Source organism: Centroberyx affinis, unplaced genomic scaffold (assembly GCF_046629955.1).
Source record: "Centroberyx affinis isolate AG114_WGS23_722 - 3 ecotype Tasmania unplaced genomic scaffold, CSIRO-AGI_Caff_v1 ptg002643l_1, whole genome shotgun sequence".
Classification (NCBI taxonomy): Eukaryota; Metazoa; Chordata; class Actinopteri; order Beryciformes; family Berycidae; genus Centroberyx; species Centroberyx affinis.
The window spans coordinates 210,681-282,210 of record NW_027280835.1 but is presented as its reverse complement, the minus strand read 5'-3'; the positions used below and the strand labels follow the sequence as shown (position 1 = coordinate 282,210).

Sequence of the window (71,530 nt, the reverse complement as noted above, 5' to 3'; positions counted from 1 at the left end):
GGGACAATACCTGGACTTTCCTCCAATATCCCTCCATAATACACTTACTTATTACTGAAAATCACTACCTGTGGAGAGAGGGAGGATATTATCACTGAGATACATTTCCTCATGCAGCATCTCCCACAGAGTGCAAAGATGCAGTGTAACATACAACACCCATTTATTGTTCAGAGGGAAATTCAGTTCGCAAGTTTGCCAGTACAGAAAACGTTGGCTCCATACAGAACAACGGAGGATATACTCAAAAATGCAAAACACAAATAAGACCTTGTGATCTGACTGGCCCTCCTGAGTCATGCAGTTTGTGAAAAATCGGCCTCTCTTTACATTCAGGTCAGAGATGCAAGAACTTACACAAACATGGAGTCCAGTAGAAATCAGCTAATATCAACCCAAAGTAGTTTAGATTATGTTTGTTTGTTTATTTGATAATCAAAAATAATGCACATGCCATCAGTCATCCTTTAATTAAAAATCATAGAGGATAACACATAAAGTTTCCAGAACCTATTTCCAATGTGGTCCTTTTTTAAAAGACAAGAAGGCTAAGAAAATGTGTCATTTCATTGGCTGAGAGTCACAGTCCATACAAGAAGAAAACACATGAAATAAATAATTATGGAGGTTCATGAAGTGGGACTGGGAAAGTCACTGGTTTGAATCTTCAGTCCGGCTGGGAAAAATCAGGGAGGGGATGAGTGACTCTCTCTCTCTCTCTCTCTCTCTCTCTCTCTCTCTCCCCGTTTCTTTTTCTCACACCAGGCTATCTCTCTCTCTTTCTTTTTTTTGTGAATACCTGTAAATAACATCTTTGGTACCATCTTTCTTATGTTGACCACGTCCTTTTGTGTGTGTATTTTATATCTGTTGTATTCTATATCTGTTATAACAATATGTTTTTAACAAAAGCCCATAGGGACAAACATTGTAAATTAGCAATTAGACTGTGTAGATTGTTTTTAAATGTTCTATGTATCTGTCTCTATTCAAGTAAACATTGAAATTAAATTAAATTAAATGAAAAGCGAAGGAGTAAAGCTCTCTCCTCCCTCAACAACTGCTGCCGTGGAGCCCTTGAGCAAGGCACTAAACCCTCAGTATATAATCAGTATAAAATTAATTGAACTGTCTCAAGTGTGAATGTGTGTGACTGTATGAATGTGAATCAGGGAGGTGCTTGAACAGCATGCATGCTTAGCAAAACCCATTCCCTGGATAGATAAAGGTAAAAAAAAAAAATTAAAAAAAAATCCCAAAGTTTCTCTGTCTGCATTCAGTTCAGCTCCGCAATAAATTTATAGGAATTGATAATGGATTGCCGGTTTGAATGGGAGGGTCATGCAATTAGCTGCCGAGCTCGTTTCCTGCTCAGAATGCTTGTTGACATGGTTAAATATGCCTCCCTGACATTTCGGCCGTCCAAAATGGTTTGACTTGAAAATAAAATCTTGATGCGCTGGATGCGGTCCAAGATGTGCTTCAACAACATTAATTGGGTAGGCTGCTGCAATTTTCTGGTAAGCCATCATTTTATCCACTTAAAAGTTACAACTAAAACGTTCTTAATCTTCCAGACTTGTTTTCCCAGGACTGCAGGCACTAATAAGTGAAATATTGGGGTGTAAATATCATTAGCATATGAAGTGTCCATGCGAAATTGCACTAATGGAGTAAAAATGGGAATGATGATGGATTACAAAAACCCTGTGAGGCCTCCACTCTGTTCCATTTGTGGATTACCAACCGGACCCCAACAAACCGGTGGTGGTGCCATGTTTGCATGCTGATAAATTGGCAATATCTCATTAATTTCAGTTGGACTATGTGGCGATGACAATGTTTATGATGCTATGAACTGTGAAAACCGTACACTCCGGTCTCTGCTCTATCATTTTGCAGTGATTCCATATTCTTTAGATTTTGACGCTCTGTTTGTGCAAAATAGTAGATACTATTTTGACTATCTTTAATATTTAGCGGGTGAAACTTGAGGGGGCTGATGCATAATGCACAGAGTTGAATGGTAATGGGGGCAGGAGTTTTTTTTTTACATTAAGCTAAAAGGTAAATGATTACACCATTTACAAATTTAGATGCTGGTTACACTCTGTCCTTTTTCAAACTTGTTTTGATGCCTGCACCCACTCAAGGTGAACGATGTCTTCTTCTGCTGAGATAAACAGCCTAAGATGATAAAAACCCATCACATTTGCTGGTGTTTCAATCAGCAGATGTGAATATTTTATAAAAACCTCTGTTGGGACATGGGAGCAATCTCAATACTCATCATGTTCTCCAGTGGGCTAAAATACATGAAGACATTCTTTTTACTGCTAATAATATACCTTCTTGCATCACATAAGTCACATAAGTGAAAAAACTCTAACATGAACAATAATATTCAGAATATGAGCTTTATCCTGGCTAAGGTTTTAGATATGGCATTAACATGGAACGATCAGCAACCAGTTTTTTCACATACATGAATACATGCAGATGGTCTAGCGTTCTATACAGTTTTCCCGCTGTGTTCATTAGTGGCGTGTTATTTTGAAGCTTGTGACTCCATGGAAACAGCACTTGTGCTGTTCGCCAAACCCAACATAAACGGAATATTTGAATATCCTGAATATAAACAGAATTTGAATGTGCATGTAAACGCACTTGATGGCATGCATATGGTATGAAAAACAGATTTGGCAAAAAAACTAAAAAAAACTGTCTTTCCTTGTAAGAGACTTTGTGATGTCTTTAATTAGCTATTGTGGTGTTGTGCTTTCAACTTGTTCTCCTTCTGTTCTTGTTACACAAAAAACCTACATGAATATGAGTAAAATACACATAACACCCTGGGCCACAGAGTATTTGCAAATGTTTTAGTAATCAAGAAAAGGAAGCCAAGGCACTCTTCTAGCCACAGAAAAATAAAGGCTTTTTTAACTTTTGCACACAAAAAAAAAAGTGCCTTGGCTTCCTTTTTCAACTATTCTTTTACCATTGACTCCAAAAAGCAAATTTCTTTTGCAAACAAACTTTAAACAGACTGAGAAGCATAAGCAAGCAAGGATGCACTCTGATATTCCCTCACAACCTGCAACTGTACACATTTGGCGTAATTTGTCATTTCAGAATTCTGACTTTAATCTCAGAACTCTGACTTTAATCTCAGAAGTCAAATATTTTTTGCACATATGCCCTAATCCTCTTCCATAGTCAGCTACAGAGGATTATGCTAAATTGACACTGAAATATTGGCACTCATTGATTTGTCCTGTGTCAAACTCCACATTATCTGGTTACATGTGGAATAAAACACAAAGAATTATTTGACCCATATCTGTTGCTCATACAGAGTGTGGAGACGTGCCACATAAGTAAACACAAAACATGGTTATAGACTATTCAGTTGGACAAAATGCACATCATGCCTACACCATTCAGCCAGAATGATATCAGATGGCACTGGGAGCGAGTGCACTGCCTCCGCCCGACACACACACACAATCATACAGAGCACGGGAAGTACTAATATATCTCATCAATCTGGAAAATCTGAAGCTATCACGCCGCACAGTCCCTGACTGAGACTGAGCCGGCTCCCTGAATGTCTCTGTCACCCTGACCCCGGATTCCCTTTCATCTTCTCACAGCCAATTTGACCATCTGTCTGCATCCATGGTGGCACAATCAATAGAGAAACAGTATTATTATAGAGGGCCACTTGTTTTCAGACTGTTTGTCATTATTGAGAAGCTCCCTGCCTCCCCTCACAGATTCTTCACACAGGGTTTTGTGAGGAGAACATAAATTGCTTCACACTGACTTCAATTTCTACGTCTCACTTCCCCCCATGCTGCACATAGTTATTGGTTATTGATTTTATAGGCATGTAGGGTGTCTATCATGTCTTCCACTGTCCCCTCATACTATTTACTATGTATGCGAGGTCCTGTTTTCTTTCCATGTTGTTTTAGCATGTACTGTGAAACCCTGTTAGATATCAATAGGTGCTTCGTGTACATTTATTGTACTCAGCCTGTATGGTCTCATGACATTTTGTGAAATGACGACAGTGTCTTGAAATGGAAATATCATGCTCCGTGCACGAGAAGTGAGAGAAATATATTCCTCACCAGGAAAGGATTACATGGAGGAGAAACAACTAGAAACAGACAGGGGTTTGACATTTAAATAGCACAGGGGGGTGGAAACATTTGAAAACGAGAAAAAGTGTGTCGCACACTCTAGCTCCGTAGAAAATATTCTTTATTTGATGATGTTTCGGTCTCTTGGTGCAGGGCTGCAGGGTCAAAACGTCATCAAATAAAGAATATTTTCTTTCTTGTTTTCTCTTCTCTACTTCCAGTGATCAGCACCTCTAAACAATTTTTGGTGTGCATTACATCTCTATTGTAAGAGGTGGAAACATTTACCTTCATGTTTGGCGACATGGGTTCAATTCCTGACTCACACTCACGTTTCATGACGTGAGTGAAGTTTTCATCTTTTAGCAAAACTTTTCCTTATTGAATCATGACCAAAATCTTAACCTTAACCTCAACCAAAGTTGTTTTAGTTGCCTAAACTCAGCCGTTAGCCAACCTTTGAACACGTGAAAATGCCTTGTCCTATTCATGGTATTATCACATAATACATTCGTGGTGGAGGAGCATAATCTGCATAGTATTTGTGTCCACAACAGGTAATCTGCGTTTCAGAGCTCATGCCCATTTTACATATTTTTCCCACGGCGCAGCCGAGGGCATCACACAGCGAATTCAGTTCATGCATTCAGGCAGTCAGTCAGTCAGTCAATCAGTCAGGCAGTCAGTCAGTCAATCAGTCAGGCAGTCAGTCAGTCACATAACGCTTATTGAGATGTTGCTCCGTGAGCGTACTGTGCAGTCGATGTCATCAGCGTGGTAGCATGAGCTGTAGCTCCCAGCTCCAAAAAGCTGCATTTTGTGAAAACGGAGGACTTTATTGAAACTTTTATGGTGGCGTGTACATGATACTAAGCTCAAGGACACTCAATGTATGTTTGAGTCACCAAGGAGCAGGCATTTGGAAGGCTTTGCTAATTGAAGTTCTCGTTAACTGAGAGTTGGATAAAGATCTTTGGCAGAGAGTGGGGCTCGCGGTTAGCCCCAACGGGACGCTAGTAACGGCATAGCCAGGTTAGCCAAAGGTCCAGAGGCTAACCAAATGGCAATGCCATTACTAGTGTCTAGTGTCTTTGGGGCTAACCGCGAGCCCCATTCTGCCGTTAATTTACATAATCCACGTTTTTCGTTGCTCTATAAACTTTAACATTACGTAACGTTATTACCTGTGGTGGCTAAGTGACGTTAGTGGAATTATTTAACGGTGTCATAGTGCTTCAGTGCATTGAATTTAATTGAACACATGCGCTGTGGGTCTGTACAGGATCTGTGCTTGTTTCAGACTGTGTTGCAGCGCAGCACTAGATGATTAAAGTGATTCTGGTATGTTGAGAAAACTTCAGTATCTGCCTGTAGGGGCTTATTGGGGTGCTGTGCATTAGTGCAGGTGAGACATGTTAGGTATATCTATCCCATATACTGAAAATTCGAAACCAGTTCATCTTGCAAATGGCAGAGCTTGTGCCGTGTGATTCCGTTATGCACAGAGCAGGTATGTGCACAGAGGCCCAAAAGCGAGATTTAGCCCTTGCCCTTTTGCCAGATTGCTTTTTTCCGCGGCCATTTCCAGTACATAACCCCAGGCTGCGTTTCCACCATTAACATTCATGATTACACACCAAAATATCTCATAATCGCTTCCTTTTTCCTGTAAGTTCCCTCTCAATGTCTTTTTTTAGGGGTTTTTGGTATTAAAAAGTCCCTCCATAGTGTCTGTGCGTGGTCCTGCAGGAGAAAAGGCTAAATATCGCTTCTGTCGGGTCAAAACCTTGAAAATTGAATGATGTTGTTGCAGTTTTTCGAATTAAAAATGTGCATCATTTTTCCGGGTTCAGTGAGTTTCCATAACCCTTAGGCCAATGAAACCTGCTGTAAACACAGTGTATGGTTTCAAAAAATCCTGGGCATCAATTAAAAAAAAAAAAGAAAATCCTGTTCGCTTGATCCCTTGGAAACAGACCTTTTGGAGATACATGGTTCTCGACCGACAGTAGCGATACTGTTCATGGGAATAGTATCGGATGGGAAGACGGCAGGCAGCTGACAGATCTTTATGTCTCCAATTATCTTGCTACTCCACTCTCCATGTGGTAAACAGGTTTCACACTCCAGCAACATTCCAGATGGCTTCATTAACTTGGACGCAAGCTCGTTTGGGCCTCTGCCAGACACCCGAGAATGACAACAAACAAAGCAGAGGTTCTGCTGAATGAAACCCAGTGCTGTCAGGGGTCGGTGCCACACGGCCGTATATCTGGACGCCCCGCGTGACATTAGTAGTGTTAGCGACTCCCCCATATAATCCTCATGTAAGTAGTTTCATGTCACAACACCACACATCCATCTTGTCTATAGTCAGAATCAGTTTTATTGGCCAAGTGACTTTGCACATACAAGGAATTTGACTTGGTTGGTTGCTCACGCAGGTCACATTATAACACAACATAAAAATGATTAAAAAAACAAAAAAAAACAGCATGTAAACAATTCAAAAGTAGCAATTTAGGGAATAGGTCTCTTTTAGAAGTGGTATATAAAAAAGTATAGTAGTATACAAGTATAACTGCAAAAAATCTTCATCTTAACAAGTCATTTAGTCTATTATTGAGTCCTAAAATCTTACTTTTCTTACAATAATTGAAAAAAAATCTGCCAGTGGAGTCAGATAATTCCACTTGTTTCCAATGCAAATCAACTTGTTTCAAAAATTTTGTAGAATCGAGTGTCATTTTCTTTAATTCATTTTCATTTTTCATTCAATTTCTTGAAAATTCCTGAAAGAAGTGGAACTGCATTGGAAGCAAGTGGAGTTATCTCACCTCACTGGAAGGATTTTACTCTTGGTTTAAGAAAATAAGATCTGAACACTGAATATGAGACTAAATGTCTTGTTAAGATGGTGTTGTCAAAACTAAACATGGAGAAGCAGCGTTCAGTTTTTATGCTCCACATATCTGGAACAAACTCCCAGAAAACTGCAGGTCTCCTGCAACTCTCAGTTCTTTTAAATCAAGGCTGAAGACTTTTCTGTTTGCCGCTGCCTTTTATTAAATCAAATAATTATTCATTTCTTACACTGCACTGTAACTTTTATTCTTGTATTTTATACCTGTCTTATTCTCATTTTAACTGTTTCTGTTCAGGATCCCAACAGAGCTGGGTCTGTCTGGGTAATGCTTACTTGCACGAGTGAACACTATATGTGGGGGGGACAGAGCTTTACCCTGTATGATTCTCATCCATCTGTGGATGGTGAGGTTTTCAGAGAATCTATGATTCTCGTCTGCCTTGGGCAGTGAGATCTGTAAATTAAAGAAAACATATGGGTTCACTCACAATGTGGGAGCATTTGTTGTGTTTGTTGTGTTCTTTTATCTTTCTATTTTACTTGATTTGATTCTTTTAATGCAATATATGAATTTTATCTTTTTCATTTTGTCTCGATGCTTTTAATGTTTTATGTAAAGCACTATGAATTGCCTCGTTGCTGAAATGAGCTATATAAATAAACTTGCCTTGCCTTGCCTAGTGTACAGATCTAGAGAATATTGCACAGGGTTCTGAGTGTTGTGACCACTGCATGGAAAAAAAAACACTGTACACATGAGTTGGAACAGTATAAAAAGCGTATAAATAGGCATAAATGTATAACTATGCAGCCAGAACAGTGTTGTTATCTGATGCTCGCTGCGCAGTTTAAGAAAGAGTCAAATCCCCCATAAACTCCAGCAGCAGTAATCCCTCAGTATCACCCAGCTCAATCTATGCACCTGCTACCAATTAATGGACTCACTCACTGCCATTACCCAGCAAACACTGCGTTCCCACAGTGCCAAAGGACGTTGTGTGTTGCTCACTGTGTACGTTTGTTGAATTTAATTTGTTGATGTTTATGAAATATTAAGTTAATCTTACTGGTAACGTGTTAGAGGCAAAAAGTATGATTTTTTTCTGCCGTAGCACAACATGCTCATAATCTATCTGCTGGGTGATGGATAGGGTTGTTGATCAATACCTCAGTGATTACTTCGCTAACTTTGGGCTTGACCCTGGCTTTTCGGTCTCATGGCAACTGGTGACTCACTTTATAGCAGGGTTGGTCGCCATGGTACCATACATGAGGAACGCCTGCTTCCTCACTAATCAACTCCCTGGAAAAATGGCATCACTATTCCTAGAGGATCCCATGGCCTTGGGTGCACAGATAGTAAGTAGGAGGGAAGCGTTTTCTTTCCCTGATGATTTATTAGATCAGAGATATAATAAAGCATAAAGCATTTCCAGGCCATTTGCTGTAAATGATGGCTTCTGGTACCTTACATTTTTTGACTGTGGTTATCCATAATGAATGAAATTTACTGTTGCATATTAAGTGCACTGAAATTCTTTAATAGGATAGTGATTTGTCCAATAGGTTGCACTCAAATTCCTTCACTGCACCCCTGGGGGACATGAGGCAGACTTTGTGAATAGAAGATCTTTGAACAGACTCAGTGTGATGACACAATACTGTATCCATCAAAAGTAAGCCCACTGTGCCTTAATGACAGGCAGTGATAAGCCCATGGCATGTGCACTACCTGCAGGTTTCCTCCAGCAATTCTCTCTAGCCTTGACTATGCTGAACTTAAGACCGTACCCAGCTGGTGAGATTTCTGGCTTTCAAAACTCACTTTCGGGCCTGTACTCTGCTTTAGAACAAAAACTAAATGCAAAAAAATGAAATTTAGAACAAAAACTAACGAATGAACTTGCATGTTTAGAGCGTACTTCTCAGATACGGGGAAGTAGATAGTAGTCATGATGAAGTATCAAATTCCCATTGGGGCAGCAACACGATGATATTCCTCTTTGAGCTGAAGCTGATACTCAAACAGAGTATTTCCAAGTAAGTCCAGAACAAAGACCTGGAAATTAAAAAAGGTCTACATTTCATGTGTGGCGGTTGCACAATAAGTTCCTGGTGTTGACCTCGGTGTAAATTAATAATGTTGTCCAGACAGTTGTAAAATTTGCTGCTTCATTCATTGTGTGAATTGTAAAATATTTAATTTGGTATCCTAATCGGTAGCCTAATTGTGTGAAACACCAGATGTCAATCCAGAGGGGATTAAAATTACCCCAGGATGTCAGAGTTTACTCATACAACACAGTAGGTTGGTAATTTCAGCCAGAATTTCACAAAAACTCACTGACAATTAATATTACCAGAGCAGATGTGGGAACATAGTCAGAGTGAATCAGTGATTTAAATTCTGTGAAGATCAATGTTAATAACCTGTTTTTCAGCTAAATCCTCTGTCAATTCTAGTACTGTCCAGATCGATGCAATGTGGTTCAGAAATTACAGATGCTTTGCACAGTATGCATATCCTGGAATCTGACTTAATGGGCTAATTTATAGGAGAAAAAAGTAATACATATATGCCCAGATTGCATTAAAATCATAATGTACTAGACTCCATTACCAACGTTGTCCTACAATACTAATCCCCTCCAGACAGCCAAACAGGATAAAATTCCTGTGGTCTTAAGATAAAAATGACAGTCACCAGACCCCCCCTGGTAATAACAACGCCATCCAGAGAGCGGGAAATCTGGGGACATTTCCGGGGACAGTGCCAAACGGGGACAAAGCACCAAAATCCAGGGACTGTCGCTGAAAAACCGGGAACGTCTGGTCACCCTTTGCCTTAAAAAACACATGAATTGTACTGCTTTGTAAGAGAATGGCTCAATGTAGCTAAAACATTTAATAATAGTGAGTTTTACTTTGATGCCAATGTTCATTTATCAGTATTTTATTAATGCATAAATGGTATGTCACATTTGTTAAATGTTGGCTATCATTTTGAAAAGGGATAAACTCATCTCTGTACTGTAGGTTCTGCTGGGTTCATACACCAAGGGTGTTGATGAGTTTCTTTAGCCTCCTACTGTATATTAAGAGCCCATTAAAGCTCATCAAGCTCATTAAAATTACCACTGGACTCAGACCCTGAGAGCATGTATGCTTTTTAAACCACAGAGCTCATGTCTCTGGAAATAATTGGTTGTCAATACGAGACACGGGAGCACTAATTGGCCTAATGCTAAACCAGATGGTACAAACCATTCATACACAAAACCAGGCCCTGGTTTCAATGCGGAGCAACACATGAAACTTCAGTGTGTAGCATGTTCGTGAAGCTAAATGGTCTGAAACAATGGAAAATGTATATGATTTGAGGGAGGCATTGGATTAGCAGATAGTCTAGTGGTAATTGCTGAACTTGTATACAAGGAACAGCTGATCCTGGTGTGAGAATTATACAGCCTGACAATAGCATTCATATATTACGGTGTTTTGCATAGAGAGATGTATTTCTCTTCCACATATGTATTTTCCACATATTTCTCTTCCACATACTTCCACATATGTATTTCTCTTCCACATATATTCCACACATGTACTTTGAGTAGGATTTGTAATTATGTTGAAAGATATTGAATTATTTTGCTTGTGACATCCTGCACACCCATAGGAATCAAACCACTTGCCTGCTGGGAGAGATGAAAAATGGCCACCATAAAATAGGAGTGGAGGGGAACTGCAACATCAAGTGAGATTACAAATATACTCATTTACTAATACTAATACCAATATCAAGACAGAGGGAATTGGGGGAAAACCAACAATTTAACCAGGGAGTTGAGCAAGCGTACATTAATTTATCAGCCAGCTTGGGGATTCAAACCACTGACTCTCAAGTCATAAGTCTGCTTCTGTAATTGGTGGGCTACAACCACCCCAAAATACCCTCAAATTAAAGCTGATAGCACTTAAACCTCATAGTCACTGAGTCACTGAACATCCAAAGTAATGAGACTACTGATCCAAAACATCAAAATGTGTTGTTGTGCTAATGCTGCTGAGACTCAGTGTGATGTGGCACGTTTGAAAGGTTTTTTTTTGTTTTTTTTTCCATTAGTAAACCTTACACACTGAAGCAATCATACATTTTCTTTTATTCTGTACTCTCTTTGTGAACAATGCCATTCAAAACCTGCATTTGCTGAGCTGGGTAATCATTGGTATTTGGCTGTAACAAATCAACACCCTGTTAGTAAAATTCACCAATGCACCTGTTTTGGTTTTTTTTTATCTGAAAGTCTGAAAAATGGCTATTTGAACACATTCACACCTTACACCAAGTGACAGACACTGGTAGGAAAGTGTAGCTGTGTGCTTGCTTGCTCTGAGATATTCCAGCTCCCATGTGTGGTGCAGCAGTGTGAGATATGCCCTGTTAAAAGCACAAGCTGCTCCCAGCGATGGCTGTCGCTTTCAGACAGTTGTTGTCCTTTTTCTAAAAGATGAGGACCAGAAGAAAGACGGTAAAAAGGAGACACGAACAGTATCTCTCCTGATCCTCCTAGAATTACAGATCCAGACAGACAAAATACCACATAGTACTAGAGTGGAGATGCACAGAATTATTCATGAATGTTGAATGATTATCATAGCATGATAGTGGATATAGCTCCTAGTGATAGTGAACTGATGTTTGTGTTGTGTCCATAGAGTTTACCCAAAACCCTTCAGATATCAGCAGTGAGAGGTATCAGCTCCAAGGGGGAGAAGGGGAACAGTAATATTTGGTATTCAGGGACTCTCAGCAGTAGCTGTGCCAATGCCCATATCTCTGAATTTTTCAGAAATATTTTAAATTCATACTGGGCTGGTAAAGGTAAAGCCATCCTGTCATTTCCAGATTCTTTTGGGCGAACTGTACCTTCCCTTAATACAGACCTGCACACTGCTGTTGCATACCGATATGACATACGTACATGACTGACTGCAGAATAATTTGGGCACTGGTTGAAGGAGTCTGAAGGATGGAGAAGGTTGCAGGTTTAAATCCCTGCAGGAAAACCTTAGCCTGATATTCAGATTGAATGGCCATTTCATTCCCACTCCATTATTCAGCCTGCAATTGCCTCCAAGTTAGCTCTTTTCTATGTGGGTGGGATTGATTTTCCCCTAACCAATCACTAGTGACTGACGTATCCGGCCGCTCTAACATTATTTTCAGTCACACTGATGCTGGACGTATTTGTTAACTTCACCAAGAGAGTCGTTTTTGACAAAAAATATCGTCTTTGCAAAGAATATTGACTTTAAGAAAAAACATAATGACTTTAGTCCCACCCGCAAAGGCACTGATTGGCTTGATTATTTCTCAGAGTGAGAACAACCCGTTGAATAAGGCAACACCAGACTCTTTGAATCACTCGACAAAATCCGAAGAGTGGGCGGGACGAGATTCAGGATTCAGGAGTCTGGAACCAAGCTAGGAAAACCTAGGTGGAGAAGTGAATTAGAGGTGCTCTTCCTTCCCTTAGTGACTACAGTTGAAGTGCCTTTGAGCAAGACAATCAACCTTTAACTGCTCCCCTCCAGTGGTGTTGCTTAGTGGACAAAAGATTGGATATACTGGACAGCCTGTGTGTATAACTGTGTGATTGTGAAGCAGGGTATTGCTCAACAAACATTCCCTGCCTAAACAAAGTGTTACTCAATTGCTCTATAGTGCGAGAAAATGAGTCAATTTTAGTCGCAGCAATATCAGATTTGCTCTGCAGCAGAATAACTTATGGTTTCCTCAGAATCATCAATCTGTCATCGATTCCTATGGCACATTGAGTGCATCATCATTATTGCCCGTGTCAGCCGTTATACATTATGCAATTAGCAGAGATTAATGTCATCATTATAGGGAAATAGGGGAGCGTCATTCGGTATTCATTTATTAATTTTCAGCCTAATCTTGTTTCATTAATCAAATCATTCTCAACACACTTGAGTTCAGGTTTGATATCGAGTTTCAGGCAAGTAGATCTGCAAACGGATCTGCAGCCCTGTGGCAGTGACGGTGCTGTCTTCAGTCACTGGGACATGATTTCCACTGCGGCTGGCAGTGTGATATGCACAGGCAAGACAGCTAATGGAGAATAAGGACAGTCTGAAACCAAATGTGAAGCATAGGTTTAAGCATAGGTTGCTTAAACCTATGCTGGGGAAGGAGCAAACAGTCTTTGACACTATTTATAAAACAAGTAGTTCTGCTTCTCAATTTTGATTGGCTGAATCTGGTTTGAAGTTGTTGTAAAATACCCCATAAACGCACAACTGTGATCGCATAACAGTTAATTTACATTTTAATGCACCAACCGAAAATCACTGCATACTGCCACTTATGTGTTGCTAAGCAACCACGTTGTTTAGCTGCTTTTCAAGAGCTATATTGCTTGATGAAAGAGTAACAATTATTTAATTATTAGTGAGTCAATATCAAAGAATTATTGAAAAAAAACATTTTTTATTACAATGATGTATTACGATGCTGTTTTATAAAAGCAGTAAATCACTCATGCCACTTAGGTCAGTTTCTGCCTAGTACACAGGGGTTTTTTTGTTTTGTTTTTTTAAGATTTCTTTTTTTGGGCATTTTTGCCTTTATTAGACAGATTAAAGTAGAGAGAGACAGGAAAGACTGGGAGAGACAGGGGGATGACACGACAGAGAGAGCGAATAGGGGTGTGTGATACTGGACCACCCATCTATACAATTTTCTGATCGCAAAGCATTTGATGCTGCCAAAGGTGAAATACCTGCCTTGACATCACTGATTGAGGTTTGGCCAGAATTTCAACTTAATGATTTTCTGCCCCTAGAAGCGGATGCAGGACTCACCTCTGAAAACATGATTTAGTGCTGATTCACTCTTTCACAATGCCTTGCTAACAATTACTTGCCCTGTTTTTTTGGTCAGACTACTATTTTTTTTCCTATTTTTAATTCATTGTTGGGGCAATATCCACACAATCAACAATTTTACAGGATCTCTAGACTTTCTAGCTAGTAGAAGATTAATTTCAAGTGTTCTGGTTTCGAGTCATTTTGCAACATTAGATTGTTTGATCTAGATTTTGCATATCATTTGTCGGACTTGTTCGTTTTATGCTTGCTTAATCCTTAGTTGAGGATGCAATATTACCATAGTAGGTCTTAAGTGTATGTTAACAGTAATGTTAGCTGTAGTATGAGTTATTACTGGTGATTTGATTAGATTTTTCATTTTTATATTTTCAGGTTGCGTTTCAAAAATCTGAAAATGTGGAGTTTGTTGTTTTGTGTGCTTTGTTTTCTAAATGTTCAGCTATGGTCTGTCAGCTGTAGCCGGTCACATTTGTTGCCTGTCTTGGCTTCGTGGAAATATGGAAATTGTTTGCCAAGATGCTCACAGATGGCAAAAGTGTTGCCAACTCTCTTGCAAGGAAAGTAGATACTGGCTGCTCAAAAAGTTTCTACAAGTCACCAGATGACGCCACACACTAATCTAATACAATTGCTACAGCCCTGCGCTCTTGGCGAAGGGAGGGAGCTACGCTGTGCATGGGAAGTGCTGCGGTCATCAGATCTCTTTGGATTAGACAAGCACAACGGCATCAGCTGTGCAAATGTGTCACCAAGTGTTTTGGGAGTAAAACACGTTAACATTGTTCCCATAGTCTGAAAAATTCACTAGATTTGTCGCTATTCGCTTTTGAGAAATCGAGTCGCCAGGGGGTCTGAAAAGTCACGTAAGTATTGTTTTACATTTTAGCTCAAGGAAGATTTTGCGACATCTCCGCCTTTGAGATCTGTGGAGACAGTTTTTTTTGCGAGCCAGAGCTGTGCGCGGTCCAGTGCAGTGAGCAGCGCAAAGTTAAAATAAACTGAACTTTGACCCCCCAGCTGCTGACCTCACAATGTTCAGCTAATGGCCTTACGGTAAGTGGCTGCAGTACACCCACCATCTTTGCAGTCTTGTCATGATTTCCAAAATGGAGGAAAAAGTCATATCGTGTGTTCCAGAATTTCCCAAGTTGTACAGCAACTCTATCAGAGAATACCGAGAACACACAAAGACTTATGCATGGTGAAATGTTACGTGTCACTCGTGTTATTCACTCCAAGTCTTCAGATGTAGGCTACTGCGCGGTTAGCTGCACGGAAACCGTAGGCAAAGGCAGATTCTTCATTGGTTTTCAATTGGCAGCCAACCCAGTGTGCTACAACCCAGAGGCTACAGCGTTACTTTTCAACAGAGAGAGAGCGCAGTGCAGGAGCCTTGTTCTTTCGCTGAAATGTGGATAGACAAGTCGGCAAAAGTAGCTGGCAAGAATGTAACTAGAACTAAGCTAGTTTTCACTTCACTTCAGTCTCCCCCTGGTGCTCAGCAAGACACGTTGCCTTCAGAAGTTACTTTTAAGCTCCTATTTCCGTACGATACGTCATGACTTTCAAATGCTTTTGGTGGGAAACATTAATGAAATGGATCCTGGAAATGGAACAGAAGTATTCTTTGGTGGCTGATGTTTTATTTAGAAGTCAAGCAGCACAGAGCTACTTTGTGCTGCAGCGGTATAATGAAGAGGAACATCATCAGGCATGATGCACATTCATTTTTTAATACAAAATGCATGCCAACTCATTCACCACCCCATAAACATCACATCTCAGCAGCTCGGCGGTGCGTTTCATTAGTCGTTTTAATCCGCCCTCGTTGACTTCCCCTCGGGGGGAAAACCCTCTGCCGTCTCAAGTACCGTTCCATTGCTCTGATAACTCAAATGAACTTTCTGAGATCGACCCTTCGAGGGCCGAGGGAGTCAACAACGATGTACTTCAGGAGCGCATCTTACCCAGAATTCATTGTGATCATTCGTCATTTCCTGTGCATGACCACCATGGTGGAGCAAGTGATGTATAAGTGTAAGTAAACAAACAATATTTAGAGGAGTTAAACTTATTTATGAAACGAACACATCTGCAATATTGTATTAGCTACTCATTGTTCTATTTTTTCAATTATTTATTATTATTAATATTAATTATTAAGCCTGCTTAAGGGCAAGTGTGTTCTGTTTCAAATATTCTGCCCCCACCTATCAGAACCCCCCACCCCCCTTACCCCGCGTGACGTATGGTACTACGTATTATCAAAATTTACCAAGCGCCGAGGGGAAGTTAAGGTTGGGGGTGGGGGGGGGGGGCTGTTTAATGACTAATGAAACGGGGCTCGGGTGTCAGAAAATCCCACTTGGACCACTTTGCCGTTCATGTGCGCATAATTATGATATTTCCGACAGGACGTGAAGGCAGCAGCAGAGTCTGACGACAACCTCAGCAGGCAAAGAGACGAAAGCACCGGCTGTGCGATGTTATAAAACTGGCTCATGAAGTTATCCTGCTTTATTCTCACTGGTAGAGTAATAGCAGTGGGCTCATTATGTGGATTAATGCGAACCAGGCTTCATGAGTTTATTTTTCTTCTTTGCATAATGTGAGGACACCTGATGAAACGTCGGGAGCTTTGAGCAACAGAGAGCGCAAGAGAGACATCCCATCTATTTTGGTTTCAGACTAAAAACACGCTTGATTGGAGAAGAATGTGACAGAAAGAGGGTTGGGGAGAAATAAATGGTAAGTGACGTGCAGTGCTGCAAAACTCAGTAGATTGGTCTTTAGGTGAGTGGGTAAAGATATGATCTGGCTTTCCACAGGTTGTCTCATCTTTTCAATTAGCTTCCCTGTCGGTCTTTGAGCATAAATGTTGGCTGCAGTTACACTGTAATTCATAAAAAGCCTGTTGGAGCGCCAGGGCAGCTGTCCTTCAGGATGACTTAACCTGACATCTGGTCGTTTTGTTCAATGGATGCAACGTTAACACAACAGACACAGTCACTGCAGTACCAGTCAGGATGAAAATGAACTATAGAAATCTTATAATATATTTTAGGATACTTGCCAAAATAGCATGCATCTACTATTGGTCAAAAAATACCACCTAAAAACCTATAAAATACCATAAAGTACCATCAGATCATATTCACTATGGCATAACCTACTATAGTATTATAGGAATATTAGTGTTTTTTGTTTAAGAACCAACTCAGGTGCAATATGTTAATGATTTTCTTTTACTGAGACACATGAAGCAAAATGTCAATTTAATGTTTAATAATTTTACAGTTTACAGTTCATTTCTGCTGTGAGATCTCCATCAATTGAATATTTGTTGGTTTGAATATAGGGCTAACTCCCAACTTAGTGACTGTGATAATTAAATTGGGTTAAAAAGAAAAGATACCAATTGTACCACTGACTTGTCTGTTGTTTTTACTGTCAACTATAACTGTAATATATGCTTTTTTGAAGTAACTGGAAGTGTTTCAAGATGTTTCAAGTCGTTCTCTTAGTCGATCCAATACCTATTCCCATGTGAAGTGGATCATATTACACTGTGGTCAGTGAGACAAGAAGTAAAGCAGTATATTGTCATAGACACTAGTGCTGCTCCAATAGGTTGAAGTGGCAAGTGGGTGGACTGAGTGACTTGAATAGCTCATGACTTGAATGTGTGTGTGTGTGCGTGTGTGTGTGTGATTGTGAGTGTATGTGTGTGTGTGTGTGCGTGAGAGAGAGAGCAAGAGAGTGAGAGAATGGGTAAGTAGGGTACGTAGGTTACCTGGTGTGATTTTTTTAACTTTATTTACTTTATTTAACCTCTATTTAACCAGGCAAGCCAATTAAAAACAAATTCATATTTACAATGACGACTTGGCAGGAGGTAAAATACCTCTTGGGGTGTGTGTGCATGTGTGTGTCCATATATCCATTTGTTTGTAGCTTCTGTTTGTCTGGCAGATTGAAGTTATAGTTATTCATAGTATCCTGTTACATCACCACACAGCCATCTTGGTAGGAGAATAACAGGTGATTGTAATAAATTAAGAGGTGATTACAATCAAGTGACAAACGCAGCCAATGAGCTCTGTGTATTGTAAAGCGCCATATTGGTAGCAAATACATGCAACATCATGGGAATACTATGAATACAAAGATTTTGCGGAGGCAGAGCTACTCTGGAGACAGAAATAATCTGCTGTAGGCTAGTATAGCTAGTTTGAACTTGGAATGTCAGCTAGGCTAACTAGCTAACCTAGAGAACTTAGTATCACTAAATTTGATTTTTTTTCCCATGGCGCAGCCGAGGGCATCACAAGGCATTCAGGTCAGTCAGTCAGTCAGTCGTCAGCGCTTCGTCAGATGGCCTCTAGAGGGCGTCTTTGGCTGCAAGAGTTTCCCATACAGGCTCATCTGTAGCGTCTCCTGTTGTGAAAACAAAAGTGAACATTCCACAATTTGCTCCAAACTCGCCTGTGTTAATAACAGGATTTGTAAACATTATCTTGATAACACGTTTTACACACTTTAACAGTAGGTAAAGTTATTACTTTGTGGTATTTAAGTAATGTTAGTGGAATGAGGTAATTTTACCGCTAACCGTGTCGCAATGCTGCGTGGGCCTGTAGGATCTGTGCTTGTTTCAGTTAGTAGCGCTATAGGAGTAGAGCGCTAGGCTTCATAACATTAGCTTCCTCCTCTCTTAACTTTTTCGCTGGGCTTCAGTCTAACTTACTTAACCAGAAAAAACTGTTGTTCTTTGGCTCCACCCACTGACTTTTAACTCAACCAATGGGATTATTTCTTCCTTCAGAGCACCTCTGCCTCTGAGAAATGTTTGTAGATCTAGAACTCTAATCCGTGTCTATCTTAGCGCTCTTCTTTATTCATTTTACTAATTCCACCATATCCATGCAGGTATGCACCTCCTCAATGGGCTGTGTCTTTAGGATTAGTCCACATCTCTCCAGCTGAGTATTTCCCTTACTGGTGTGTTTAATGGCCCTGGCAGTGTAATTACAGATAAGGCTCTGGATTGTTATGGAGCTCTGGAGACAAAGGCAGTATCGCTCTCTCCAATCGCAGCAGGAGACAATTAAACTCTTTGCCCTGCTCACCAGGCGTTAAAACACCACTCGCATCTGTTTACTTTAAATAATATAACAAGAAATTTAAGGTCTTCTCAAAAACAAGGTTGCAAAGCACACTTAATGTGTAAAATGACAGCTGAAGACATAAAAAAAGGAAAACTGTTTAAGAAAAAAGTATTAAAAGAGAAGAAAGAGAGAGAGAGACAAAAAATAATCTAAAAATACAAATTACAAGCAACACTATGACAACATTAGTAAAAGCAAGTCTTCAGAAGTGTGTTTCTAAACTGGATCTAAAAGAAGATACTGACTTGGCTGGTCGTCATTTCTTCATCACTTTCTCTGCACCACAGGTCATTTCTAATTATTACACCTTTCTACAGAGATACAGTAGAGTAGTTAAACTCACAGTGAAACCGCATTTTGAGAGCATCTTGCTTCCTTAATGTGATGTATTTCATTTATGTTGGGGCAGGACATAACGCGAGGAGGGGTCATTCAAAAGTGTAAACCAATGGGAGATCAGTTAGGGAGAGAAAAGAAATTTGATTTAATGGGAGGGGCAGAGGGGCGGGATGGTTTGTTTTATTGGTTGGAATTTTTATGTGGCCTCCTGGTACAAGATGAAGTCATTGCTAAAGACTTTACGTTTTCCAGGATGTAAAAGTAATTAAATTTTCATATAAAAATACAAGAAAACATTATGTTTTTGCCATTTTTGTGGCATAAATTGTCAAATAAGTGTATGGTATATAGTTAGATAGTTAGAATGAGCTTATTTCAGTATAGTTGTACACCCAGGTATACACACTTCATTTAGGCTCCAGTTTTTGCTGTGCATTCAGATTAATGACCGTTATCAGTCTAGTTATGGTCACAGTATAGCAGTATGTCCACCTCCTCTACTATCATTACACCACTGCATTCAACCTCCTCTTATTAAAGTATGGTGTGTTGATGAAAACCCTGTCATTGATCCGTTCTATTTATATGTTCTTCTTTAATATAATCTACTGAGATGATTGACAGCTTTAGCCGTTCAAGCAGTTTCTTCTAGCTGGAGGCATGCGACAGTGATCAGTGATAATCAATCATATACAAGCTCCAGTTCTATAAATGCATCATTCCAATGGGACACTTATTTATAGATTTAAATATGATAGACATACAGCACATATAGCATCTGTCACAATGAGTGGCAGGTTCACAGGTTGGTCAGGTTGCATGGTAGTTGAGGATTGCTGGTTCAACCCAAAAAGTGCCAAAAGCCTAGTCCAAAGACAGGTGTTGAAAACATTAAAGTTGCATTAGGCAAGAAGTTCATGTAAAATCACACCTGTCTTGTCAGTCTGAATCACAAATTGGGGCTGCAACAGAGAAGAGCGTCCCATCCACTCTCCATGCTGCAGATTCCCCCTATTTGCCGGTGTCGGGTATATATGGTCACTGGGAGGAAATATTCTCTGCACATAGGAAGTGACGAATCGAAACTCAAGGGCAAAATACAAAACTTTTTCCTAAACAGCAGCAATGTGCTCCGTCCAGCCACGAAGAAGAAATTTAGCTCTGAGGAGTGTGCAGTTTACTGATGTCGTGTTACATGATTTCTGGGTAATGAAGTCCTTCAAACTCTCAAAAATGCAAACAGTTATCTCCTGCTGCCTCTTGGGGCCGCCAAAGTGCAAAGTTGCCAAGTGCGGCTTTAATATCAGCTAAATACTATAACACAGTGCAGCAGGCAGTTGCTTTTAATATGGCATTGTGTTTGAATCTGTCCTAAACAAAAAACAAAAGCATACATAAGCTGTACATTGTAAAAACTTGGAACTTCATATTAATTTTAGTTGTTAAGTATGTGAGTTTTTCCAAACTTTCTCTCAAAAAGCAAAAGCACAGTGTCCCTACACGGTTGTTAACAGTGAGTGATGTTATGTAGTGCCGCAGGCAGGACTTGGCTACTGAACCAAGACTACCTGGCCAGCCTGCCTTTGCAATTAAAGACAAAAAATCAATAGTTTCCTTTTCTTTCCAAGGCGCCACTGAGCGCAACATTGTAGACAGACAAGCAATGGCCTTGCATTCTGCCTGCCACCCTCTCCAAGCCCACTGCAAACTTTGACTCCAGGTATACAAACCCTGCTAATCCCCTGCACCGAACACAATGAACATAGTGAATCATCGACCTGCCTGTTTTCTCTGCTGCTTCAATACTGTAGAAGGTTATTGTGCTTCTGTATGAACGCTCATCTTGGATTATGGCACTAAGGTCTGCAAAATCAAATCCTGTGTATTGGTAAATGTCATCAGAAAAAGCTATTATTGAACCGTCTGACAAAGTGGCTCACTAGTTAAATCAACAATCTAAGAGAAACAGCAGGGACACTGTCTTGTTTCAAGGTTCCTGCGCTACAATAAATCTTATTACAATATCGACAAGCAGCAAAATAAGAGAGGCTGATTACCTGCCTGTAATTCTGTCACACCAGGGGTTAAAGGCCCAGTTCGCAACTGAAATACTATCACCCCATTGTTGGCTTTAGCTTAGACTTGAGGTTGGAAAAGGTTTGTTTAAGAAGTAAAACAGAGTTATGATGAGTTAAGAAACTTCCAAAAAGCTTATTTTCTATGTATAAGTTGAACTTTTTAAGAAGATGTGTGAATATACCCAGAATTTAGATGTGTGAATCAATGCCAGATTGTATCTTTAAATTCAGCTATCTGGCTGAATTGCTTTACTCTGTCTGACACTATGGAGATTTCTGGCATAACTAAATACAAAACCAAGGACAGACAGGCCGGGGCGCTGTGAACGCTGGAAAAAGGGGTGATGATTCTGGCTCCCCAATTGTGGGCTGACCTTCCCTCTCCAATCAGCAATGCAGAGTCATGCCCTGTCCTCTGTTGTGAACTGGAAACTCATGCCTTCAGGAACAATTCACATCCCAATCTCCTTTGTCTTACTCTTCTTTTTGGACCTTGCTCTTGTCTTGTAAAACTGACTTTTCTCTGCTTGGCTCTTTATGCAGCACTTCCCTTTTATGCATAAATATTTCAGGGAATCTTTGTTGCATCTGCTGCCTGAGCAATGTGGCCCTGACCCTTGCTTCTTATCACTGGTTGTGTTTAATGTTGATGATCCAGGGGTTTCAAGCATAACTCTGGACATTTTCTATCTGAACCTTATTTCCCCATCATTTTCCATGATACCAATCAATTCTGACCAAAATCTCATCAATTGCTTCACGATAGATCTACTGCTGTGGATGCCTGCTGTGGCTGGCTGCAGGTCTCCTATACAGTCCCATTAGGCCAATGGACTCTCCAAACATCAACCCCAAAAGCACCCAAAGCATTGTTTCCTCGCTCTGTAGTGAGGTGCAAAGATGTAAATGAAAATGATCCAAAGTTAGGCCTTTCTCCTATAGTTTTGATGCTACCTTGGCCATTGCCTTAGCACTTCCTTGTTTACTCTTTGCAGCTGCAGTTGCCTGATTTGTTTTAGGATAAGTAGCTCTATAGTGAAGCAGATTTTGGTCAGAATCAATCTGTATGAGGGAAAATAACGTAAAACTAGGGTCCAGGTCGAAAATGAGTTAGTATGCTTAAGTATTCTGCTGTGGCGTTCACTGTAAGCCATTCTGTAAAAGGGCACAAAATAAATGCCTGCAGTGTAAATGTAAAATCTCCAGTGAGCTGGATGAATATGACTTTCACATTATGTGACCAATGTTTGGGGGCCCAGAGTTCCTTGCTGTGACCCAGAGGAGAGGCAATGCAGTTTTTCCTCTGTATTCATTGACAGCGTTACGCCATCGCAGCAAGACCACTACCACTACTTCCAGGGAACTCAAACTTCAAATTAAACCCAGTTCCCCCTAAAACAAGTAATCTAGTCTTTGTGTTTAGAATTCATGCATTTATTATGATCCAAAAGTATCCAAATAACAACATTTATTATTGCAAACTCATAGCCTGGACCAAAACAGGGAAGGATGCAGAACAGAAACTAAAATTAGACCGAAGCATCGCTGTTACATAAAACAACAAAGGAAACTCTGCAATTTCAAATCAGCCATCCAGCGCTGCTGTCTGCTGTTGATTCCCATCATGATAAATGTTGCATTCATCGTGCGGCTTGTCCTAATGCCAGCTAATTTTGTAGAGCGACAGCTAAAGACAGCAGGAAAGAGAGATTTATGTTTCAGAGTAGTAAAACCTTTCACTGCTATGCCTCTCTCTCTCTCTCTCTCTCTCTGTCTCTCTCTCATACACTGGTTATTCTTGGGAGAAGTGTTTTGTGTTTTCATGTGGCAAATCATGACATTATTGACAATCTGTTGTGATCTAGATGTTAAATAGCAATGGTGCTGGAAGGTGCTGGATATGCTTCAAAAGCAGCATTCGCTTTACAGTATTAATACTGGGTCAAAAAACAAACAAAAGAAACAAAAAAAAACAATTTGGCAACATCTGCTCTTTCCAAGAAATAGACTGAGCAGGTGGAAGCTATAAACCACTCTTATTGATTTCACCTTGTAAATCCACAACAGTCATGAAGAGAAGTAGATAAAGGGAAAGAGACTGGTTAAAGAAGGATTTTTAAGTCTTGAGACAACAGAGATGTGGATTGTGTATTATCATATAAATAAGTGTCCTTTTTGCTACTCGCTATCAGATTTGTCCCAGAAAAAAATCCTCTGGCACAGAGGAAATGATGTGTTTTACATTTGCAGCAGCAGTTTCTTTGGAATGAACAGAAGAACAACTAGGTTTGCATGAGCAGTGATAGCCGCCATGGCTGAACAGACAAAGAAAAGAGCGCCACCTACAGAAACTCAAACTACAGAAAATCCAAGGAGAAAGATGTCACAGTCCCGCCTACACTGTCTGATTGACAGGTGATCTCTGGGAAGTGCAGTGCAGAAACACCACAGCTGTGAGCGCTTATAGCGTTAAACATGTTGCCAAGATAAAAACGAGGACCTCGCGGATCACCACTTTAATCAGAAACAAGATGTATATTTATTGCAGCCGTGACAGCTGCCTGTATGGAGCCATGTGTCGCCGTGTCGACCGCTCCATCACCATGAGAATTACATCCTGAAAGCGACTGTCAGTCAATGTCTAAGTGAGAAATTGAATGAGTGTGTGACATTGCCCTCTGCCTCGAGTGTTCCTCTCCCATCTTCTTCTCTAGACGACAATATGAAGAGTCAGGCAGGAAGAGACATCCACCATTTGAAAAAGTGACGCTTTTAGAAAACGTTTTATAGCATTAAAACAAATTATGGTACTTTTAAAGTATAGTAGGTAACTTAACAGTAGATGATCAAGTGTTTGCAGGCTGGATTTTAGTGATATTGAATGATTAAGTTCAGGCTATTTCAGGTATTATGGCTTCATTTTTGAGTGTCAGGGCTGTTTATTAAAATAAAGACAATGCTGCTATAGATTTTACCCTCCAAAGTGAGTCAGTGCTGAAAAACTTCATTACAAAATGCTATGAAAAAGACCTTTAAAAATGTGACTTGAAATCAATCATGTCATTGTTCAAAAATGTAAATGATTCTATTCTCAAAATATGTTTTTGTTAGGGAGAGGTACACTACCAGTCAAAAGTTTGGACACACCACATTTTTCTTTATTTTTACTATTTTCCACATTTTAGAATAATGGTGAAGACATCAAAACTATGAAATAACACAAATGGAATTATGCAGTGATCGAAAAACGTGTTAAACAAATCTTATATTTTAGATTATTTAAAGTAGCCACCCTTTGCCTTGATGGAAAGGCAAAGGCTTTGGAAAGAAATTCATACATAGGATCAACTTCACTATTTCTATTTGTCTAAGAAACAATTTTCAAGCATTTAAGCATAAGCCTTTAGATCAAAATGGCCTTAAGAGAATGAAAAACATAGAACATTCAGTCAGGTGGGTCCAAACCTTTGACTGGTAGTATATAAAACTAAAACGGCTAATAATGTAGGCAACATGTTCTCCCCGAAAGTGAGTTTTACGTCAATGTGTGAAGTCATTTTGTATCACAATGTGGAATAAACCTCTTCAGTGTTTCCTCTGCCAAAGCCCAGATCAGACAGCTCTGTTTGCTCTGTGATTTCTCGCCTGTCCATTTGTATCAAGCAGGGTTGTTGCCTCCCATGATCCATTGCCCTCGGAGCCTGCTCTTTATACGTGAGTGCAGCGCCCAGCAAAGGAAGACGGACTGACAGTAATACCTGGCTGCCAGAACATCTAATTGAATCTGAAATGGAAATGGAGATACACTTGACCTGTCCTTTCGTCTATCTCTATCTGTCAATTCGGCTCGTCTTGGACCGTCACCTCCCCTCTCCCGTCGGCTCCTTGTTCCGTACTCGGTGATATCGGCTGACAGCGCCTTGTCCGTCTTCATCTTCTCATTTTCCACTTTTTGTTCGGCAGTCATTTCTCCCTTTCCACAGTAATGCGCTAAGCAGAGTCATTTCATCACAGGAGCAGCGTGAAACCAAGCAGTCATTACTGCGTTTAAGAGATCGAGTCTGACGAGTCTTCGCGGCGCTCATGATAGACTGTCTGCATGCGGGCCGAGCCGTGCCTCGCCGCTTAAATTGCGGAAGTGCCAGAACCTCGGCGGTTTTACGATGACGCAAAAATCACCTCTGCAATCTCCACTCGGGGGAAAGGTCATCCATTTTGCACAGGTGAGATGACAGCTGAGTAATGGCATTGCTGGCCGGCTCCCCGGGTGTGACTGGGCTTCTCTGTGTTGTCACCGAATGATTTAGGGGTGAAGTCCTTCAGGCATCGCTCTGAATTTACCATTGTTGCAAAAGCCAGTGTCTTATCAGAGGCTGAATTACATGGCATCTGCTGCTTCGGCCCCCGCAGAGATTATTACATTGTACTCAAGCAGCAGCTCTTTGTTTGCAGAACAGTATTTGAGGATGTACTGTAAGAGTGGAGGAGAGTAGAGATATTTGAGGTTATCGAGACACATGGCATTTGAAAGGGGCTCTATCCTCCTCCTTGTAGACATAAAGCAGATATAACACAATGTAAGATGGAAAACTGAAGAACTCTGTCTTCATTGATATCAATAGGACCTCAAGATGCCCTATGAACAATGTTGGCATTCAGTGATTTGTCAGACAAGCTGCTAAAACCCTCTTATATAACTAACTGGCAGGACTGGCACTCAAAAGTGAGAGAAACCCACACACTGCTCTTGCAATACAACACCATCTATTCAAATGTCAAAGGTCAAACTGGACTGAAATGAATGAAGTTGAAAGTTGAATGAAGGAATGGAGTTGTATTGCAAGAGCGGTGTGTGGGATTTCATTAGTATTTCATCTGATTTCTGCAGCGTGTCATGATGATAAAAGAAGGTGAATGTTTGTAGAATGCCTACAGTAAATGAAGCTGTGCAGTACTTACATGAAGATACAGATAGAACAGATCTGAGGGGGGGAATAGGGGTACTGACTACCCAGGGGCCCCAAGCTGAGGGAGGACCCCTAAAGTTTATAATCATTTTATAATTGTATTTCACACTGCTCTGGTTTTGAAAAAAGGTTTCAAAAATACAATACCGCAACTGTTGTGTTGTATTATCTGAGACAAACTGGAACAAGCAGGAATAAAATTTGGCAGAGTTTTTTGTGCAGACTAAAATAAAATTGTCCTTAATTGTCCATAATGGGGAAAAAACTCCATTAAAAGTAAAAGTCCTGCATTCAATTCAATTATTAGTATTAGAAGTAAAATGTCTTAAGTAGCAAAAGTAAAAGTACTCATTCTGAGAGTGTTAAATTATTGCTGATTTAACCTTTAAGAAGTATTTTAATGTTGTAGGTCTAACTGCTCCATATACTGTTGGGGAGTTTATGCGCTTATTGGATGTTTTGCGTGTAAAACCTTATTCTGCAAAGTAACTAGTGACTACAGGTGTAAATATAGTGCAGTAAAAAGTACAATATGTCGTGGAGTAAAAGTATGAAGTCTCACAAAATGGAAATACTGTAATAATAATAATGTACTTAAGCACAGTACTTGAGTAAATGTACTTAGTTACTTTCCACCTCTGCTCCCTAGATTTTGAAGAGAAGTAGGAGGACACTACTGGGGAAAGAACGGTTATGACAGCCGATTAGCGCTATTAGGGTAGCACCCAAAACCCAGAATTTCAATTAGTGATTTGTCCGATAATTGATCAGTAAATGAATGTGTGGAGGTGATTTTGAGTTGTGGATAGGTAGAGATAGATGTTTGTCATAGACCCCAGAGTCCCAGAGTCAAACATCAGAAACTTTGACCATATATGACCCATAATTCCTAGCTACGCCCCTGCGACAGACACTTGCCTCTTAGCCCTCTCAGTCAAACTTCTAATCTGGCAGTCATTTGTGTACATTCCTTGTCACCCCAAACACGGCCTTCGGATACGAGACGCTGACCTTCAAAGTGTTTTTTTGTCCCCGACTGTTGTGCCCAAAAGGCAGTTTATGAACATCGATCAAGGCAGATCAAGTGATGAATATTAATGCCATTCAAACACTTTGCCTTCCGGCTGGAACCACAGTAGCGGGGGCATGTCAGCCGAGTTATTTTATTCTGCAGAACAGAGTTGGAGCATCACATCGCATCTGTACGGGCCTGTGTTCTCGTTAACAGGCAGGACCGAGGGCTTCTTTAATCACAATCCCACGCTTAATGAGAGCCTCGCGGCACTTTTGCTCGAATCAAAAAAAAAAAGGGAATATTTTCTACACTGGGGGAAGATAAGACAATGATACATTCTGGCATAGAATACTCTTTTGATGTTTGCCAGTCTTAAAGTCTCCAGTTCTATTTAGATCCAGGGGGAAGTGAGTGTTACAGACATAGGCCCCTCTACTGTATATGTCTTCCCCAGGGCGTGTGTGTGTGTGTGTTTCTGAAGCACAGGGTGTCACATGGAATTAGTTCCGTCCGTGACAGAACAGAGGGCCCGGCCTCGCCCAGAGGAGGGCTACTCCACCCATGTTATTAATACCAAGCTGCATTTGTTTTCAGGGAAATAGAATAATTTAGCCGGCACAAATTGAATGTCAATTTCTAATTATTATAGATGAGAAATAGTATGCTTTGCTCTAATCTCACAGAGAACACTTTCTTCTGCCTACCATAAGAGAGAGAGAGAGAGAGAGAGAGAGAGAGAGAGAGAGAGAGAGAGAGAGAGAGAGAGAGACGGGGGGGGGATAACATAAGACTACACTGCTTTGATCCTTCCTATTATGTTCTGCAGAACGGACATTAATGGAACCAGCAGTGCAAATCCTTCCCTTTCATTATAGCTGATGGCTTGCTGAGATGTTTGTTTTGGTCTTTATTTCATAGCACTTTGTAACAGGGCTGAACCATATTGACAAAAAATCTAATTGAGGTTATTTGACAGAATATTGCAATTGCGATTTAAACGGCGACTCATAGTGACACGTTTTTTTCTTGTCATACATTTTTTAGAACCTCCGATTTTGATTGTTTTTCGATTAATTGTTCAGCTCTACTTATCACTCCTCTCCTTCACTACCTCCTTCTTTCCTCCACTGCCTCCTCCTTTATTCCACTACCTCCTCTTTTCCTCCACTACCTCCTTTTTCCTCCACTACCTCCTTCTTTCCTCCACTGCCTCCTCCTCTCCTCCACTACCTCTTCCTCTCCTCCTCTCCTCCACTACCTCCTCCTTTCCTCCACTACATTGTCCTTTCCTCCACTACCTCCTTCTTTCCTCCACTACCTCCTTCTTTCCTCCACTACCTCCTCCTTTCCTCCACTACGTTGTCCTTTCCTCCACTACCTCCTTCTTTCCTCCACTACCTCCTTCTTTCCTCCACGACCTCCTCCTCTCCTCCATTACCTCTTCCTCTCCTCTTTTCCTCCACTACCTAGTAGTGGAGTGTTCTCTACCTCCTCCTTATCTCCACTACCTCCTCTTTTCCTCCACTACCTCCTCCTTTCCTCCACTACCAACTCTTTTCCTCCACTACCTCCTCCTTTCCTCCACTACCTCCTCCTCTCCTCCACTGCCTCCTCCTTTCCTCCTTAACCCGGAAATTGATGTTGGTGGAGGAGATGAGAGAAGCCACTCCTGAAGTCTCCTTCGGCGGAGGATAGAGGTGGGATCACAAAGCTTTTTCACTCCTCCTGTCCTCCCCTCCCTCACTACCACTCCTCTCCTACCAGGAAGCAACTTGGAGGAGACGAGGAGGGGAGTGGAGAGGAGGGAGGGAGCACAGTTTATTTGCTACTCCATCATCAAAAATAGACGTCTGCTATTGATGAAGTGGCCCCAACTGACACAGCCTGAATCCATAATACACCTCATGGCCCATCAAAGTTTTTACGCACACCCATCAGGATGGCAGCACAGGCGAAATATGACATTCATATTTCATTTAAGTAACATAGGCTATAGAGTTGGTCTGTGTAGTCTTATTGTGCATTCATGCGCTATTGGATAAATCGTAAAAATGAATTTCCTACTCGGAAATTTCACATGAAAGTCGGATAATTAAGTTGGAAAGTGTAAGAAAATGTTGCTAACTGAGCTTCAGAAATAAGACGCAATGGTGACCTTTAATCTTCTCAACAAGGTGAAAAAATAAATAAGGAAGAAGAAAAGAAAACACATATCCATGCGCCTCTATTGCAAGTTTGAGTCAGCCAGACTAACCTAACATTTGTTTGAATGAAGTTTGTCAAATTAACTTGTTACACTGCAAGTTTCTTCTTCAAGTTTTGTCAATGTTATTTTCTCGGTATGATCATAGTGCGCTCACCCAAAAAATTTAAAAGACTTCCTTATCAATTTTAGGATTTTAGGTGGAGGAAACACCTGTGCATCTTCCACCGACGGAGACTTAAGGAGCGGTGTCTCTCGTCTCCTCCAGAAAAAGCATCGTGGTGGCACAGACATCAATTTCCGGGTCATGGAGGAAAGGAGGACGTAGTGGAGGAAAGGAGGAGGTAGTGGAGGAAAGAAGGAGTGATTTTTTTTTTCTTTGGAGCTTTGGGACGCACCCAGGGCCATTTCATCAATAGCAGACGTCTGTTTTGATGATGGAGTAGCATTTAAACTGTCCCAAATGGCCTCCACTTTCCCTCCTCTCCTCCTCTCCATTCCTCCCCTCGTCTCATCCTAGTTAGTTAAGAGGAGTGTTAGTGAGGGAGAGGAGGAGGAGGAGGAGGAGGAGGAGTGAAAAAGCTTTGGGACGCAGCCCATGTCTCAAACAAGAACAATGAGAGTCCTCAAGAGGTGAGACAGCAGGGGGCACACACCTCCACACGGCTCTCCGGCTGTATTATACTTTGAGAGATAAGTAAATGATGACTCATCTTGGACTGAGATGTGACGGTTCTTTGCCAAAGCCTCTAAACGCTGCCAAGGAGCGAAACCCTACTGTGAGACAGAAAACGGGAACCTTTGATGCAGGTATTTTCAATGAAGTTCTTTGAGAATATTCTTATGCTGTTTGAACATGACTGGAATGCAATGGAAGGTAGGAGTTATTATTCATTCATGAAAGGTATTATCTCAGCTGAGAGCTATATTGTAAATCTAAATAATAAATGTTATCTACCACTTGAAGGTCCCATATTGTTCAGTTTTCATTATTTTGTTTACAAGTATACTTTGGCTCAGGATAAGAATACTGTCCATGATGTTTTGCGAATAAAAGTGGTTTCGTTGAAGGAGTATTTATTATATTTATTGAACTTGAAGACTAAATCCTCACAGGCAGAACAGTGCCAATACTGGATCCTGATTGACTGACAACAGCAGCTCCTCTCATTCAAATGAGGTAAACCTGCTGAGTGGAGACATTCCAGTTCAGATGCTGCAAACTGGCCTGATGAAGTAATTCAGTAATTGTTTAGTGAGGTCTGGCCAATTAGGACCAAGTCCAATTATGATGTGTTTACTAGAGTTAGTCTGAAACTGCTTGTAAAAGTGGGTGTGTTTTTGAAAATGCACTGAAAACTTTAAAATTAACCACTCAAACAAAATATAATTTTAACAATGTCTGCATTAAACAAATTAGATCATACATGTATATAAAAGGAGGAAAATTTGAATTCCTACAATAGTGCCCCTTTAATGTTAGATACCTGCGAAGTAATACTTTCACAATTGAATTTGTTACACAGTGAATGTGGTGTAAGCTCAAATCAAACAGGAAAATACTCTAAGGGCCAATAGAGGACAATGATATACAGTAGCTTGCCATTGAATTTTGTTTTATAGTTGAAGATGCCAAAGCCTCCGATTCTGTTAACATGCTGAGTGACTAACGTCAAGCAATTTAATTCCTGAACTTGCTTTGTATTCCTCTGCCTCCACCAAGTGGCTGAGTCATTTCAGCAGATTTTCCTTGCTTAGCAATTCAGATTCAAAATCAAGACTTTGTCACTGTTGCACCGGTGCAGAGACGTAATTGGCCACTGCCGGGTTTTCACAGCACATACTGACACACATGGTGCAAGGACAGGATGTAAGATTAAGTGTAAAGGGACAGGAAGGTCATTGTTTCAATTCCCTAGAGCAGCTGGGAAATCTGGGTGGGGAAAGTGAAAGAGCAACACTTCTTACTCAACAGCTATTGTGAAGCTACCCTACAAACCCTACAACGCAATTAACTCCAGTTAGTGGAGCTTGTCCATAGTAAACAACAGAATGTGAAGCAAGGTGTTACTTAAAAAGAGAGAGCATGCTTAACCCTCCCTGGATACATAAAGCTTAAAAAATATCTAGCTGTTGGGTATATTTATCATATCTAGGATGGTTGAACCAACACTGGTTAATTTAGTGCAAGATTTGTGATGTTCAGAGTTTAGTAAAACTGGGTTTAAAATAAGTAAACCTAGATTTAATCCAGTTTAAAAGTTAAACAGGATTAATTTGTGGTGTTTGCACCTAAACTGGTCTCTTATCACGTGTGTTTTTCCCCTCGCAGCCTAGTTGTATTCATACCATGCCGCTGGTCTGGCCCACCTGTCTGTGATTATTGGTTCAGCTGAAGTCTGCTGAGAGGTGGTGTGGGTGCGGCAGTCAACCGTGTCCGTGACGACAGCTGCCATTGAGATGTTGTGTCAGTGACAGTCACCACTTAGCTGTTCTGCCCGACCCACTCCGGTTTAATAAGCCCTTCCTCTCAGTGTCTGTCAGCAGCCGCTCGTGACTCCTCGAACCGCACAACATTAGCATGCAGGGTACGGTTTTTGGAAAGGGGAGACGAGCTTGGCATACAGTAACCACACAATAAAACCAATTTTCAGCTGGAAATCAATTTATTTGGTTGTGTTATATTATAGAGAATGACATGAATTTCAAAATCCTGATAGTACTGTTCATATATCAGCATTTTTTCCCTTGCGTTTCCAATCTCCCCCTGGGAAATTTGATGGAATTGTGTATTATTATTTTTTTTTGTAAAGGTGGGATCTCATAGATCTCACAGTTTACACTCCTGCTTTAGCTGCTAACAGCCTCTACATCCTTTGTGCTTAGGTCTGAGTTTTACCGTTGTACCTTTAAATCAGTGAACAGCCAAAACTGGAGTCATCATCTCTATCTATTATCTCTCTATCTATTTATTAGGATTGTTGCCCTCTTTTACACATGCCAAATGTTACACATATTGATATGTTTTATGTCCTTATCTTTTGGGGTGAGATTATATTTGTTTTGAGTCTTTTAGGTTTCTCATCTGCACATGCTGCTTCTTTTCTATCTGTTTTCAGTGTTTTTATAATTTGGATAAATAAACTGCACTAAACTACAGCAGATCATGAGGGCACTACTCTTGGATTTGAAAATTTAACATCCCCATGTCTGTGTTGGGGCCTCTGGCCTTAATAGCTCCTTGAATTGATAAAATAAAAAGTAAAAAAGTGGCAGTTATCATTATGCTTTCTGTTTAATATTTTTTGTTTTGTTCTATAATGACTCTGTTTGAATGACATCTCTATGCAAATAACACCTAAATGGCTCTACTCAACTCAAGGATCAAATCTTTGAATTACTCAGATAAGAACTAGCATGTCTTTACCTAGAACACCTATGGGATGATCATGGCAAAGATTATCTCCTTTTCTTTACACACAGTCAAATGGCCAATGAAAACACAATGTAGTGATGGTATTGATTGTGAGGCCTGCCTCATGATGTCTAATCAATGTATTCATGAGACATAAGAATATTTAGGTAAAAAACTGAGAGCCATATATTTTCATTCATTCATTGTCTGTACCTGCATATTCCTATTCAGGGTCACAGGGGGCTGGAGCCTATCCCAGCATGCACTGAGCAGAAGGCAAGGAAACATCCTGGACAGGTCGCCAGTCCATCACAGGGCGCTACACAGTATATTTTGACCGTCACTGTAATATTTTTTTTATTTTTTTTATTTAACATTTATTTAACCAGGAAGTCCCTTGAGATTGAAATCTCTTTTCCGAGAGAGACCTGGCCAAGACAGCACACCAGTTACAGTTTAAAACACAACAGACATGGAATACAAACATCAGTTACAGTTATAGTTTAAATAGAAATAAAATATAACAGACAGGGAATACAACCATCAAGCACACAAGGACGAGACTATATCCACCTCAATTAAGGCAGGTGCATTTCTCAGTTACATGGACTTTTAACATGGCTTTAAATTTTTCCAACGGGGACTAGTTTATTAAGATGTAGTATGCTCTGGAGATTATTCCAAGTCCAGGGAGCAAAGTAGAAGGCTTTTTTCCCCAGCTCAGTGCAAACCCTTTGAACCTGGTAAGGAAGCCACCTGGTAGAATGAAGCTGAATACTGCTGGAGGTCTGCATCAGGAGATTACATAAATATGAGGGGAGTTTACCCAGCATGGCCTTGTACACAAAAATATACAAATGAAGTTGTCTGCGTAGATTTAGTGACAGCCAGTCAACCAAATCATAAAGCGTACAATAATGAGTACGAGAACCAGAATTGGTTATAAATCGTAGAGCACTGTGGTACACAGAATCTAAAAGGTGGAGGCAGCATGCATGTAGACAACATCACCATAGTCCAAAACACTTAAAAAGGTTGCCTGCACAAGTTTTTTCCTAGCTAACATGTCAAAACAAGCCTTATTTCGAAAATAAAAACCTATCCTTAGTTTCAGCTTCTTCACAAGATTTTCAATGTGTACTTTGCAAGAAAGCTTGTCATCCAACCAAAATACCTAAATACTTATATGATGACACTTTTTCAGTTGAGTCCCCATTTAGAGTGTAAAGATTTGTGTTACCTGGGGATTGGGAACGAGTCCTAGAAAAAGTCATGAATTTGGTTTTCTTAGTATTGAGCCCATGTAGTGACACTTGAAGCTGCTGAAATGCTATCTGAAGCTCATTAATGGCTTGGCTCAGAGAAGGGAGGGGCAACTGAGTATGCCACTGTATCATCCACATAAAGGTGCAATTTAGCAGTTTGCAAGTCCTTCCCAATGTTATTTATAAATATAGAAAATAAAATAGGAGCTAAAATCGAACCTTGGGGGACACCCTTGGAAATCTCTAAAAAGTCTGATTTAAGACCATCTATAAAAACACATTGTGTGTGTGTGCTGTCAGATAATTCCTAAATCATTTTATAGCTGAGTCCCCTATTCCAATATGACTTAGTCTATTTAGCAATATGCTTCCTAATGTACCATCTGTCTGTTTTGTCTGCCACAGAATGACCTCTGACCCTTGAGAAAGCGCTGTCTCCCTGGGAGTGGTTCCAGGGAGGGTTAGGCCCCGCCCCGCCCAGGGATGGAGATGGAGAGGCACCTAGGGGACACAACCACAGGACCCAACATCTCAAACTGCACAGGCCCGCCAGCCAGCAGCCTCCAGGTGGTCAGGTTCACAGACAAGATGGCGGTGGTGGTGGTCGTGCTCGGGATTCTGACCCTCCTCACAGCTCTAGTCAATGGCGGCGTCATCGCCGCCATCTGCACCACCAAGAAGCTCCACCTGCCCGCCAACTACCTCATCTGCTCTCTGGCCGTCACCGACTTCCTGGTCGCGATCCTGGTGATGCCGATCAGCATCCTCTACATCACCATGGAGACGTGGTCCCTGGGTCAGGTGGTGTGTGAGGCGTGGCTGAGCGTCGACATGACCTGCTGCACCTGCTCCATCCTGCACCTGTGCGTCATCGCCCTGGACCGCTACTGGGCTATCACCAAAGCTATCGAGTACGCCCGCAAGAGGTCGGCCCGCCGCGCCGCCGCCATGGTTGGGATCGTCTGGGTCATCTCAATTTTCATATCCATACCCCCCTTGTTCTGGAGGCAGAGGCCCAGCAGCAGCGGCGGCTTCACACAGTGCATCATAGAGCACGACCACCTGGGTTACACCATATATTCTACTTTTGGGGCCTTTTACATCCCTATGATCATCATCCTCATCTTATACTACAGGATTTACACCGCTGCCAAGACGCTATACCAGAAACGCGGCTCCTCTCGCCACCTCAGTAGCCGCAGTATGGGTAGCCAGAACTCTGTAGACCATTGCCGTGTGTCGCACACGTTTTGTGTGTCAGACTTGTCCAACTCAGATCCCACCCTGGCTATTGACAAGCTCAACGCCACCATCCGCATCCCGTCCTTTGAAACAGACATGGATGGGGCCGATGAGAAAAACCAGATATGTACCTCGCGTGAGAGGAAGGCGGCGCGAATCCTTGGCCTCATCCTCGGGGCTTTTATTATTTGCTGGCTGCCTTTCTTTCTAAAGGAGCTCTTAGTGGGTCTAAGGGTTTTACAGCCTTCCCCACTTATCTCCGATTTCCTGACTTGGCTGGGTTATATCAATTCTCTCATCAACCCCCTGCTGTACACCAGCTTTAATGAAGATTTCAAGCTGGCTTTTAAGAAACTACTCAAACGAAAAGAGCATGCGTAAGTTTGAGGTTAAACCTAAACATTATACACCAAAGGGAATGTATACAAGACCATTAATTCACATGCAGTCTGTCTATTGGCAATATGGAGTGTGATGTTGTGCTTTTTCAAATAAAAAAGGTTACACATTAATGTGTTGCTTGTTTTACTCAGTTTAGGCCTTTTGAATAAAGTGTATTAGTGGCAAAAAAACCCCATTGCTGTCACACTATATTCCTGTTATTCTATATCTACTCCATATTATGATGAACTACCAGTAGGCCTTTCTGTGATGTGCATAATGTTTGCCTGTATAATATGTGTGCATGAAACCAAATCCAACTGACCAAAACGTCTGAAAACTTAAAGGTCAAAAGCACAAAGAAAAACAATGGGGCACATGCTGCATAGTGCTGTATCCACATCTTTCAGCAGCCTCTATATTTTCTGCACTGAACTATGCAGTAATGCCAGCAGGGGACCTTGTTTGCATCAGTGCGTAAACATTGTGTCGTGCTGAATACGTACGCGGCAGTGGTACGCGCTGGAGTTGGGTGTGAAGATGGCGGACGAAGAGGCCGAACAGGACCGTAGTTCTGAGAGCGGTATCAGTGCAACGATTGGGGCACTTAGACAACGTTTGCAAGATCTGCAAGAAGTCGTCGTTAACGAAAGCACAGACTCTCCGGTCCAGTCCTCTTCTCAATATTGCCAAGAGTTCTGTCGGGTATGTTCTCTCACGGTATTTAGCTAACCAGCTAGCTAGCTAGCTAGCAGTAGCTAGGTTACTGGTAACGTTACGTTCTGGTTCCTCTGGATATTCCAGGACACGCATGATTTAAAGCCGAAGTATGCCCGAATGGGCGGGGTTGTTATTATTGGTGTTTGGGCCAATAAAGTCACAGAATCGAAGCAACTGGAGTGGTTAAACTCCGACTACCCGGTGAAGTGGATCGCGCAAATCAAACTCACTCCGGCTATCAGTATAGCTAGCGTACCTTTCTATTAGCATACCGTAGCTCTCTGCTGTGTCTGCAAGAACTGCCTCGCGCTACTAATGTTAAAAATCAATTAATTGTAGACAACGAGCCAACTATATATCGCAAACTGGTTGTCACAGGTTCATACATAATGGCTCTTATAATTTCGTGCAAGCTACTAGTAATCAGCCATCAACCCAGGCTAAACGTTAGCATGTCAGTCAGCTAACGTTAGCTCTACATACAATTAGCTTAGCTTTTTAGTCTTACATGTTTGGCTGCATGCGCGTGCACGTGACAATTATTTCACCGATTGTCTCTGGCGTTGCTTTCAGGCTAGCAAATGGCTTTCGCCTCGGCATGCATCAGCTTTCACTCAGCATTTAGCCTGTCTGCTAATGTCCCAAATTGTGCATGAAACCACGACCTGGTGGTTGCAAACCACCATGTGTAGCATATAAGGTAGTATTTATTTGACAGGATTGCACAAGGGAACAGTAAGAACGTGTTTTCTGAAATACATTTAGTGGGTGTGTTAGTACGTGCCTGTATTTACGCGAGCATGTGCAGGGCAGGCACATCATTATTCACGTCAGTTGCATAAACTAAATTTAGGTTATTTTATTATATGTTGCTCTTTTAGTAATCCATCTCTGTACAGTTCTGTGGCTGGAATTAATGAGCTTTAGGTGTTGTGTGAGCACATCTGGGGAAGGGAGAGTGGATCTGCAATGCTGCACCTATGGTGGTGCCACTAAAGCAATTTTGTGGCAGTATACAATACATGGTCAACGCCTAAAATCTATTAAGGTATTTCCTGGCAGTAAAATGTACCAGTATGATAAAAGCAACAATGCAGAGGCAACTCTGTGGGCAGTGTTGCCCCCAAAAAGTTGCCTTGTGTATCAGTGCCTTTACAATGAGCTCATGTGGAGGGCTTGAGGCACATCATCAAATGGCCTACTGTAGTTCTGATGCCTGGACTCCAATATCATTTTGTTGAAAATAAGTCTGAGTTTAATGAGCATGGGAAACTGTTGTTGACACATTTAATGTTGTGCAGAATGAGTCTCAAGAGTGTAATCAGTCCCTGAAATTTGAGAGCAATCAGTCCCTGATTACTGATAGCATGATGCATGGTTTTTAGTTCCATACTTATATCAAAGTAACAGTGGGGGCTTTTTAGAAATTAGGGAAGAAGAGGTTATCATGTTTTGAGGTGCAGAGAGAGGCAGTAAGTGATAAAAACCAAATCCAACCTCTACACTTATATGACAGCCAGCCCACTCTGATATGAAACCTCTGACCCAAAGCAAAGCCTTGCAGGTGAGGTTTATTGCTCTGGATGTTTTATGGGTTGCGCACCTGCCTACGGTTCTTCTTTTATTGTGTATTCATCTTCAGTCGCCTCTAGGTATTTATCTCTTGAGCCAGAAGGAAAGGTAGGGACTTTACACAGAGAGGGGGAGACAATGGTGAGACGGTTCTCACAAGATTTGATCCTAGGCCAGCAAGTTAACCTGTTGTTGCAGAGGCAGGAGTCTTACCTACTACACCACTTCTGGGCATGGTCAACAGTACTAATACAGTGAAGACAGTAACAGTCAGCTTGGGGCTAGTTGCTGTAAATCTGATAACTAAAATCTGTAAACTAAAAGAACAATCTGCCGAAGAAAAGGTTTTGTTTTTCTCCACTATCGTATGTAAAACCTACTAATGATGATTGGAGAAGCATTATTTAATCAGATTTTACACGTTTGTACTTTATACCAGACAAGATTCAATCATGCTTTTCTAGTCTTAGTGTCAGTTAGGTCCGCTTACAAGAATGTTGTGGTCCCTTGAAACATTTGTGACTGTTATCATTATCATAATATCGGGTTATCATTTGGAAATGACTTGCAAAAATGAGATCTGCACTCACATACCATGTCTCTGCAGTTTTTGTGAAAGAATAAACAAAAAATGACATTTTGCCCTAAAGCTTCATCAGGTCACCACCAGCCTTAGGGTGAAACAGTCATTTTTAGGCCTAAACAAAAACATGTTATGTGAGTGTGAATCTCATTTTGTTTGCAAGGTATTTCCTTTATGAATTCATGTACCACCTAGAGACATTTCCCTAAGACAGTTGGCAATATTCAGGCCTTTACTTTGTATCATTACTTTTTATCTGCTTTTATCTACTTTATCTGCTAGAGCTAGATTTGTGTCCTCTCTGAAAAGTGAAACATTACTTATGTACTCCTTACAAGTTTTCTAATTGATGCAGTGTGAACAGACAGACAGAATGCTGGGTTCACAGGAATTTTCTGATGGTTTCTCATGATGAAATCACGGGAGGGATTATAGATGGGCCTCAGTCTGTCCATCACACACAATGTCTTGGACGCCACTGATTGGATTTTGACAAATCTTTGCGAAATGATGCGTGTCATGACACTGATTGGCCTGGGTAGCGCTACTACAATTGTTGTACTTCACGCACGATATCTCGGAAGCCAGTGATTGGATTTTGAAGAAACTTCGGAGGGATGCTATAATGTTTGTTTACTTGTTACTGATTGGCCCAAGGGGCGCCTGCATCATTCATGGGGGATGATATATTTACTTGTTTCAATATGGGGTGGCAGCAAATACACCCAGTAAACATTAAAACATCAACCGCCAGCCAAATGCTGATAACAGCATTGTTTGCAGTCTGGGTTGCACCTTAAATGGAAATCATAAGATGCTAGAGGGGTTGTTTTAAATTGCTTTAACTATGTATGTTATAGTATCCTAGTACTCTCTAGGACAGTTAGATGGGAGTATGGTTGACAAGAAACCTGTTCCTGCAGTGAGACACCTACAGTGATGTTTGCCAGACAGTTGTCATTGATTCCAATCAAATTCTGTCTTAAACAGTTGAAAGTGAATTACGTTTCTGTTGAATATGTGTGCTCATTTTGTCCAAATTTATCATTCTCAGGCCATGTGCCTCCCCCGCACATACATTGCCCTCTAACCACCTCAGAGGCTTTAAATTGATCCCTCTGTCATGATGTAGGAGTTTCTGCTGCCTTGTGCAAGTCAGTATTGTTTTTCTTGACCATATAACACCCAGTAGAGTAAACCACTCAGAGGGAGATGCCGTGGGTGGAAGATCACGAGTGTGTGTAGGCTGAACTTGAGACATCTGAGAAGGAGAGAGTGTGTTCTGTAAATGGAGCCGTTTGTCTGCGCACAGCTCAGTCCACTTCCCTGCAGGCTGCTTCTTCCCTGCAGGTATACAGCCTGACAAGCCTCCCCCCCTCTCTCTCTCTCTCTTTACCAAAGGCCAGCATGAACGCTCATAATGACTAGGCTGCTACAACAGGGAAAACGTGTCAGTAGGTGTTGTATCCTTTGCATCATAATTCCGCATGGATCAACTTTAAGGGGCGTGTTTCACACACCATGTGTCCGTTTCAGGAAGGAAAATCGTTATGGATATTTTTTGATAAAATATACAAGTCCTTAAAATGGGAATCCGCAAGATTGTTTTTTTTATTTTAGCCATATCCTTGGTGCAAAGCGGTGATTTCTGTGGTGTTTCTGCACTGCATTTCCTAGAGATCACCAGTCAATCAAACTGTGGGCGGGACTGTGACATCTTCCTTGAAATTTTCTGTTGATGAAGTTTGAGTTTCTGGAGGCGGTGCTCTTTTCTTTGTCTGCTCAGCCACGGTGGCTATCACTGCTCATGCTATCTACCCAAAGCTATTCCAAACAAACCAAAGATGTAAAAACGCATCACTTCTTGTGGGACAGAGGATTTTTCCCGGGAAAGAGTTAGCAGACACCGGCTGTTTAGAACAGCAAATATAAAAACTTGCATGAACTGGATATAGGTTGAATCACTGTTAGTGTTACATCAGTCGGCAATAAAGAGTAGCAAAAATGTCACAGATTATTGCTTTAAAAATGTCATATTGTGATCAAAGGTCATATAGCCTGTAACCGTAGTCTTATTCCATAATGACTTTTGTTGTTATATCAGATTGTGTTTTGTTAGAGTAGGTGATTGACATGTTTTTTCAAATAGTGAATATCTAATTTTGGAAGACAGCTCTTCATTTGTCACCTTGTGTTATTACATTGAAACTGTCAGCATAACTGTCAGAATAACATGAAAACTCGTAGCGTAATGTTAATTCTCAGAAAAAGGACTTCCCTAAAAGAAACCAAATGACAGTGCAGGAATTTAATAAAAACACAGTCTCTTAAATCGCCATTTGGTGAGTTAATGCCTGTGGTTTCCTCTCGGCAGACGCTGTTGGAGTATGCAGGCCGTTGGAGGATTGAGGAAGACCCTCTGCCCCTGGTGGAAGTCTACATGGTGGCCCTGCTGAGTTACGCCCAGGCCTCTCCATACCTATCCCCACAGTGTGAAAATGTTCCCCTTGTGCTTGAAAGGCTCTCGCTGTGAGTACCAATAAAAGAGATTTGATTAATTATAGCTTCTCTATAGGTTTTACGCTCATAATCATCATGCTGAGTGCACTCCGGTTTAAAAGGTACATTATACCTTGCTCACTAAAAGCCTATGGAACTGTAGGTGCCCATGTTGAAAGTGCTGTACTTGATAGCTGGTGTGTTAACGTGAACCTGTTTTGGTTGCTTCTCCATTCCCTGTACAGGAGTTTTGTGGAGCTTTTGCTGTCACTGAAGGAGGAAGTTCCAGATGACTTATGGAAAGAATTCAAGTCATCTGTCCAGGTAAATCACAGGCTTGTCAGTTTCACGGAGAGATAAATATGCAGCTGTCAGTCTGTTAAAGGCTAGAACTATCACTGAAATATGGCATCCCATGTTGAAACACTCTCACCCTACCACTGGCTTTGTTGATACAGTGAGTTTTCGGATTGAAGATATTGTTTCACTCCTGACAACTGACAGTATGCAAAAACTGAACTTGTCACATGCTTTGGAGCTCTAAATGGATTGTTTACATTTGTAATTTTATCATAAACACTAGAAAGGCCAAGCCACCATCAACTGACAGCTGATTTGAATTTTAGAGTTGAAATATCTTGGCTTTCTAAATGTCCCTCCACTTTCTATGCAAACCAGTGTTGTTAGATTTTCAAAATCATGCAAGGAAATATGAGTTAAAATTAAATTCACCTGCTTCAATTGATGGTTTGTTGGCCTTCTCTTAGACCCCCAAAATTAATTGGCCTTCCTAGTGTTAAGTAAAACGGACCTACATTTTGAGTAATGATTAAAGTTTCCAAAAGCTTGTTTTCCATCTACTAGTCAAACTCTACCAAGAACTTACACGAATATACTCAAAATGTAAGTGTTGTATTGTGCCTGTTAAGTGATGTAGCCTTTCTGTTGTGTGCAGTATGCCCACGCCAAGCTGCAGGAGAATGGCATCACCCAGCTGTCCATGCTGTCTGCTTTGGGCCAGCACACCGGTGTTTGGACCAACAGTGTCCTGCAAGGCCTTCTGTCCAGTGAGAACTTACAGACAGAGCAAGGTGGGTCTCATTTTACTCTGGGTTCCTGGACAGGTCTGGAGAAGTTTGGAAAATGAATGTGCCGTGAAAAACTTTTAAATTGCTCACAAAGTCAGAAAAAGTATGGGGGATTGTTCACTCCTGATAAACATTTTGACTACACATTTTATATAGTTACAGACTCACTATCACGTCACATATTGTGATATTTGTTGTTGTGAGGAATAATCTTTAGTAATAGATTGATACGGCCTAGTCGACTGTCATACTGCCCAAACACTGTCAACATTCGTCACATGCATGCTGACCAAAACCCTCAAATAGAGCCAAGAAATTCAGGTCTGGAAAAAGTCTGAAATTATGAAACTGAAAATGTATGATGTAGGAAAATGTAGGAACCTTGGTTTTATGCAGTTGTAGGTCTGTTATTTCACATAGTGTTGAGCTGTAGAGTGTAGTAGCCTTGTTGACAGTCACATTGTGTAGCCACTGTCAGCATGGCATCCATCAAGTCCTGTATGTCACCAACATATTTCTAAATGCATTTTGGAGATTCCTGTCAATGTTGCTCTCTATTACTCTCAACTGTCAAATTGTTAAAATCTCATTTGCCCTGTTTTCCTGTTCATGAAAGAAAGCAGTAACAGAAAATATCATTTCTGTTGTTTTGATCTAATGGGTAGATTATTTTTCTACAAGTGACAGTTGCACAGTTGCTAACGGGAAGTTGACAGTGCAAGCATTTCCAGTTTTTGTTTACAGTTGTTAAAATGACGCATGCACTCCTGCTGCGCATTTAAAACCATCAAGGCGCAATTAAAGAGTCAGAACAGACAGAAGTTATCAGGATTTCCTCTGACTTGCAGTAGATGGATTTCTGGCGCTGGAGGGGCCGGTCTTGTTGGAGATGAGAGTGAAGCATCTGATCAAAGAGAACCAGATGGGGAAAGCTGCTCTGCTGGCAAAGACATGCTCTGAGTATCCTGTATTCGAAGGGAAGGGACACTTCAAGCAGATGCATCTTGTCTGCCTCTGTGCTACCTCACAACAGGATCAGCTGATGGACGAGGTAAGTTAAGTAGAGTTTATAGTTAGTTTATTAGCTTGTAAATGGTAAAACACAGAAGGAAAAAAGGGGAAAAGTATCAGTTGTGCTGTTCGGATTAAGGGTGCGATCACACAGATTGTTTTCTTTGGTCCAGTTGGAACGGTTTACTTGTTGCATTTTTGTATTTGGTTTGTTTACATTCACACTGCCTAAATACAAGTGAACCAGGCCTTGAAGATACAAGTCACATAGACAGAGTTTTGGTAAACCGTCATTCCGCAAGGTCGGAGATTTTGGCGTCAGTGGGGGAGAGTCAAAACAAATCTGATTCCAGTCCCTGTAACTTTAGCTAAGCGTGATGGACTTGTCTGTGCTCCTTGCTGTAATTTACCTGTCTGTGGAATGCATAATGTGCCATTTGTCCAGAGCAGTTCTGGTACACACTGCTCAGACTAACTCACTGCTAACTAAATTCATGATTCAATACCTGAACCTTTCTGGTAGTGAATGCGGTTGTCGCTAAGTAGAGACTTTTGAGCTGGCAGAGCATGAAGATTGAGGACTGAATGGGAAACCAGGGACGGATTTCTACAAGTCTTTAACCCCTTGTTCCCTGACTTTAGCTGACTGTACCCTTAAATTTCCCCATAAGCAGCTTCAAAGTTAAAAAAAAAAAATTCCTAACTGTACAACAATGTCACATCTATATTCTGTATCTGCTCGTTCCAACGCTTTCTTTAAGCTGTAGTTGCTTATATTGAATGAAATATCAAAATACAAGACGCCATGTTTTTATGGCTGCACTATTACATCAGATGGGAAAAATTTAGATGTTTGTGCATCATTTTCTACACATTTCCCTGTAATTCAGCATGACACATTCGGTGTCTTTGAAAAACTTGTTATCTTGACTAGAATATAAAATAAAGTTCTGTGGGTTTCAACAAAGCTTGGCCGTGCAACCTGCATTTGTAATGATGGACCCAGTGGCGGGGGCGGCAGGGAGGAAGAGGTTAAACTTGCCTGTACAAAGAAAAAAGGCGTAACAATGTTTTTCAGTTCATCTTGTTGTAAAAGTCTTACCCATCCTGTCAGTGTCGTGCCTCTGGCTGCATGCTGCAGGCTTCCTGTTGGACCTGTTCCTGTTCCTTTTACTGGTTCATCATCCACAAGGTGGCAGGCTACTCTTAAGAACAGGTTTTCATGCTGTCAGCATAGTTCAAGCCAGCATCCAGAGCCAAGTCTTCTTGAATATTGCATATAAAATGTCAGGCTCCAGATAAAATTTTTCCACTGGTGGCACTAATGCCACCAACATTTTAAGTTGTTGGCACTAGCAGATGATTTGGTGTTGCTAATGTTTTGGTCCGCAGACAGTTTCACACATGATTAGGTTCTCTGTTGAAATGTGTTGCTGTTCCCTGCAGAGCAGGCCCCTGGAGCTGGTAGGGATTCAGGTTCTTGCTCAAGGACAGTAAAGCAGAGTGGAAGGACGGACAGTCCCTCAACTCCCTGCACCACCCTGCTGCTCTGCACCCACTATCTTTTTATTAGCAGTGATTGAGAATCATTTTGTTTTTGCTCCACATCGGTCACTGTTTTGGTCTTAGTTTTGGTTGTGTTGTGGGTTTCTGTGCTAAAACTCGTTTTATATGGATTGTTTGTTATGATTAAAGTACACATCCTTTACATTCACCCAATTTGTGTTTTAGGGAATTTTTTTTTACATTTTACAGTGTTAACATTTCATTTTACAATGTGTTTATTCCAGTTTATTAACTTGATCATTAACCTATGAAAGAGTATTCTAAGTAATAGTCTTAATGCAGGATTTTCATTAAGTAATGGACATTTCTATTACTATTACACATATAATATTGTTCCATAGATATACTGGAATAAAGTCATTGTAGTCCCATGGTTTCCCACCACTGCTGAATTAATATAGAAGAATTGAGTTTTGTTCAAACATTAGATCCACCATTTCGAAAAAGAAAAGACAAATGGCATAAAATTGGAACAATTCCCAGAACCTTTTAAGGGATAGTGACTAACTTAAGTCCTCGGTTGACAACATTATAACACTTACAGACTGGATCTTCTGTGATTTTGAAATATTGAATGATGAACTTCAGGTTATGAATTTCTCCCAAACTGGATATATTGTGTTTTAACTCTTCAGTTAACTGTTAAGCATTGCGTTTCTCTCTACAGCTTTCTAAGGTGGATTGCCGTGATGCATTAGAGATGATCTGTAACCTGGAATCGGAGGGGGATGAGAGGGCGGCTTTCAGCTTATGCTCTGCCTTCCTGACGCGCCAGCTTCTCCAAGGAGACACATACTGCGCTTGGTAAGAAAACAACAGTCACTCCATTTGAAGTTCATCTCCATAGGACTTGCCTGTTTGATATGCAATGGTAAAAACATTAGTCATTTCCCCTTGACAGAGCAAAACAATTAACATACTGATTAAGTACATCTCCATACACACAATATTTCATATTGTCGCTCATAAGACTGTTTATATGTGTCTACATATCCCACTCACAAATATCTATGTATGTATACTTGAATGAACTGAATAATTGGAATTTTTCCACAGAAGCTGCGCTTACACTCCATGAAAATCAATTATGAAAGGAATAAAATTGATTTAACCCCCAATATCACATAGTGTCATAAATTCTAGGTATCATATTACCCTTTCTCATAATTTTTATATGGGATTTTCAGGTTAAACAGGATATGATGTTCAAAAATGGAGTACCTGGAGCATCTCAGATAATAATACAATATTGGTCTGCATGTGCATATTCATTAATTCAGTATGAATGAACCATGAAATGCACACAATAACTCACTTGGCAAGAAATCAATGTGTGGCCTTTACTTGAAGCTCATTCATGTCCTTGGTTGATATATAGGACTCTCTACATACATGCTGTACATACAAATGGCTTATATTTAGTTGAAGGTTCAGGTTCAGTTTGAACTGAGTATAGACAATATTTTCACTTTCTTCTCTCTTCTCAGGGAGCTCACTCTGTTTTGGAGCAAGCTGCTGAAGCGATTGGAGCCATCGGAGCAGGCCTTCCTTGACAGATGCCGGCAGATGTCCTTACTCTCCAAAACAGTGTATCACATCCTGTTCCTCATTAAAGTCATCCAATCAGAGGTCAGTAAACGGTCAGCTGTTGTGTTATTTATCAGATGTGGGTCCTATGAGGAGGGGAAGTCATCGTCACCCTCTGGTGGTTGCATTCAAATCTTGGCGAGACAGGCTGGAATTCTCCATAGAGTATTGATGTTCTAACATGCTGAATTAAATATGACAGATTTGGTTTCCATATAAAAACAATGCTCATGTATTGATTGTAGTTACTTGGAGGCTAAAATATTCTAAATGCAATCAAGTGCCATTACATTTATTGTTTGTTTTAGTTAACCTTAATGCCAGGTGGGTGGGCTTTGGCACATAAAATTCAGAAAATACAGTCAGTCTGTTTAAGAAAAAGTAATGATTCATTAGGGCTCCCTTCTTCGACTTGTTATTGGGGTGTGAAATTAACACCCGCCGCAAGCCAAATATTGTTTTTTTTGTTGTTGTGAATGATAAGTTTGTCTACCCAACCAGGAGATAACACACCATCATTTGGAAGTGTTACTCTATTCTAAAAAAAATAAAAATAACAGTAATAATAGTGGAAGTAGCTGGTGAGTTTTGGAATAGTTTTTGCCCTGTCTGTATCAGCTTAAATGACGCATCCCCTTATTCTCTTTCTCATAGCTTGACAGCGTTGGACTGCCAGTGTGCATCGAAATGTGCATAAGGGCTTTGCAGATGGAATCAAATGACGGAAACACAAAGACCACTGTATGTAAAACTATTTCCTGTTTGCTTCCCACTGACCTGGAAGTCAAGCGAGCCTGCCAGCTGACAGAGTTCCTCCTGGAGCCCACAGTGGATTCATACTACGCCGTGGAGACTCTTTACAACGAACCGGATCAGAAACTAGAGGAGGAGAACATGCCTGTTCCTAACTCGCTACGCTGCGAGCTCCTGCTGGTTTTTAAGACCCAGTGGCCTTTTGACCCGGAGTTCTGGGACTGGAAAACACTGAAGCGTCAGTGTCTAGCGCTTATGGGAGAAGAGGCTTCCATAGTGTCATCCATTGACTTGCTGAATGATAGTGAGAGTCCCGGCGCTCCCGAGGATGAAGAAGAGGCCCTCGGTCAGGAAGGGTATAAGGATGTCACAGACTGCTTTGTGGACACCACCAATGAACTGAGGGAAATAACTGACAAAAGACAGAAAAACAGAGAGATAAAGAAACTGAGAGAAAAAGGATTCATATCTGCCAGGTTTAGAAACTGGCAGGCGTATATGCAGTACTGTGTGTTGTGTGACAAAGAGTTTCTCGGCCACAGGATTGTACGCCATGCACAGACTCATTTTAAAGGTGGACTATACAGCTGCCCAATATGTACTGAAACTTTTACCTCAAAAGACACATTGGTTCCTCATGTAGCATCACATGTTAAGCAGTCATGCAAGGAAAGGCTAACTGCAATGAAAACAAACAAGAAATTGGCTAATCCTAAAACAGCTGCCCCTGTTATTGCAGCATTAAAGGCTAAGACAGAAAATCAACTTTATACAAGGGAAAATGGTGATTCCCAAGGGCATAATGGGTTGACTCACACTGTTCAGACCAGAGTTGCTGGGTGTAAGACAGAAAATAGCGAGGAAAACATATGCCCTGTCTCAAGCTGCAGAAAGAGTTTCAAGTTTTTCAAAAATCTTCTTGCACATGTTAAAGCTCATGGGGAGAATGAGGAGGCAAAGCGTTACCTCGAAATGCAGAGCAAAAAGGTTGTTTGTCAGTACTGCCGTCGCCAGTTTGTTAATGTCACCCACCTTAATGATCACTTACAAGTCCACTGTGGTGTGAAGCCTTACATTTGTATACAGTTGAATTGCAAGGCCAGTTTCCTGTCTAACACTGAACTCCTTGTACATAGGAAGGAACATGCTGTTTTTAAGGCCAGATGCATGTTTCCAAATTGTGGAAAGATTTTTAATGAAGCCTTCAAACTGTATGACCACGAGGCGCAACATTATAAAACGTTCACTTGTAAAGTCCTGGACTGTGGAAAGGTATTCCATTCACAAACTCAGTTGGATTTGCACCAGGAGGAACATGCCACTCGAGAGGAGGAAAGCCCAGCTTTGGAGCAGCAGACCTCACAAAATGCAGACCTTGGTCCATCACTGATTGAGCGAATGCTCTCTGATCACACTTCCCTTAAACAGGAAATTTCCCAAGACTCAATGAACTGTAACGATGAAAGCACTTTTCATCCAGACCATGGAAGGGTGGCACAGTCCATTGAGAGCTTGTTGACTTCTTCACAAGGACTTCAGGAAACCTTAGAGCAATATACCGTCAAAAGTGAACCCCAAGATAAGCCTTTGTTCTCAGTCAGTCAGACACAGTTTTCAGATAATTCTGTGATCCAGTCGTCTATGAATTGCCACTTGTCTGATCCTAATAGATGTAGAGATAGTTCAGATGCTCGTTCTTTTGATTATTTGAAACCAGCCCTACAAAATCAACTAATACCTCAATTTGAAGCTAATATAGATGAATTGTCACATACCTGTCATACAAATGTCTTACAAGGCCAGCCACAAATGTTCTCCAGTAATGTAAATGCTGGATCAGTGAGATACAACTCTGACTGCAACATACCATTGCCAGAACAGCTCCAGGCCATGTGTACTAACAACCTGTTAACAGTAGGCCCACCGCAGGACACCATGCCAGCAGTAATGTCTCAACCACTTCCTCCAACTGTAACCCCTCTGCCACCAACTGGGAACAGGCCAGAGAACTCAATGATTTCCTCAGCTAGTACAGTTCCCCCTGCAGGAGAGAAAGAGCGATATCACTGTGCATATGAAACATGTACAAGGCACTACAGCTCCTACAGAAGTGTTACCAAGCATATGAAAACTGTTCATCCAGACTTCTATGAGCAATGGAAAATTGCTCGAAAAAATATCAAGATTACCCACGCTACACCACCGAGCACGTTATCTGTCGGAAATCCCAACTCAGTTGCTTTACTTGAGAACCAACAGGGCAATGGAGTCCCAGTGCACAGAGTTCAGAGGCAGAACGTTATTCAACCACCCCCTTTTACAAACATGGTTCCAAGCTCAAACTATGCTACTCCACCTTCCCATTCCTCATCCAATCAAAACCAGAATACCCCTGTACATATGGAAAATGTCTTGGATCCCATTGTCCTGTCTCAGTTAGGAAGCACTCCAAATCCATTAATGCCAGTGCAGTCTCAAGTTGCAGCAAATCAAAATTGGCATTCAGCTCCTGGAAATGAACAAATTCAAAACTGTGGTTCCTCCCAAGTCTATCCATCTAACATGCAAGGGATACCACAAATGGATGATACCAATGGAGCTCTGGCACTTGGTATCCCATCTTGCTCCATGATGGGATCTAGCATGAGCAGACCTGCAGAGCCCCTTCAGTCACCACTGATGGAAAATAGGTCTCAGTCTGTTTTACCCTCTTATATGGACAGTGCAAAAGGAGTATCTCAACAAATGGGAAATTCTCTTCTGCCATATACATCACAGGTGCAAAACAATTCTGTCTCTAATTCCAGGGGCCCAGAAATAACAAAGACAATGCAGAATCCTGTGCAATCAAATCTTCCCTCTTCAAACAGTGCATGCCAAGCAAGCCATAACAATCAATCTCAAAATGGCCAAGTAATTTCCAGACATATTCAGGAAATTCCAAAGCGAGTAAAAAGAAACAAAAGAACGAAGTGGCCAGCCATTTTGAGAGATGGCAAATTTATTTGTTGCAGGTGTTTTAGAGAGTTTGACAGTCCTAAATCCCTTGGAGGCCATTTGTCAAAGCGTTCACACTGCAAAACATTTGATGAGACAGACCTGAACACAGACTTGCCAACGTCATTTCTTGACCTTCTCAATTCAGAGCAAACAGTAAACACCCTTCAACCACAATTATCTTTTAATCCTGCTACAGTTTATCAGGAGAAGCCTTGTCAATCAGTTACAAGTGATTCAATAGGAACAAAAGATTTTCCCACCCCTAATTATCCACAAGCTAATTTGCCAGCTTATGGGAATGGTGAATCAAATGATGATATTCTTAAACAAATCATGGCTGATTCAAACATGGCCGATCTGTTTGAGCAACCACCTGTTCCCCAGCCATTGTTCCAAAACCCATGTGTTCCCTATGGAGCTGTTGAGCGTTTGCCAGAGAGCTCAGTCATACAACATACTGGAAGTGTCCAGGTGAAGAGGGAGGACAACTCTTATACAGGCCATTACCCTCAGTCAAGTGTTGCTGCATTTGGCAATAGAGATTTCCATGACCCCCTTCTGTCTCAGATCCTCTCAGAAAACTCATCTGCTGGTCTTCCTGGCAGTGTTCCCACAGACCACGTGACCCCTGGAGAAATCCTCAGTGATGGGTATTGTTCTGGGGCGACCAGTCAGACACCAGATACAATTGCAAACCCAGTGAAGCAGAACCAGTTACCAGATCCTCAGCTTAGTCCAGCACCAACAAGTGGTAAACAGACTGAGACACAGAGGAGGAGCACTGAACAAGATGTAAAGAAGAGACTGCGGGAGCAGATTTTGGCTGGGGACTTCCAACGTAGAAACAGCTTATGTCATTCAGTCAACACTGACCCTAATGGCATTTTAAAGAGTCCCATGTCATTAGGTCCAACGTGCAGTACTTTCAAAAATTCTGGACTCCATCAAATCCCTCAAGATGCAATGATTGACACAGCTAGTGGAGGGCAGATCATTCAAACAAACTCAGTACTAACCCCTGCATCTTCTGGCGAAATTCAAGCAGCGGTGAACATGCAAAGCTTTACTTGTTTCAGAGAAGCTTCTACCCCGCAGCATGAGGTACTGACCCCAACCAGCATAGTGGCCAGTGATGTAGATTTTGGGCCCACTCAGTTAACTGCAAGCCAACAACAATGGATGATGGAAATTCAGAGTGCATTTGAAAGGCTTGATTTGGTCAGAGAGATATCTGATCAGATGTCATCCTCCATGAAACAAAATAGCAACAATATTCACAGTGAGACAGGGTCAACAAAGGTTGATTCACATAGCTCAGCTTTGTCAACCTCTGTCAAGCCGTTTGCTTGTGAGAGTGACGACTGCACGTTTAGGTCCATGTCAACTGAGGCACTATGGAAACACCTCTCTAAAAGTCACAACTACACATATGAGATGATAAATGTTGTTAAGAAAAAACATGGGAAATTTGCACCTTTCTGCTGTCAAAAATGTAGTAAAACATTCACCCGTAACTCAAACCTCCGTGCTCACTACCAGTCAGCTCACAAATTGTCACTTGACGAAATTGCAGAGCTAGACATGAAACGCAAGTTAGCCAAAGCTGCCGCATCCAACATTCAGAACCAGTCAAGTGGTGGTGGAAACCCAGTTCCAGCTGCCCAAACCACCATTGCTTCTCATTCATTAGTGGAGAACAGAACACGTCCATATTCACTCCAAGATGTAGTAAAACAAGAATACCCATCACCGGCTTTTGGACAACATACAAACATGGATATAACTAATCAGAAATTGCAAGATGACAATCACTCCACAGGAATTCATCCCCAGCAAACAATTCCCATGCACAACCAAGAATTAACTGCAATGACAAAGGCCCAGACCTCCACATTGCAGCCTCTACAACCAGGCCCTGCTGCAGAACATTGGTCAGATGGACAGCGTAGACCCTTCTCCACAGTGCCCACTCAATATGTGAGTGGTCAACAAGCTGGAGCCCATTTGCCAGTAGTGTCTTCTCATCCGACCCAGGGTCCCTCTGCCCCTCTTCAGGCAATGGTTAAGACAAGCATAGATGTTATCAAGAAGACAAAGGAGAAGAAGCCCGAAGACAATGCCTTTAGTCCGTACAGACCATATCGCTGCGTTCATCAAGGCTGTGTAGCAGCCTTTACTATCCAGCAAAATTTGATCCTCCACTACAGGGCTGTTCACCAGTCTGCTCTGTCAGCGTTGGAGGTGAACAAAGAGCAGGATCAGACTGAGGGACTGGACGAGTCAAAGGACCACGAGGAGGAGCCAGAGGGTGAGGTTCCTCAAGTTTCAGAATTCAGATGCCAAGAGAGGGACTGTTCAAGAGTTTTTCAAGAAGTTCCCAGCCTTTTGCAGCATTATCTCCAACTCCACGAATTCAGCCTTGATAAAGCCGGTGCTCTCTTGTCCAGCATCAACCTTGGGAGGTTTGCTTGTGGTCAGCAAGGATGCACAGCATTCTTCACTGCTTTCTGGAAGTATATTGGACATGTCAAAGAAGAGCATGAAGATGTAAAACTGTCCAAACCCGAACCAGTAAATGGGATGTTCAAGTGTGACATTGAAGGCTGTGACCGTATGTATGCCACAAAGTCAAACCTACTCAGACATACAATGAAAAAGCATCACGAGATTTACCAACTTAAACTGATGAATCAACAGATAACTGAAGAAGGTGTGAAACAGAACTCCAAGAATTCCCATTACCAAATTACAAAGACAAGCAATGGGAAAGAAAACATTGAGAGCAATAAAAAGATCCCACAGAGGGGAAGTGACAAAAAGAAGACTGACAAGGCAAAAAACAATCACTGGACTAAATATGGAAAACCCTCCTTGAAATCTAAGGAAGAGGCATCTGCAATGTGCACAAAGAAATCTGCTCTACAGTACCCCTGTATGATAAAGGGTTGTGAGTCTGTCATGAAATCAGAGCGGAGCATAATGAAGCATTACATGGGACATGGACTCTCAGAAAAGTACCTGGAAGAGCAGAGGAGCCACTTCATATTCTGCAAAAAATTGTCCAGGCAGAAATACCGCTCAATCAGGAGTGACGATTCCAAATCGGAGAATACCTCTGACCTGTCAGAGACGGAGGACACGGCAGACACTGGCCTTGAAGGAAGTGAATATGAATGTTCAAAGCCTGTCTTGAGGAAAAGGGTGACCGCAGAGATCCCTGCTGCGTTGTTTGACAGCAAACTGTCAAATGATGAAAGTTCTGAACCTTGCTCTGACGGCTCTGTGGTGGTCAAACGCAAAAGAGGACGTCCGCGAAAACTGATTGAAAAAATTGTGAAACGCAAGAAGATCCCAAGGTCAACAAAGAGTCATGTAGTTTACAACAGGGATGATGAATCGGACTCCTCATCTTGCCCTGCCCCACTGCAGGAGGAGATGAATGAGCAGACTGCACCGTTGACCTCTTTTAAACCCATGGGTTTTGAAATGTCCTTCTTGAAGTTCTTGGAGCAATCAAATAAGTCTGAATATCCCTTGAAGAGGAAGGTTGAGCTGCCAGGAATGTTGAGAAAAACAACATCCAGTTCATGCTTGGACGCCAAAGAAACCTGCGTGGAGTTCAGTAACCGTCAAAATTTGAAATCCCTTAGTAAGGTTAGAATTGTTGTAGATGGAGCCTATTCAGATGTCACTGAACTTCTATTGAAACAACTTCAGGACATGCGACCTACAGTGATACTGGAAAAAAATGACTGACTGATTTTTTTTTTTTTCTAAACATAGAATCTCAGGAGTAGAATGAGTGAAATCTGCTGCAGACTGGTGCCCTACATATAAGATGTTTTTTTTGTTTGTTTTTTTTAATGTCCAATTATTCAAAAAACATGAGTTTTGAAATATACTGTAATATTGTCTCTGCAAAATTCCTGTCTTTTTATAGGAAAGTGTATAGCATGTTTATATTTATGGACTATAAAATCCACTGAGAATTGATGAAAATTGCAAAGAAAGTAAAACATGACACCCGCTTATGGTGTCTTAATTATCCCTATGGGACTACTTATAGACAAATGGACACTCAAATGGATTGTAATGTTGTGTATAGTTTGTGATTTGAAGATGTTGAAGTTGTGTGTGTGTGTATATATACTGTTTTGAATCACCTACTGCCACCAGCAGTCTTAATATAATTAAATGAACAGCTTTTATTACAATACATTTTATTTGCTGTTTTTTAATTGCATTTTCCAACTGCAATTTTCATTTGATTTAAATAGAAGTTAAATACCACCCAATTGAGGAATTTCCTGTATGTTGTATGGTCTGTGACCTGGAGCTGCTGCATGGAGAGTGAATGGGAGACTGATTTTGCGGAAGTGTTTTTGCAATCAAATGAGCTATATGCTATAGTGTAATGAGTTCTGAACTAGAAAATGTACGGTTATCCCCAGAAATTACTCAGTCACATTTACCATCTTTCCCAATTTATCTTCTTTGAAGCATTTCCACACTTTATACCTAATAATATCACCAGTTGAAAGAAGTTTTACTTCTAGCTTTGGGAGAGAATTGCTCATATTTACAAATTGAACTGTCCTTGACCGTGGTGATACTGTGTAGGAATTCTTAAATGTAGTGATGTTCCCTTTTAAAAGGGCAGCCAACCAAGAATAAAATCATATACACCTGGGTGGAAGTGGTTCACATCAGGGCAAGGGGAGAGGAGGGAAGTGCTTAAAGATTAGGTGAGGCGGTATTGTCAGTGATCACTTGTTATAATGATTCTTATTGCACTTAAGCAACATAATGATAGCAATTAAATAGTATTAAATTGCTGTTTTCTAAAATTCAGTGTTCAGTGTTTGTTTCACGCACCATGGGGTGCCCAGCCTACATTGGCTCATAAGACACAATATTAAGCATATACAATGAAAGATGCACAACATATACAAAGTTTATAGAAGTTATAAATGTATACATACTCATGATTGATAGATCTACAGAAGGTTAACTATAATTGGAGTTCTTATGCGTCTCACTTTTATAAATAAAAACATTCTCCTTACTCAGACATCTTTTATGAACAAAACATGATTTCTTCTTTCCTAAGCTGTATTTACATACTGAGCAGTGCTGAATAATGGTTTTGAAAACACTTGTTCAAGTCTTTTGTCCATCCTCCAAAGAAAACCATTCAAGGTTGCCATGTCTCATCGTACAAAGGACTGTAAAACAAAATCGATTTCATCCTCTATGTCCCATAACTCTCATAACAGACACGATCTCTGTTCCTCTGGGATATTATTAAATCGGCCCGTTTTTATAGTTAATGCGAGTTAGGTTAAGAGTGACAATATTCAGGTAATACTCATGCTCAATAAGAGTGTATGCTCTCTGCTTAAGCAAGATATCAGCTGCCTATTTTTCCTCATTATCTAAGAAATGGCTTATTGTTTTGGAAGAGTTGAATTCTTCAGTTGTGCTCTTTAACCTTGGCCCCTGAAAACAGTTCTTATTTTAAATTTTTACAAGTTACCGTCTGAAAACTGAAACAGTAAATGTGACCATTGTCCATGTATTTGTTGGTAACAGTTGACGGAGAGTTATTCAGGTCTCTATGGGAAAAGGAACTTTCAGTCAATCCCATTTAAGACAGGTCAGGCTGGTTTTCATTTGTCGACGATGGCTGTTGTGGTTTTGCTTCTGTGTTTGGTGTGGGCTGCAGTGTGGCGGACTTGTTGACAGGGGCAGCAGGTGGAGGGCAGTGACAGTAAGCCCTCCCCTGCACAGAGACGTACCTCTTCCTGAAACACTTCCAGCACTGCTTCCACACAATGTACAGCATTTCCACAAAATTTAGCGCGATGCACAGAATGGAGGTGCAGCCCATGATGTAGAGGAAGATCTTCTTCTCGGTGGCTTTGGAGACGTAGCAGTCCACGGTGTTTGGACAAGGGTCCAAGCTGCAGCGAAGCAGGATGGGCACCTCGAAGCCGCTGTAGAGGAAATAAAACGCGAGCAGGGAGCCCACTTCGAAGGCCGTCTTGAAGAATAGGCTGACGATGTAGGTGCCGAGGAGGCCTCCGTCAATCCGGCCCCGGTCTTCATAGAGTTTGTGCCCGTGCTTGGCCTCCCTGTACTCTCTGTAGGCCACGTGGAGGGCCACCAGCAGAGAAGGAGTGGACACCATGATGAGCTGCAGGGCCCAGAGGCGTGCCTGGGAGATGGGGAAGAAGTGGTCGAAGCAGGTGTTCTCGCAGCCGGGCTGCCGGGTGTTGCACACAAAGTCTTTCTGCTCGTCCTTCCACACCTGCTCAGCCGCTGCGACGTACACCAGGATGCGGAAGATGAAGACGACGGAGAGCCAGATGCGGCCGATGACAGTGGAGTACTTGTTCACCCCGCTCAGGACATTCTCCAAAAAGCCCCAGTTCATTTTCCTGCAGTCTTCACTCTCCTGTACAACAATAAGGCAACATTTATTAGATAAGTGAAATATATTGACAGGCCTATTTTTCCCCCAGCAAAATATCCCTAATGAAAAATAATATTGAGTTGAGGAACTTTAAAGTTTGTCTATGGCACTCAATAGTGATTTATAGGGATCTTATCATACTTAATGGTATTTTTTTTTTTTTATCTCCTAATGTATCACTATAATATTCTTAAAATGGACTTGTAGTGTGTCTGTGATAGGAACAGTTTATATTCACCTTATGGTAGCTACTTTATGGTATTTTTTATCTTCTACAGTATCACTTTAATATTCCTACTGGGACTTAAAGTGTCTCTGTACTTTTTAGTGACCTTATTAATGGTACTTTGTATCTCCTATATCTTTATAATAATAGTATAGGCTAAAGCTCCTACAGGGAAGCAGTAGGCTCAGTTATGAGCTTTTCGTAACCTTTTTTAAAATCTCATGATATCATAAAAGTCATATAGCTAATACTCCTATACAGATTCATAATTTGTATGCACCCCTCTGATATTAGGATTACCACAGTTCTTTTCCGTAAGACATTAATGTAGTAGCCTAACTATAGTTTTGAAGCATCAAATGGAGTTAAGTTATTTTTTAGTTCTGATAATTAGTCCTAAATGGCTTATTCTATGTTTTATGATGTGAGCCTTAGGCAACTATCAGTTTTTCCTATTTAAAATGTAATTTCTCAGGACAGAGCGCCTCCGTTGTACAGTAAGTTATTGTGTGCGCTTCTCATTTAAATGCGTTTTAGCAGGCCTAGGCTGTAGTTTAACCAGTCGACCCATCTCATCTCATTTATAGATACATTTCATAAAAGCTGTGCGGACCCTTGAAAACAGGTGATGAGAGAAGAAAACTTACCGCCGGTGGATGTCTCTTGGCTTTAATTGAAGGTCTGTGTGGCTTTTTTGTCCCTGTTCCCTCTGCTGTCTCGCGCACCTGCGGGGGGACAGCGCCGTGCCACACCTTATGTAACCAAATACCTTATTTAAATAGCCTAGCTGCTTCCTCACAACATTATATTCTTTATCTTAGGTTTTTTTTTTAGGTTACATTGAAAAGTAATGATTGTGAATCCCAAATATGACGAAGAGCTTTCCACTAGGTCTTCTTTTTATGTTGAAAACAGAGGTATAAAGTAAATAATAGTCAATATCTGTCTATTTACACAAGCCTGACAGCCTAACATCATCACCATGGTGCACTCTAATGCAAATAACATCTCCATGTCCTGTTGTGTGGGTGAAATGCATAAATCAACCTCAATGACGGAGCGAACTGCGCTTTTTTCCCTTCTAATTTCAGTGGCGTGTAAGGAGACTAATCATGTAATTTTGATGAGAGTGATGGCCTATTGCGTTACACTTGCAATTAATAATACATTCAGGTTTAGGCCTATCTCTCCCAATACAGTTCTGGACTGCATCTGTTTTATTTTGATAGAATTAGATAAACTTGACAGGTTATATATGAAAAATCACTATCATATTCCTACAATATTGCGCTGGACACTTATAATGTGTGTGTGATACTCAATAATTAGTGACTTTATCATACTTTATGGTATTTTTTTCTAATCTCCAATGATTTTATAACAGAATTTTCTGTGGTATAATTTTTATTTTTGGAGGTTTTGATGAGATTTTTGTATAATATCCCAAAAAAAAACATATCATAGGATTACTGTAGTTGTACATGTGCACAGCGTTGATCGTATTCCAACCACTAGGGGGCGCTGTGGCATTTTAAATCGTGTATTTTTGTCACTCTCACCACAGTCGTTGATTGTGATGACTTTGAAACATGGCTGCACGCAGAGAGCCAACATAGCCCAGACACCTGCAATGTTTATCTGTCAGAGTTAATTTTTCCCTATATTTATCCAGAGTGGGAACTTTCATAAATTTGACTGGATATGGCAGACACGGAGGCCGGTAAAGGGAAGGAGGCTCCCGGGGAAAAAGGGTACAAGACACCCGGCCTGAGGGGCGCACGGACCACGACGCTTTTCCGGGCTGTCAACCCTGAACTCTTCATAAAACCAGTAAGACATTTAAAGAGTCAAATCCTGGAATGTTGCTGCATTCATGTCCTATGGGAAAGACTGACGATAGCAGCTTCGTACTTGAAAATACCGTTAAAAGTCAGTTTCTGTGTCGTATATAAATCGGGATTTTGGATGAACACCAACTCCGATTAACTAAATACAAACAAAAACCAACAGTCAAGCGTAAGGGATGATATGTTGAGTTCAAACAAAATGAACAACGTGAATGATTTTCAATACGTAAATTACTTGATTGTTTTATTATCCTTAATTATATTAAATTGCAACTCATCACATGTCATGGCAGGACTTGGTTTTTCTCGTTTGTGGTTCACATTGCAACGTTTGGTTTGCAGTAAAACAAGAATTCAAACGATCGCGTGAAAAAGTCGTTTCTTTTAATTGTTAAATCGCTGCGACGGTTATTCCCACTTGACTTGAATGCAGCAGCAGTCAGTTAGATTGACCTTTCCGTTACTGTAATTAATTACTTTATCCATTTGCGGTGATATTATACTTACCAGTGAAGTATCGTGTTTTTGTTACCCCGATTATTCTGATTTTTTGTTTAAGTAAAACCAATATCGATACTGTACGTTATGTTTTAATTTAATAGCCTCAAACTGGAGTTAGCGTAACATGAACTAGATTTATCATTTCAATCATACCAACACTGAAAGATTATCAGAACCAGAATCAGCTTTATTGGCCAAGTATGTACACATACAAGGAATTTGACTCCGGTTTTTCGTTGCTCTCATTGTACTTACACAGAATAAATATATAGCTATAAACAAGGACAACAAGATCAACAGAGGTAAACCTAAACATTTAACTACTACGTACAACGTAAACAACACTAGGGCAATAGTGCAATGGTGCAGAGTGCAAAGATGCTGGAATAAATATGAGTTGTTGGTATAACAGGTTACATTATATACATATATTATAAGCAGTTATATTACACAATACATACATTATACACACATTATATACACAAATCAGATATTGTACAGATGATGATTATGATGATGATGGGGGAGGAGGAGCAGGAGGAAATCCCTGGTCTGGGCCTTTCACTCACTTATTGTTTTTTTGGGGGGGGGGAGGTAATTATATACATGAGGTAGGTGTTACAGGTTTATTGCACAGGGATAGTTTCTGTCACTGTATGACTGATTTAAGTGTTCATCAGAGTGATTGCCTGTGGGAAGAAACGTATTATCAGGTTAAAAGATGGTTCCCTTGAAAATATTTAAATATAACTCAGGCTGTGTTGTCTTGCAGAACAAACCGATGATGGCGTTTGGCCTGGTGTCGATCACCCTGTGTGTGGGCTACCTGGGCTACATGCACGCCATGAAGGAGAACGACCAGCAGCTTTATGAAGCTGTCGACAGTGAGGGGGAGAGATACATGAGGAGGAAGACTTCAAAATGGGACTGATGGCAGGATTGCAGATATCTACACTGCTAAAAGTTTGTGTGTACGGGGACTGAGTGGATTAAAATCCGATTGAACTGTAACAACATAATATATTATTGTTTTCCCCCAATGACTCAATTTCATTTAACGTTATTGGATTGGAAACCGTTGTAAAATATGCCAACCGGAAATCACCACTTGTGTTGCTAAGCAACCACGTTGTTTAGCTCCTGCTCAAGAACCATATTTCTTGGCGGAAGAATAAAAATGCATTATTTAACTATTGCCAATTAAAAAGAAAAGAGTTTTGAAAGATTTACACTTTGTTTTTATGTTTTCTTTTATACAATGGCTCAATTTAACCTTCTGCTAAATCATAAAGGATATCTAAACTGTCACCTTTATTATAATCCAGCTGTAAAACCCACAGGACAGTTGCCTCATTTGGCAAAAGTAAATCATGGCTGACCAAGACAGAGTTTGCTAGAAAAAAGAGGAACAGGCCTCAATGGTGATCAGACAACTAAATGAGAAGACTGCTGAGCTGCGTACAGGACTGTTAACAGCTACAGTGGAGGAGAAGCAAGTGACTGATATGCAGTTGCCATGTTGGAGAAGATGGTGGATCGTGTCTATAGAGATACTTAGGGTTTCTTTTAGACTTAAGACTCGAATAAGATACTGAAATGACAGGAAACACCGGCTTTTCACTGGATGTTTGGAGAGTGGTTATAGACCAGTGGTTATGTTGGGGCATGCCGCCATGTTGGAGGAGTGACAACAGATTGTCAAGTTTATTTTATAGCATTTAATTACTGATGCAGTCTCAAAGGGCTTCACAACAAAACAATGAAAACAATAAATGAAAATGACACCCCCAACCCTAGACCCTCAACTGAGGAAAGGGAAAAACTCCCATGAAAAACAAATGGAAGAAACTTTGGGAGAGGAAGAGCAGTCAGTGTTATCACCTTTCTGATCTTTTTCCTCTGCTTATAGCAGACTTTAATCATCCTATCACCGCCCAGAAATTAGGCATTTGTTTTGTTTTGTCAGGTAGGCAGAGGTAATAATGTTAGTCTCTCTTTTTGGCATCACGCCTCCACTTGTACCACTCTAAACAGCAGGAAACTAGGTTCCTCACACACCTATCAGGAGACAGGTGCATAGGAGAGGACTTGGAAGCCTACAGAACATGCAAAGAGACACCCACACACTGTCTATACTTGCAATTTAAAACATTTTATTGAAGAATTACAACGTTTCAGTTCTGAGCCCTTTGTCAGGCAAGTATATATTGAACAATCGCAATGACTGGTCACTAGAATTTGGGGATAAGCAGCTAGAAAAATGGATGGATGGATATTTGTTCAATTTAAAGGGTGGGTATCCTAGGATGTGGCAATTCTTAGTATTTACTGTGATTTTGGTACTTGGAGGTGTGAAGTAATCACAGTAAAAAAACGGAATCATGTCATGTCCCCACAGTCACAAACTACAAAACACGCCCCCTTGTGCAAGCCAGGCAGATTTTGCTCCAGTGTGTATGTAGACATTCATTTTTTGTCCTTGGCATTCTTTTCTTTTGGAATTGCACTTTGGCAGTTAGATAGTATGTGAAAAGCATCATGGAAAGGCAAGCACGGACAAAAATGCATACTTATAAATACATCTTGTCTTCTGCCTTAAAAGGCTGTCGACTGACTGTTTCCAGTCGCCATAAGAAGGCAAAACCACCAGACCTCTGCTGTCTGTTGAAACCAAAACACTTCCTGTACATTTCTCAACACAAAGTATAGATGCAATAAGGAACTAACACCTCTACAGCCACTAAAACACCATCATATCTGTCTTTTTAAGTGCTAATACCAGTTGGTCAGTCCTGTTTCAATATTAGGATGACAGATTCTGTTTGATGTTCAAAATCTCCTCCAGAAACACACTTCTATGGCCTTGCCTTTAATTTAAACATGTATGAAAACCTTTTTAGTCAGATCTGTCATTCATTTTCCTTTATCAGTTGATCAGTCTGAATGTTTGAATTTGTGTGTGTGTGTGTGCAGGATCACTGTATTAGGATCTTAGAGAATAAGTCTAGATTGTGCAGAAGCCTCGGCCACAGTGTTACATTCACACAGCGATCACACCTGGGTCAAACAGCTGAAATACTGTTTGGCCCAGGTTGCATTGAGTCTATCCTCAGGTGAAATTAAAAAGCCGAAAAAGTGGAAACATCCTTTGTGAGATGTGAGAAATCAAGCGCTCAGTTTTGATTTTATGTTTTATTTTTTTGCATGTACTCATTTACTACTTTTCACACCAAAACACTTCCTTTCCTTTCTCAGCGACAGAAAAAAATACCAAACAAAGCTGCACTGAGGAAGTGACAATGCTGTAATCGTATTTAAGACATCTTTCTATTTGAGGAACCTTTAGTTCAGAAATACTGACAGTTGAGAGAAAGAGTAGAGACTGAAAGAGAGAGAGAGAGAGAGAGAGAGCAGAATGGCTGAATTCAGATGGGCTGAAATGTCATCATTTCTAATACTATTGCTTCATTTGACAGGTAAGGCTCCATTTAAACCTTTGTAATACAAGAGTTTGATTCCAACAGATTTCCATTTGAAAAGAGTGACAACAACTCTTAAAAAACTACAGAATTGGAAGACTTTAATTCTAAAAAGAAATATCAGCAAATATAAAATAATTTCTTTTCTCACATTGGTCTGCACACCTTCACAATTTCTAAACATGAAAAAAAAATCAATACGTGAGGATAGAAGTGAAATATTTACTTTGTTGATTAGCTGTTGTTGACAATAAAAAGTATTTTAAAAAGCGGCACTGACTCTTTCAAAATACAAAATTAATGTTGCAAGTATGTAGTCAGTACTGAATAGTACAGAATTTGAATAATGTGGTTCTTTACACACGGATTCTTATATATTTTAATCTTTAATATTTTTCCAGTTGTTGCAGTATTATTAGCTATTTACTTTATTACTTTACCATATTTATTCTTTATTTAATCCGAAAGTAAAATTTTTGACACCAATAAATGTAATGTGAGTTCATGATTGAAGGAAAGAAAAAATAAAGAACATCATTTACAAACTGATGTTGTCGGAGCTTCAAAACTTCCCTCCATAACTGAAATATAGAATCAGCTCAGACAACCAAATTTCAACTTATTCTACGCATAATTAAAAACAGTTTTAAACAAAACTACAACCTTTGGATTGATGAAACCCATTCGAAGTTAGATATTAGATATAATAATATCTAATATATATTATTAGACTAGATTATCTAATTGGATAAACTCAAAATTGCATGGTCGTCTTTCTTAGTTTTATTGCATCTTCTGCTACAGTTTATTCCATAGGAGCATCGGTCAAATGGATAAAATGATGATATGAATACAATATTGTTACTGAGAAATAATATTTCTCTATCATTTTCCCCACAGCAGTAACTGGACAACGTTCGCCCTCCTCCTTCTATGTCAGAGACGGAGATGAAGTCACTCTGCCTTGTGGAAATGTGACACCCAGTCAGGATAAATGTGACTATACTGACTGGATCTTCAATCATTTTATAAATGCAGTCACAGTAGAGCTGGTTACCCGTGGGAAGATTGAATCAAATCAGTTTGCCAAAGCTAAAGCAGCCAGATTGAGTGTTTCAGCCGACTGTTCTCTGGTTATAAAGAAAGTCACAGTTGAGGATGCTGGTCTCTACATCTGCAGACAGCACATATCAGGACAAGAAATACGTCCAGATGCTCAGGTTTATCTGTCTCTTGTAAACAGTGAGTATTAACATTATAACCTATTCAGCTCAAACTGCCTTCTTGGAACAATATACTGAAACATTATAATAATTCTGATTACAGTAATGTAGTTAATTTTTCTGTTATTGTCTTCCTCTCACAATATCTCCATCTTCACCAGTGACTGAACAGATGGACAAGACCAATCTGACGTTGTCCTGCTCTGTGATGACATTTGGAGATTGTAGAGAGAGTCTGAGGTGGCTGTATGAGGGTGTGAAGTGGAATGGAAACATCGGTAACATTCTGATATCACAGTCTCCCTGCCACACCACTGTGTCCTTTCTCAGTTATATTTATATCAAAGAGAGATTCCAGTGTGAAGTGACTGATCGCAGTAGAACAGTGCAGACGTTTGACTTCACCTCTCTGTCCTCAGGTGAGAAAGCGTATGATTGTTTTTTGTATGAAAAATATAAAAATATCTTTGTTAATATGATGTGACCAAAGTAGCTTAATTTACTTAATATGATAAACATTCTTTTATTCAATCTTTCCTATTTATTCATGAGGTATGATAATTAAGAGCTCTTACTGATCTTAACGATTAAGTTTTTTTGGGTTTTGTTTTTGCCTTCATCCAGGAAACAAAGCAACAACAACAAAATCAACAATAACAACAACAACAACAAAACAGACAGCAGGGTTTATAACCAGCGCTACGACTTCAGAACCAGCAGGTAGTTGTTTTTCATTTTACTTTACATATTAAAAAATAAATAAATCCAGCCTTTCTCCTCGTCTCTTTTGCTCCCTCTCTCTTTTCTGTGATGGAATGCTGAACGAGCCAATGAACCTCTAACACCTGTTTCCAAGTACAGCACTGAAACACACTGACAGCATATATTTAGAGATGTTTCTTTATCAATTAAGGTTTTTTTTAATGTAGATTATCAGAAGTTGGAATTTTGCACAGCAGTTTGCTTTTAGGAATAATTTACAGGACAAGGAAATGATCAGAAGCGGGCGGTGATGCCGAAATATCAGTAGCTGTAAAACTGAGGCGGTAAAACCTGTTTATGAATAAGGAAAATGCATCGACAGTCTGACACACTACCACCATGTTAACCCTGCTGGGGAGAATATGGGCCAAAGTATTGCTTATTTTACAAGCAATTTTTGTATATTCATATATTTTTTGTTGAGGTGTATTGGTGCCTACATTCAAGTTACAAATTACAACCACAAGTTATGACTTGTGTGTTTGTTAGAAAGTGAATGTGAAAAGATTATTTTCAAAAGAATTGCATCAGTAACATTCCAACAACGCAAATTGATTCTGTCCTCAATGACAGAGCAATTAAGATAATTTAAGATAATTTATAAGAACATTGTAAAGTGATAAAACAAGTCTCACAAACACACACACACACACACACAAAGTCACATTTTCACAACCGTAAAGTGAGTTTTGAAAGCCAGAACTCTCAGCAGCTGGCTGAGTAATCCTTCAGTCATTAGTATTGATCAACAACACTATCAACCCCCACAGATATATTATGATCATTTAAAATCTTACTTATTTCCCCTTTAACTTTCTGTACTTACATGTTTTTCTCCACCATGTTCCACAGCTTACACAGATTGCTCTGTTCTGAACTACGTCATGTTGGCTCTGCGTGTTGCAGAACTGTTCCTCATTACTGTAATTACTGCTCTTCTCATCAGAAGCTGGAGGAGAGCTAGAGGTGAGAGAATCCAGAACAATATTTTTTAGCACTGGTAAAGACAAATCATAATTGTAGAATTTAAACTGTTCTCTCTGATTTATTTTTCCAGGGAACCAGACAACACCCGATGACAACATTGTGAGTTAAAAACTGAACTGACTTGAAAAATTAAATGTGTATGATCAGGACAGGTTGATCGTGAAATGATCATAACCTGCTGGTGGTAACTGTCCATTTTCATAGCTATCCATTACTGTAATGGAAGACTGTAACTGTCTGTTTGTATTTGTGCAGGTTTTAAACTCAGTAAGCGGTCCTGCAGTGAGCCAGTCTGGTCCAGCAGCCAGTCAGGAAGAGGTCAGATCATAACTGACCTTGTTCCCACAGCGGCCATTTTGAACTCACTTCACACTCAGGGTGGGAAACTCTACCTGGAAGACAACATAAAGCTAGCGTTACTTCAACACATTAGTGTAAGTGAGAACTTCAGATGATGGTTCTCAAATTAGCTAGCAATCTTCAGAACAACTACAACAATTACTTGAATTTAGCATGGAATTAGTTAGCTAGCTTTTTAGCTAGTTAGCTACTAGCTAGCTACCTAGGCTAGATTCTAGTTGCTATAGCTATCGTGGTCCAAATACCTAAAATGTCAACCTACGTCCCTCCAGATTCTTGAGATCTGGAGGGATCTCAATAATCTTGGTCCACAACCAAGATTCTTGATTGTGGTCCACAACAGCAGGACAGAGCTGGGCTGTACTTGCTCTTCCAGGTAGAGTTTCCCACCCTGAGTGTGATGTAAGTTCAAAATGGCCGCCCTGGGAATAAGGTCTACAAAACAATTCTAGTAATTTCAAAACATTTTATTTACAACTGACATTTCGGCAGGTTTATTCCTAATCATTTTCAATAATTTTTCAGTGTTGCTCAGAATGAGTCTGAGTTCCTTCTGCTAAATGTGGAGCAGTAGTAGCCTGAAAGTCATAGAAGCTTTTGACCAGAAAGTCCCTGCTTTGAATCCCTGCACTGGCTTTGACAGTTTGGGTTGTGAAAGTGAATGAGTAAATCTCTCTCCTCCCTCAATAACTATCATTGAGGTTCCCTTGAGCAAGGCACTAAACTCCAGCTGCTCCAGTAGAGCTGCTCAGCGGCCAGCGTTCAACTTTAACACTTGTACAGAAACTTGTGTGTGTTGTGTTGTATTGTGTCGCATTGTATTTCACAGGTGCATAATGATGATGATGGAACAGTGAACTATGTCAACGTAGAAGCCCCTTCTGCCTCTGTCCTGCTCCACTGATCAACAACCTCCACACCAATGTCAACTAACCAGAGAAATAAGAGACCACAGCAGTTAAATATTATCTTAGCACAATATTTTTAGATTAGTATTTGAAGCCTTTAGATGAAAAATAACAAGCTTGTTTTAAGTCATTGGATGAGTGATTTTTTTTTCCAAATCAAATGTAAAGACTGTAATCGGAGTGTTTTCTGCACTTACAGCCAGGGGCGTGTCTAGGGGGTGGCCAGTGCCACCCCAAGAGTTATGATTGGCTGATAGCCATGTTAGAGGCAGGAACATCAAGCCAAAAAATGCAGCACCTCAAGATAAATACCAAGAGATAATGTTAGTAGCCTTCATTTTTTTTTATATGCATAGGTTTTATATCCATAGTAGACAGTGATGCCTGATAATTGGATTCATCCCACCCGCCGCCATCTCATCCGCCGCTTCGCCCGCCGCTTCGCCCGCCGCCTCATCCGCCATAGATCCTTCATGTGAACACAATAACTTGAACAGTTTTTATAAGAATCTTTTCAAATTTGGTATGGACATTGATGACCCCTAGAGGAAGAACTGTATTGATTTTGATATGTTTATGATTATAATAACTATTATTAATTAACTGATTAATTTAATCTCCATGCTATTTGGACCCATATCTCACCAATGGTGCATTATATTGTATTGAAATTTGTCAGAAGAATTGTTTAGACAATTATGGAGATTTGTATGAAGTTTGCACTTTCTGTGATTATTATTAATAAATTAATCAATACATTTTTGTACTGTTACTTTTTTTTATCATTATTGTTTTTCTCTTTAGGCTAAACTTCCCGTGAGATGGTACATGCTAGAGCCATGAAACTTTGCACCATGGTCTAGTATGGCTTCAATTAGACCCACAAGAAATATGGACCCCCATCGGCCTGATGGTGGCGCTATAACTACAGGTCAAAAACTAAAAAGTTTAAAGGGCTGTATCTCCCGCACCGTTTGTCTGATTTACATGAAACTTGGTACACATGTCCTCCTAACCGTACTCTACAAATTTGCTATAGGACCCTCAAGGTTTGCCTGACCTTTTTTTTTTTTAGATATTTTGAATTATTTGAAAAACACATTTTTAACATCTCCTCGTACACCGTTTGACTGATTACCACCAAAATTGGTCAGTAGCATCTATGGTCCTATGCTCTTTAAATTTTGTTTGTAGATTGTTGATATCTACTGTAGTTTTGAAGATATTAACTCTTAAATTTGTGAAGGAGGCGTGGCCTACAAGCTAAATTGTTATAACTTTGTGATAGATGGTCCAATCATCATGAAACTTGAATAACATGTTGACATATAATGAATGAACACGTGTGCAAAGCCATTCAAATATTGACCAATAGGGGGCGTCACAAAGGCCAGAAAACTGTATCTCCTAATCCAATCGGTGAAATTGCACAAAATTCAGTACACATGCTCTAGGACCATGTCCTAGTCAAAATCTGAAGTTTGGTCGTCATTAGTGAAAGTGGGCGTGGCCTATGACATTTTGGCTTATAACTCAAACAGAATTTCACCAATCGCCATGAATCGGCAATCATGTTCCAACCTTTCTGTGGAACATGCACACCAATTTTCATACAGATCCGACCAGATTTTGCCCAACAGCAGCATTTTGAGTGTACAGCTAGACACAGTAAAGCCAATACGAAGTTGGATATTGACACATTTTAACTTGCTATTACATTCTTCAGTATCAGAACTTGATAGCTTGGGGCCCGATTGCTCAACAGCCTAATATTACAAAACTGACAGTAATCTTAATGCAAACTTCCACATTTCAGCTCTGGCTGCTGTACTGGCATGAACCCAGCCATTGGCGCTAGCGGCTATATTTAATTAGTTACATTTATTATTGAGTGTTAAAAAAATAGTTAAGGTACATACCCTTTATTATTGGGGTGTCATGGTTGTGACTTTCTGCCTTTGTTCATTGTCTAGGTTTTGTATTTCTTTGTGTATTATGTTTCCCTGTCTAGTTCTTTTAGTTCTATGTGTACCATGTTTCCTGTCTGCCCCAGCTGTGTCTCATTTGTAATCACCCCCCATGTGTATATTAGTCTTGTTCCCCAGTCAGTCTTGGTCGGATCATTGCTTTCTGTTACATGTGTCAGTTTATGTGTGAAGAGCTCTCGTTTTTGGTTTCCTGTGTCACCTGCAACCTGTTACATTAAACACCCAGTCTTGGGGTTTGATCACCACCTGCCTCACTGTCCTGCATTTGGGTCCTCACCACACCTCCATGTAACATGGGGAGACAATCCCTAGAGGATTGTTTTCATTTCTTTTTGTAGTGATTAGGAGTAATAATAATATAATTAACTTTAGATTAGCCCAGAAGGAAAAAAAATATTATTTGGCAAAATAAAAGCAGTTGGGACATACAACCAATATAATTGGAAAGATTAACCCTGGAGTCTCATTGTGTGATTATTGAATGGCTTTTTATTACATCTGACTTAATGGGGCCTTCGAGGATTGGGGAATTTCGGGGATATACCCTTGCTGTTGGCCCCCGACAGCATCCTAGTTAGCATAAGAATCTGCTTATGTAAAACAAGCTATTTTCTTGTAGGTGGGGAACAAACACTGGGAAGTGAATAGCTAAAGCTATAACTAAACGATCAGATGTATTTTATAGACACCAGGTAATTAAATAAAATTGCTGAAAAAGCAAATGATACCCATCTAAAGTAGAATCTGTCAGTCTGTCTCTCTGTCTGTCTTGTCTGTCTGTCTGTCTGTCTCTCTCTGTCTGGTTGTCTGTCTCTCTCTCTCTGTCTGGTTGTCTGTCTGTCTCTCTCTCTCTCTGTCTGGTTGTCTGTCTGTCTGGCTGTCAGTCTGCCTGTCTGTCTGTCTGTCTCTCTGTCTGTCTGGTTGTCTGTCTGTCTGTCTGTCTGTCTGTCTGTCTGTCTGTCTGTCTGTCTGGTTGTCTGTCTCTGTCTGTCTGTCTCTCTGTCTGGTTGTCTGTCTGTCTGTCTCTGTGTCTGTCTGGTTGTCTGTCTGTCTCTCTGTCTGTCTGTCTGTCTGTCTCTCTGTCTGGTTGTCTGTCTCCCTCTCTGTCTGGTTGTCTGTCTGTCTCTCTGTCTGGTTGTCTGTCTGTCTGTCTCTCTCTCTGTCTGGTTGTCTGTCTGTCTCTCTGTCTGCCTGTCTGTCTGTCTGTCTCTCTGTCTGTCTGGTTGTCTGTCTGTCTGTCTCTCTGTCTGTCTGGTTGTCTGTCTGTCTCTCTGTCTGGTTGTCTGTCTGTCTGTCTCTGTTGTTTTGAGGAGACGTCCTGCTGCATGTGACCAGCAGGAGGAACAATGTGGTTCATGAAGAGTTGAAGCCAGTCAGCATGTCAGGCACTGAGAACACCTGAAGGGGAGGAAGAGAGATCGCTCAAAAACAAGTCAGGGTGATGGAGAAGAGGTACGAAGCTGAGCTGATGGAACTAAAGGAATTGAAATTTAAAAAATCAGGAAGGATTTCTGAACTTCCCAGTAAATCAGCAGGTGGATCTGGACTTCCAGAGACTTTTCAGGATTTCATCGACCAATGCTTTGAAGACGTAAGGCCGGATTTATCCTCCCTCTGACAAATATTTAAACTTTAGTGGGGTCACTGGAGATCAGGAGGGCAGCAGCCAGCAGGCTTAATATACTTACATATTCTTTCTTTCTTTCTTTCTTTTCCTTTCTTTCTATCTTCCTTTCTTTCTTTCTTTCTTTCTTTCTTTCTTTCTTATTAATGACATTTTATGAATTGATAATGTCATTTTACCTGACAAATAATGTTTTGTGTTTAAAGAGAAGCACTTGAATTTGCCTTGTGAATGAAATGTGCTATATAAATAAGGTTTGCCTTGCCTTGCCTAATAACCCATGACCATTTAATAAAGTCAATTTTTAGCTGCAGTGAAGTTTAATGGCTTCTATTTATAAAAGCCCCTGTTTAGTCTTCACTGATTGGGATTTGGTCAAGAAATTTGATGTGTTTTTTTTCCTTGGATGGTGATTAATGGGATTCAGATTAATGTGATTACAAAAATAGGGAACTGGAATAAGTTATTGTTATTTATTATACAGTTATTGAAAAACACTATTCAGATTACAGATACTTAAAAAAATAGATAATATCTAGCAAAAATAGATCATTTGTTGTTTTGCTGAGTACGTTTTGCGAGGAGAAAAGTGTGGTTTGATTGAAATCATAGATCAAAACATTAGTCCAAATGGTTGATTATGGTTGTATGTGATGAAACACTAACACTAATCAATCTATAGTCTCTGAGTTAGAATCTATTTTGCTTCACATTCTACTGTTCTTTTAGGCAAAGTGACCCAGTTACAGTTTAGTTTAGTTTGAGGATT

The 71,530-nt window shown here is 40.6% G+C and overlaps 5 protein-coding genes across 6 annotated transcripts; 4 read left to right on the top strand and 1 right to left on the bottom strand.

Annotated features, from left to right (window-relative positions):
* Positions 1 to 16,659: 16,659 nt before the first annotated feature.
* LOC139657231 (5-hydroxytryptamine receptor 1E) lies at positions 16,660 to 36,002 on the top strand. The gene is made up of 2 exons (XM_071534997.1): positions 16,660 to 16,677; positions 34,785 to 36,002. The coding sequence occupies exon 2, from the start codon at positions 34,863 to 34,865 to the stop codon at positions 36,000 to 36,002; it is 1,140 nt and encodes a 379-aa protein (XP_071391098.1). The 5' UTR covers positions 16,660 to 16,677; positions 34,785 to 34,862.
* A 540-nt stretch (positions 36,003 to 36,542) lies between these two features.
* On the top strand, positions 36,543 to 54,139 carry znf292b (zinc finger protein 292b). 2 transcript variants are annotated; one of them, XM_071534985.1, is made up of 9 exons: positions 36,543 to 36,707; positions 41,252 to 41,406; positions 41,622 to 41,700; positions 42,332 to 42,467; positions 43,313 to 43,515; positions 45,709 to 45,845; positions 46,529 to 46,670; positions 47,283 to 50,595; positions 50,671 to 54,139. In XM_071534985.1, exons 1-9 carry the CDS (start codon positions 36,543 to 36,545, stop codon positions 54,135 to 54,137), a joined length of 7,797 nt encoding a protein of 2,598 aa, XP_071391086.1. In that variant the 3' UTR covers positions 54,138 to 54,139. The 2 variants fall into 2 exon arrangements, with proteins under 2 accessions (XP_071391086.1, XP_071391085.1); XM_071534984.1 differs by having other exon boundaries at positions 47,283 to 54,139.
* Positions 54,140 to 56,028: 1,889 nt separating this feature from the next.
* Positions 56,029 to 57,822, bottom strand: gjb7 (gap junction protein beta 7). The gene is made up of 2 exons (XM_071534986.1): positions 57,730 to 57,822; positions 56,029 to 56,838 (listed from the first exon to the last, which is right to left on the bottom strand). The coding sequence occupies exon 2, from the start codon at positions 56,815 to 56,817 to the stop codon at positions 56,029 to 56,031; it is 789 nt and encodes a 262-aa protein (XP_071391087.1). The 5' UTR covers positions 56,818 to 56,838; positions 57,730 to 57,822.
* An 837-nt stretch (positions 57,823 to 58,659) lies between these two features.
* smim8 (small integral membrane protein 8) lies at positions 58,660 to 60,648 on the top strand. The gene is made up of 2 exons (XM_071534999.1): positions 58,660 to 58,912; positions 60,203 to 60,648. Exons 1-2 carry the CDS (start codon positions 58,784 to 58,786, stop codon positions 60,359 to 60,361), a joined length of 288 nt encoding a protein of 95 aa, XP_071391100.1. The 5' UTR covers positions 58,660 to 58,783; the 3' UTR covers positions 60,362 to 60,648.
* Positions 60,649 to 63,582: 2,934 nt separating this feature from the next.
* LOC139657226 (uncharacterized) lies at positions 63,583 to 67,823 on the top strand. Its single transcript, XM_071534990.1, has 8 exons — positions 63,583 to 63,598; positions 63,810 to 64,151; positions 64,294 to 64,551; positions 64,757 to 64,852; positions 65,747 to 65,860; positions 65,952 to 65,980; positions 66,137 to 66,199; positions 67,071 to 67,823. The coding sequence occupies exons 1-8, from the start codon at positions 63,583 to 63,585 to the stop codon at positions 67,143 to 67,145; spliced, it is 993 nt and encodes a 330-aa protein (XP_071391091.1). The 3' UTR covers positions 67,146 to 67,823.
* Positions 67,824 to 71,530: the final 3,707 nt, after the last annotated feature.

Excerpts from the sequence above, each read along its gene's own strand:
- znf292b (XM_071534984.1), top strand. The coding sequence starts at position 36,543 with ATGGCGGACGAAGAGGCCGAACAGGACCGTAGTTCTGAGAGCGGTATC. Across the intron at positions 42,468-43,312 it reads GAACTTACAGACAGAGCAAG|TAGATGGATTTCTGGCGCTG; the intron begins GTGGGTCTCATT and ends TCTGACTTGCAG. Across the intron at positions 45,846-46,528 it reads GGAGACACATACTGCGCTTG|GGAGCTCACTCTGTTTTGGA; the intron begins GTAAGAAAACAA and ends CTCTCTTCTCAG.
- gjb7 (XM_071534986.1), bottom strand. The coding sequence starts at position 56,817 with ATGAACTGGGGCTTTTTGGAGAATGTCCTGAGCGGGGTGAACAAGTAC.
- smim8 (XM_071534999.1), top strand. The coding sequence starts at position 58,784 with ATGGCAGACACGGAGGCCGGTAAAGGGAAGGAGGCTCCCGGGGAAAAA. Across the intron at positions 58,913-60,202 it reads CTGAACTCTTCATAAAACCA|AACAAACCGATGATGGCGTT; the intron begins GTAAGACATTTA and ends GTTGTCTTGCAG.
- LOC139657226 (XM_071534990.1), top strand. Across the intron at positions 64,152-64,293 it reads TTATCTGTCTCTTGTAAACA|TGACTGAACAGATGGACAAG; the intron begins GTGAGTATTAAC and ends CATCTTCACCAG. Across the intron at positions 66,200-67,070 it reads CAGCAGCCAGTCAGGAAGAG|GTGCATAATGATGATGATGG; the intron begins GTCAGATCATAA and ends TGTATTTCACAG.
- LOC139657231 (XM_071534997.1), top strand. The coding sequence starts at position 34,863 with ATGGAGATGGAGAGGCACCTAGGGGACACAACCACAGGACCCAACATC.